General features: G+C 29.6%; 1 long non-coding RNA gene across 37 annotated transcripts; it reads right to left on the reverse strand.

Annotated features, from left to right (window-relative positions):
* Positions 1–587: 587 nt before the first annotated feature.
* Positions 588–19,195, reverse strand: LOC126748522 (uncharacterized). Of its 37 annotated transcripts, none has more exons than XR_007664750.1 (11): positions 18,026–18,110; positions 16,140–16,388; positions 14,151–14,326; positions 12,307–12,514; positions 11,782–11,938; positions 10,662–11,045; positions 8,577–9,024; positions 7,962–8,211; positions 5,672–5,786; positions 2,510–2,759; positions 1,443–1,817 (listed from the first exon to the last, which is right to left on the reverse strand). It is a non-coding gene; the product is annotated as an uncharacterized LOC126748522 (long non-coding RNA). The 37 variants fall into 37 exon arrangements; XR_007664739.1 differs by lacking the exon at positions 16,140–16,388 and adding an exon at positions 16,870–17,119; XR_007664745.1 differs by lacking the exons at positions 16,140–16,388; positions 18,026–18,110 and adding an exon at positions 19,047–19,195.
* Between the last annotated feature and the right edge of the window lie 52,894 nt (positions 19,196–72,089).

Below are 72,089 nucleotides of genomic sequence, written 5' to 3' on the forward strand. Positions count from 1 at the left end.
TCACCTAGATTACGAAAACACCGGGTTATAACAGGATCCGAGCAGAACTAAGGGAATGAGAGCACTTTAAAAATCCTGAAAAAGTCGTTTTCGACGTCCGTTTTTGAGGCCAAAAATGGGCATCAAAAATGCCATATCTCGGCTATTGTAAGAGCTACGACCTTGCGGATGGTCTCGTTGGATTCAGAATGACGAAACTAAGACAAAACCGTTGGAATTTTCCCGATAGCTCCCATAGAAGCCGAGATATCGACCATCAAAGTTTGGGTTTTTTCATTTTTCGGGTATACCCCCCCGTATCGAATTTTTCACCAAAAATTGATTTTTTTCGAAATCAAACTAAGTATACCAGCGTCTTATTTGGATCACCTAGATTACGAAAACACCGGGTTATAACAGGATCCGAGCAGAACTAAGGGAATGAGAGCACTTTGAAAATCCTCAAAAAGTCGTTTTCGACGTCCGTTTTTTGGGCCAAAAATGGGCATCAAAAATGCCATATCTCGGCTATCGTAAGAGCTACGACCTTGCGGATGGTCTCGTTGGATTCAGAATGACGAAACTAAGACAAAACTGTTGGAATTTTCCCGATAGCTCCCATAGAAGCCGAGATATCGACCTTCAAAGTTTGGGTTTTTTCATTTTTCGGGTATATCCCCCCGTATCGAATTTTTCACCAAAAATTGATTTTTTTCGAAATCAAACTAAGTATACCAGCGTCTTATTTGGATCACCTAGATTACGAAAACACCGGGTTATAACAGGATCCGAGCAGAACTAAGGGAATGAGAGCACTTTAAAAATCCTGAAAAAGTCGTTTTCGACGCCAGTTTTTGAGGCCAAAAATGGGCATCAAAAATGCCATATCTCGGCTATCGTAAGAGCTACGACCTTGCGGATGGTCTCGTTGGATTCAGAATGACGAAACTAAGACAAAACCGTTGGAATTTTTCCGATAGCTCCCATAAAAGCCGAGATATCGACCTTCAAAGTTTGGGTTTTTTCATTTTTCGGGTATACCCCCCCCGTATCGAATTTTTCACCAAAAATTGATTTCTTTCGAAATCAAACTAAGTATACCAGCGTCTTATTTGGATCACCTAGATTACGAAAACACCGGGTTATAACAGGATCCGAGCAGAACTAAGGGAATGAGAGCACTTTGAAAATCCTGAAAAAATCGTTTTTCGGGTATACCCCCCCGTATCGAATTTTTCACCAAAAATTGATTTTTTTCGAAATCAAACTAAGTATACCAGCGTCTTATTTGGATCACCTAGATTACGAAAACACCGGGTTATAACAGGATCCGAGCAGAACTAAGGGAATGAGAGCTCTTTAAAAATCCTGAAAAAGTCGTTTTCGACGTCCGTTTTTGAGGCCAAAAATGGGCATCAAAAATGCCATATCTCGGCTATCGTAAGAGCTACGACCTTGCGGATGATCTCGTTGGATTCAGAATGACGAAACTAAGACAAAACCGTTGGAATTTTCCCGATAGCTCCTATAGAAGCCGAGATATCAACCATCAAAGTTTGGGTTTTTTCATTTTTCGGGTATACCCCCCCGTATCGAATTTTTCACCAAAAATTGATTTTTTTCGAAATCAAACTAAGTATACCAGCGTCTTATTTGGATCACCTAGATTACGAAAACACCGGGTTATAACAGGATCCGAGCAGAACTAAGGGAATGAGAGCACTTTGAAAATCCTGAAAAAGTCGTTTTTCGGGTATACCCCCCCGTATCGAATTTTTCACCAAAAATTGATTTTTTTCGAAATCAAACTAAGTATACCAGCGTCTTATTTGGATCACCTAGATTACGAAAACACCGGGTTATAACAGGATCCGAGCAGAACTAAGGGAATGAGAGCACTTTGAAAATCCTGAAAAAGTCGTTTTCGACGTCCGTTTTTGAGGCAAAAAATGGGCATCAAAAATACCATATCTCGGCTATCGTAAGAGCTACGACCTTGCGGATGGTCTCGTTGGATTCAGAATGACGAATAATCTAGGTGATCCAAATAAGACGCTGGTATACTTAGTTTGATTGATAGTCCCATTGAAAAACGAATTTTTCACCAAAAATTGATTTTTTTCGAAATCAAACTAAGTATACCAGCGTCTTATTTGGATCATCTAGATTACGAAAACACCGGGTTATAACAGGATCCGAGCAGAACTAAGGGAATGAGAGCACTTTGAAAATCCTGAAAAAGTCGTTTTCGACGTCCGTTTTTGAGCTCAAAAATGGGCATCAAAAATGCCATATCTCGGCTATCGTAAGAGCTACGACCTTGCGGATGGTCTCGTTGGATTCAGAATGACGAAACTAAGACAAAACCGTTGGAATTTTCCCGATAGCTCCCATAGAAGCCGAGATATCGACCTTCAAAGTAGTTTGGGTTTTTTCATTTTTCGGGTATACCCCCCCGTATCGAATTTTTCACCAAAAATTGATTTTTTTCGAAATCAAACTAAGTATACCAGCGTCTTATTTGGATCACCTAGATTACGAAAACACCGGGTTATAACAGGATCCGAGCAGAACTAAGGGAATGAGAGCACTTTGAAAATCCTGAAAAAGTCGTTTTCGACGTCCGTTTTTGAGGCCAAAAATGGGCATCAAAAATGCCATATCTCGGCTATCGTAAGAGCTACGACCTTGCGGATGGTCTCGTTGGATTCAGAATGACGAAACTAAGACAAAACCGTTGGAATTTTCCCGATAGCTCCCATAGAAGCCGAGATATCGACCTTCAAAGTAGTTTGGGTTTTTTCATTTTTCGGGTATACCCCCCCGTATCGAATTTTTCACCAAAAATTGATTTTTTTCGAAATCAAACTAAGTATACCAGCGTCTTATTTGGATCACCTAGATTACGAAAACACCGGGTTATAACAGGATCCGAGCAGAACTAAGGGAATGAGAGCACTTTGAAAATCCTGAAAAAGTCGTTTTCGACGTCCGTTTTTGAGGCCAAAAATGGGCATCAAAAATGCCATATCTCGGCTATCGTAAGAGCTACGACCTTGCGGATGGTCTCGTTGGATTCAGAATGACGAAACTAAGACAAAACCGTTGGAATTTTCCCGATAGCTCCCATAGAAGCCGAGATATCGACCATCAAAGTTTGGGTTTTTTCATTTTTCGGGTATACCCCCCCGTATCGAATTTTTCACCAAAATTTGATTTTTTTCGAAATCAAACTAAGTATACCAGCGTCTTATTTGGATCACCTAGATTACGAAAACACCGGGTTATAACAGGATCCGAGCAGAACTAAGGGAATGAGAGCACTTTGAAAATCCTCAAAAAGTCGTTTTCGACGTCCGTTTTTTGGGCCAAAAATGGGCATCAAAAATGCCATATCTCGGCTATCGTAAGAGCTACGACCTTGCGGATGGTCTCGTTGGATTCAGAATGACGAAACTAAGACAAAACTGTTGGAATTTTCCCGATAGCTCCCATAGAAGCCGAGATATCGACCTTCAAAGTTTGGGTTTTTTCATTTTTCGGGTATATCCCCCCGTATCGAATTTTTCACCAAAAATTGATTTTTTTCGAAATCAAACTAAGTATACCAGCGTCTTATTTGGATCACCTAGATTACGAAAACACCGGGTTATAACAGGATCCGAGCAGAACTAAGGGAATGAGAGCACTTTAAAAATCCTGAAAAAATCGTTTTTCGGGTATACCCCCCCGTATCGAATTTTTCACCAAAAATTGATTTTTTTCGAAATCAAACTAAGTATACCAGCGTCTTATTTGGATCACCTAGATTACGAAAACACCGGGTTATAACAGGATCCGAGCAGAACTAAGGGAATGAGAGCACTTTAAAAATCCTGAAAAAGTCGTTTTCGACGTCCGTTTTTGAGGCCAAAAATGGGCATCAAAAATGCCATATCTCGGCTATCGTAAGAGCTACGACCTTGCGGATGGTCTCGTTGGATTCAGAATGACAAAACTAAGACAAAACCGTTGGAATTTTCCCGATAGCTCCTATAGAAGCCGAGATATCGACCATCAAAGTTTGGGTTTTTTTCATTTTTCGGGTATACCCCCCCGTATCGAATTTTTCACCAAAAATTGATTTTTTTCGAAATCAAACTAAGTATACCAGCGTCTTATTTGGATCACCTAGATTACGAAAACACCGGGTTATAACAGGATCCGAGCAGAACTAAGGGAATGAGAGCACTTTGAAAATCCTCAAAAAGTCGTTTTCGACGTCCGTTTTTTGGGCCAAAAATGGGCATCAAAAATGCCATATCTCGGCTATCGTAAGAGCTACGACCTTGCGGATGGTCTCGTTGGATTCAGAATGACGAAACTAAGACAAAACTGTTGGAATTTTCCCGATAGCTCCCATAGAAGCCGAGATATCGACCTTCAAAGTTTGGGTTTTTTCATTTTTCGGGTATATCCCCCCGTATCGAATTTTTCACCAAAAATTGATTTTTTTCGAAATCAAACTAAGTATACCAGCGTCTTATTTGGATCACCTAGATTACGAAAACACCGGGTTATAACAGGATCCGAGCAGAACTAAGGGAATGAGAGCACTTTAAAAATCCTGAAAAAGTCGTTTTCGACGCCAGTTTTTGAGGCCAAAAATGGGCATCAAAAATGCCATATCTCGGCTATCGTAAGAGCTACGACCTTGCGGATGGTCTCGTTGGATTCAGAATGACGAAACTAAGACAAAACCGTTGGAATTTTTCCGATAGCTCCCATAAAAGCCGATATATCGACCTTCAAAGTTTGGGTTTTTTCATTTTTCGGGTATACCCCCCCGTATCGAATTTTTCACCAAAAATTGATTTTTTTCGAAATCAAACTAAGTATACCAGCGTCTTATTTGGATCACCTAGATTACGAAAACACCGGGTTATAACAGGATCCGAGCAGAACTAAGGGAATGAGAGCACTTTGAAAATCCTGAAAAAATCGTTTTTCGGGTATACCCCCCCGTATCGAATTTTTCACCAAAAATTGATTTTTTTCGAAATCAAACTAAGTATACCAGCGTCTTATTTGGATCACCTAGATTACGAAAACACCGGGTTATAACAGGATCCGAGCAGAACTAAGGGAATGAGAGCACTTTAAAAATCCTGAAAAAGTCGTTTTCGACGTCCGTTTTTGAGGCCAAAAATGGGCATCAAAAATGCCATATCTCGGCTATCGTAAGAGCTACGACCTTGCGGATGGTCTCGTTGGATTCAGAATGACAAAACTAAGACAAAACCGTTGGAATTTTCCCGATAGCTCCTATAGAAGCCGAGATATCGACCATCAAAGTTTGGGTTTTTTTCATTTTTCGGGTATACCCCCCCGTATCGAATTTTTCACCAAAAATTGATTTTTTTCGAAATCAAACTAAGTATACCAGCGTCTTATTTGGATCTTCTAGATTACGAAAACACCGGGTTATAACAGGATCCGAGCAGAACTAAGGGAATGAGAGCACTTTGAAAATCCTGAAAAAGTCGTTTTCGACGTCCGTTTTTGAGGCCAAAAATGGGCATCAAAAATGCCATATCTCGGCTATCGTAAGAGCTACGACCTTGCGGATGGTCTCGTTGGATTCAGAATGACGAAACTAAGACAAAACCGTTGGAATTTTTCCGATAGCTCCCATAGAAGTCGAGATATCGACCTTCAAAGTTTGGGTTTTTTCATTTTTCGGGTATACCCCCCCGTATCGAATTTTTCACCAAGAATTGATTTTTTTCGAAATCAAACTAAGTATACCAGCGTCTTATTTGGATCACCTAGATTACGAAAACACCGGGTTATAACAGGATCCGAGCAGAACTAAGGGAATGAGAGCACTTTAAAAATCCTGAAAAAGTCGTTTTCGACGTCCGTTTTTGAGGCCAAAAATGGGCATCAAAAATGCCATATCTCGGCTATCGTAAGAGCTACAACCTTGCGGATGGTCTCGTTGGATTCAGAATGACGAAACTAAGACAAAACCGTTGGAATTTTCCCGATAGCTCCCATAGAAGCCGAGATATCAACCATCAAAGTTTGGGTTTTTTCATTTTTCGGGTATACCCCCCCGTATCGAATTTTTCACCAAAAATTGATTTTTTTCGAAATCAAACTAAGTATACCAGCGTCTTATTTGGATCACCTAGATTACGAAAACACCGGGTTATAACAGGATCCGAGCAGAACTAAGGGAATGAGAGCACTTTAAAAATCCTGAAAAAGTCGTTTTCGACGTCCGTTTTTGAGGCCAAAAATGGGCATCAAAAATGCCATATCTCGGCTATTGTAAGAGCTACGACCTTGCGGATGGTCTCGTTGGATTCAGAATGACGAAACTAAGACAAAACCGTTGGAATTTTCCCGATAGCTCCCATAGAAGCCGAGATATCGACCATCAAAGTTTGGGTTTTTTCATTTTTCGGGTATACCCCCCCGTATCGAATTTTTCACCAAAAATTGATTTTTTTCGAAATCAAACTAAGTATACCAGCGTCTTATTTGGATCACCTAGATTACGAAAACACCGGGTTATAACAGGATCCGAGCAGAACTAAGGGAATGAGAGCACTTTGAAAATCCTCAAAAAGTCGTTTTCGACGTCCGTTTTTTGGGCCAAAAATGGGCATCAAAAATGCCATATCTCGGCTATCGTAAGAGCTACGACCTTGCGGATGGTCTCGTTGGATTCAGAATGACGAAACTAAGACAAAACTGTTGGAATTTTCCCGATAGCTCCCATAGAAGCCGAGATATCGACCTTCAAAGTTTGGGTTTTTTCATTTTTCGGGTATATCCCCCCGTATCGAATTTTTCACCAAAAATTGATTTTTTTCGAAATCAAACTAAGTATACCAGCGTCTTATTTGGATCACCTAGATTACGAAAACACCGGGTTATAACAGGATCCGAGCAGAACTAAGGGAATGAGAGCACTTTAAAAATCCTGAAAAAGTCGTTTTCGACGCCAGTTTTTGAGGCCAAAAATGGGCATCAAAAATGCCATATCTCGGCTATCGTAAGAGCTACGACCTTGCGGATGGTCTCGTTGGATTCAGAATGACGAAACTAAGACAAAACCGTTGGAATTTTTCCGATAGCTCCCATAAAAGCCGAGATATCGACCTTCAAAGTTTGGGTTTTTTCATTTTTCGGGTATACCCCCCCGTATCGAATTTTTCACCAAAAATTGATTTTTTTCGAAATCAAACTAAGTATACCAGCGTCTTATTTGGATCACCTAGATTACGAAAACACCGGGTTATAACAGGATCCGAGCAGAACTAAGGGAATGAGAGCACTTTGAAAATCCTGAAAAAATCGTTTTTCGGGTATACCCCCCCGTATCGAATTTTTCACCAAATATTGATTTTTTTCGAAATCAAACTAAGTATACCAGCGTCTTATTTGGATCACCTAGATTACGAAAACACCGGGTTATAACAGGATCCGAGCAGAACTAAGGGAATGAGAGCTCTTTAAAAATCCTGAAAAAGTCGTTTTCGACGTCCGTTTTTGAGGCCAAAAATGGGCATCAAAAATGCCATATCTCGGCTATCGTAAGAGCTACGACCTTGCGGATGATCTCGTTGGATTCAGAATGACGAAACTAAGACAAAACCGTTGGAATTTTCCCGATAGCTCCTATAGAAGCCGAGATATCAACCATCAAAGTTTGGGTTTTTTCATTTTTCGGGTATACCCCCCGTATCGAATTTTTCACCAAAAATTGATTTTTTTCGAAATCAAACTAAGTATACCAGCGTCTTATTTGGATCACCTAGATTACGAAAACACCGGGTTATAACAGGATCCGAGCAGAACTAAGGGAATGAGAGCACTTTGAAAATCCTGAAAAAGTCGTTTTTCGGGTATACCCCCCGTATCGAATTTTTCACCAAAAATTGATTTTTTTCGAAATCAAACTAAGTATACCAGCGTCTTATTTGGATCACCTAGATTACGAAAACACCGGGTTATAACAGGATCCGAGCAGAACTAAGGGAATGAGAGCACTTTGAAAATCCTGAAAAAGTCGTTTTCGACGTCCGTTTTTGAGGCCAAAAATGGGCATCAAAAATGCCATATCTCGGCTATCGTAAGAGCTACGACCTTGCGGATGGTCTCGTTGGATTCAGAATGACGAAACTAAGACAAAACTGTTGGAATTTTCCCGATAGCTCCCATAGAAGCCGAGATATCGACCTTCAAAGTTTGGGTTTTTTCATTTTTCGGGTATATCCCCCCGTATCGAATTTTTCACCAAAAATTGATTTTTTTCGAAATCAAACTAAGTATACCAGCGTCTTATTTGGATCACCTAGATTACGAAAACACCGGGTTATAACAGGATCCGAGCAGAACTAAGGGAATGAGAGCACTTTAAAAATCCTGAAAAAGTCGTTTTCGACGCCAGTTTTTGAGGCCAAAAATGGGCATCAAAAATGCCATATCTCGGCTATCGTAAGAGCTACGACCTTGCGGATGGTCTCGTTGGATTCAGGATGACGAAACTAAGACAAAACCGTTGGAATTTTCCCGATAGCTCCTATAGAAGCCGAGATATCAACCATCAAAGTTTGGGTTTTTTCATTTTTCGGGTATACCCCCCCGTATCGAATTTTTCACCAAAAATTGATTTTTTTCGAAATCAAACTAAGTATACCAGCGTCTTATTTGGATCACCTAGATTACGAAAACACCGGGTTATAACAGGATCCGAGCAGAACTAAGGGAATGAGAGCACTTTGAAAATCCTGAAAAAGTCGTTTTTCGGGTATACCCCCCCGTATCGAATTTTTCACCAAAAATTGATTTTTTTCGAAATCAAACTAAGTATACCAGCGTCTTATTTGGATCACCTAGATTACGAAAACACCGGGTTATAACAGGATCCGAGCAGAACTAAGGGAATGAGAGCACTTTGAAAATCCTGAAAAAGTCGTTTTCGACGTCCGTTTTTGAGGCCAAAAATGGGCATCAAAAATGCCATATCTCGGCTATCGTAAGAGCTACGACCTTGCGGATGGTCTCGTTGGATTCAGAATGACGAAACTAAGACAAAACCGTTGGAATTTTCCCGATAGCTCCCATAGAAGCCGAGATATCGACCATCAAAGTTTGGGTTTTTTCATTTTTCGGGTATACCCCCCCGTATCGAATTTTTCACCAAAATTTGATTTTTTTCGAAATCAAACTAAGTATACCAGCGTCTTATTTGGATCACCTAGATTACGAAAACACCGGGTTATAACAGGATCCGAGCAGAACTAAGGGAATGAGAGCACTTTGAAAATCCTCAAAAAGTCGTTTTCGACGTCCGTTTTTTGGGCCAAAAATGGGCATCAAAAATGCCATATCTCGGCTATCGTAAGAGCTACGACCTTGCGGATGGTCTCGTTGGATTCAGAATGACGAAACTAAGACAAAACTGTTGGAATTTTCCCGATAGCTCCCATAGAAGCCGAGATATCGACCTTCAAAGTTTGGGTTTTTTCATTTTTCGGGTATATCCCCCCGTATCGAATTTTTCACCAAAAATTGATTTTTTTCGAAATCAAACTAAGTATACCAGCGTCTTATTTGGATCACCTAGATTACGAAAACACCGGGTTATAACAGGATCCGAGCAGAACTAAGGGAATGAGAGCACTTTAAAAATCCTGAAAAAGTCGTTTTCGACGCCAGTTTTTGAGGCCAAAAATGGGCATCAAAAATGCCATATCTCGGCTATCGTAAGAGCTACGACCTTGCGGATGGTCTCGTTGGATTCAGAATGACGAAACTAAGACAAAACCGTTGGAATTTTTCCGATAGCTCCCATAAAAGCCGATATATCGACCTTCAAAGTTTGGGTTTTTTCATTTTTCGGGTATACCCCCCCGTATCGAATTTTTCACCAAAAATTGATTTTTTTCGAAATCAAACTAAGTATACCAGCGTCTTATTTGGATCACCTAGATTACGAAAACACCGGGTTATAACAGGATCCGAGCAGAACTAAGGGAATGAGAGCACTTTGAAAATCCTGAAAAAATCGTTTTTCGGGTATACCCCCCCGTATCGAATTTTTCACCAAAAATTGATTTTTTTCGAAATCAAACTAAGTATACCAGCGTCTTATTTGGATCACCTAGATTACGAAAACACCGGGTTATAACAGGATCCGAGCAGAACTAAGGGAATGAGAGCACTTTAAAAATCCTGAAAAAGTCGTTTTCGACGTCCGTTTTTGAGGCCAAAAATGGGCATCAAAAATGCCATATCTCGGCTATCGTAAGAGCTACGACCTTGCGGATGGTCTCGTTGGATTCAGAATGACAAAACTAAGACAAAACCGTTGGAATTTTCCCGATAGCTCCTATAGAAGCCGAGATATCGACCATCAAAGTTTGGGTTTTTTTCATTTTTCGGGTATACCCCCCCGTATCGAATTTTTCACCAAAAATTGATTTTTTTCGAAATCAAACTAAGTATACCAGCGTCTTATTTGGATCACCTAGATTACGAAAACACCGGGTTATAACAGGATCCGAGCAGAACTAAGGGAATGAGAGGACTTTGAAAATCCTGAAAAAGTCGTTTTCGACGTCCGTTTTTGAGGCCAAAAATGGGCATCAAAAATGCCATATCTCGGCTATCGTAAGAGCTACAACCTTGCGGATGGTCTCGTTGGATTCAGAATGACGAAACTAAGACAAAACCGTTGGAATTTTCCCGATAGCTCCCATAGAAGCCGAGATATCAACCATCAAAGTTTGGGTTTTTTCATTTTTCGGGTATACCCCCCCGTATCGAATTTTTCACCAAAAATTGATTTTTTTCGAAATCAAACTAAGTATACCAGCGTCTTATTTGGATCACCTAGATTACGAAAACACCGGGTTATAACAGGATCCGAGCAGAACTAAGGGAATGAGAGCACTTTGAAAATCCTGAAAAAGTCGTTTTTCGGGTATACCCCCCCGTATCGAATTTTTCACCAAAAATTGATTTTTTTCGAAATCAAACTAAGTATACCAGCGTCTTATTTGGATCACCTAGATTACGAAAACACCGGGTTATAACAGGATCCAAGCAGAACTAAGGGAATGAGAGCACTTTGAAAATCCTGAAAAAGTCGTTTTCGACGTCCGTTTTTGAGGCCAAAAATGGGCATCAAAAATGCCATATCTCGGCTATCGTAAGAGCTACGACCTTGCGGATGGTCTCGTTGGATTCAGAATGACGAAACTAAGACAAAACCGTTGGAATTTTCCCGATAGCTCCCATAGAAGCCGAGATATCGACCTTCAAAGTAGTTTGGGTTTTTTCATTTTTCGGGTATACCCCCCCGTATCGAATTTTTCACCAAAAATTGATTTTTTTCGAAATCAAACTAAGTATACCAGCGTCTTATTTGGATCACCTAGATTACGAAAACACCGGGTTATAACAGGATCCGAGCAGAACTAAGGGAATGAGAGCACTTTAAAAATCCTGAAAAAGTCGTTTTCGACGTCCGTTTTTGAGGCCAAAAATGGGCATCAAAAATGCCATATCTCGGCTATTGTAAGAGCTACGACCTTGCGGATGGTCTCGTTGGATTCAGAATGACGAAACTAAGACAAAACCGTTGGAATTTTCCCGATAGCTCCCATAGAAGCCGAGATATCGACCTTCAAAGTAGTTTGGGTTTTTTCATTTTTCGGGTATACCCCCCCGTATCGAATTTTTCACCAAAAATTGATTTTTTTCGAAATCAAACTAAGTATACCAGCGTCTTATTTGGATCACCTAGATTACGAAAACACCGGGTTATAACAGGATCCGAGCAGAACTAAGGGAATGAGAGCACTTTGAAAATCCTCAAAAAGTCGTTTTCGACGTCCGTTTTTTGGGCCAAAAATGGGCATCAAAAATGCCATATCTCGGCTATCGTAAGAGCTACGACCTTGCGGATGGTCTCGTTGGATTCAGAATGACGAAACTAAGACAAAACCGTTGGAATTTTCCCGATAGCTCCCATAGAAGCCGAGATATCGACCTTCAAAGTAGTTTGGGTTTTTTCATTTTTCGGGTATACCCCCCCGTATCGAATTTTTCACCAAAAATTGATTTTTTTCGAAATCAAACTAAGTATACCAGCGTCTTATTTGGATCACCTAGATTACGAAAACACCGGGTTATAACAGGATCCGAGCAGAACTAAGGGAATGAGAGCACTTTAAAAATCCTGAAAAAGTCGTTTTCGACGTCCGTTTTTGAGGCCAAAAATGGGCATCAAAAATGCCATATCTCGGCTATTGTAAGAGCTACGACCTTGCGGATGGTCTCGTTGGATTCAGAATGACGAAACTAAGACAAAACCGTTGGAATTTTCCCGATAGCTCCCATAGAAGCCGAGATATCGACCATCAAAGTTTGGGTTTTTTCATTTTTCGGGTATACCCCCCCGTATCGAATTTTTCACCAAAAATTGATTTTTTTCGAAATCAAACTAAGTATACCAGCGTCTTATTTGGATCACCTAGATTACGAAAACACCGGGTTATAACAGGATCCGAGCAGAACTAAGGGAATGAGAGCACTTTGAAAATCCTCAAAAAGTCGTTTTCGACGTCCGTTTTTTGGGCCAAAAATGGGCATCAAAAATGCCATATCTCGGCTATCGTAAGAGCTACGACCTTGCGGATGGTCTCGTTGGATTCAGAATGACGAAACTAAGACAAAACTGTTGGAATTTTCCCGATAGCTCCCATAGAAGCCGAGATATCGACCTTCAAAGTTTGGGTTTTTTCATTTTTCGGGTATATCCCCCCGTATCGAATTTTTCACCAAAAATTGATTTTTTTCGAAATCAAACTAAGTATACCAGCGTCTTATTTGGATCACCTAGATTACGAAAACACCGGGTTATAACAGGATCCGAGCAGAACTAAGGGAATGAGAGCACTTTAAAAATCCTGAAAAAGTCGTTTTCGACGTCCGTTTTTGAGGCCAAAAATGGGCATCAAAAATGCCATATCTCGGCTATTGTAAGAGCTACGACCTTGCGGATGGTCTCGTTGGATTCAGAATGACGAAACTAAGACAAAACCGTTGGAATTTTCCCGATAGCTCCCATAGAAGCCGAGATATCGACCATCAAAGTTTGGGTTTTTTCATTTTTCGGGTATACCCCCCCGTATCGAATTTTTCACCAAAAATTGATTTTTTTCAAAATCAAACTAAGTATACCAGCGTCTTATTTGGATCACCTAGATTACGAAAACACCGGGTTATAACAGGATCCGAGCAGAACTAAGGGAATGAGAGCACTTTGAAAATCCTCAAAAAGTCGTTTTCGACGTCCGTTTTTTGGGCCAAAAATGGGCATCAAAAATGCCATATCTCGGCTATCGTAAGAGCTACGACCTTGCGGATGGTCTCGTTGGATTCAGAATGACGAAACTAAGACAAAACTGTTGGAATTTTCCCGATAGCTCCCATAGAAGCCGAGATATCGACCTTCAAAGTTTGGGTTTTTTCATTTTTCGGGTATATCCCCCCGTATCGAATTTTTCACCAAAAATTGATTTTTTTCGAAATCAAACTAAGTATACCAGCGTCTTATTTGGATCACCTAGATTACGAAAACACCGGGTTATAACAGGATCCGAGCAGAACTAAGGGAATGAGAGCACTTTAAAAATCCTGAAAAAGTCGTTTTCGACGCCAGTTTTTGAGGCCAAAAATGGGCATCAAAAATGCCATATCTCGGCTATCGTAAGAGCTACGACCTTGCGGATGGTCTCGTTGGATTCAGAATGACGAAACTAAGACAAAACCGTTGGAATTTTTCCGATAGCTCCCATAAAAGCGGAGATATCGACCTTCAAAGTTTGGGTTTTTTCATTTTTCGGGTATACCCCCCCGTATCGAATTTTTCACCAAAAATTGATTTTTTTCGAAATCAAACTAAGTATACCAGCGTCTTATTTGGATCACCTAGATTACGAAAACACCGGGTTATAACAGGATCCGAGCAGAACTAAGGGAATGAGAGCACTTTGAAAATCCTGAAAAAATCGTTTTTCGGGTATACCCCCCCGTATCGAATTTTTCACCAAAAATTGATTTTTTTCGAAATCAAACTAAGTATACCAGCGTCTTATTTGGATCACCTAGATTACGAAAACACCGGGTTATAACAGGATCCGAGCAGAACTAAGGGAATGAGAGCACTTTGAAAATCCTGAAAAAGTCGTTTTTCGGGTATACCCCCCCGTATCGAATTTTTCACCAAAAATTGATTTTTTTCGAAATCAAACTAAGTATACCAGCGTCTTATTTGGATCACCTAGATTACGAAAACACCGGGTTATAACAGGATCCGAGCAGAACTAAGGGAATGAGAGCACTTTAAAAATCCTGAAAAAGTCGTTTTCGACGCCAGTTTTTGAGGCCAAAAATGAGCATCAAAAATGCCATATCTCGGCTATCGTAAGAGCTACGACCTTGCGGATGGTCTCGTTGGATTCAGAATGACGAAACTAAGACAAAACCGTTGGAATTTTTCCGATAGCTCCCATAAAAGCCGAGATATCGACCTTCAAAGTTTGGGTTTTTTCATTTTTCGGGTATACCCCCTCGTATCGAATTTTTCACCAAAAATTGATTTTTTTCGAAATCAAACTAAGTATACCAGCGTCTTATTTGGATCACCTAGATTACGAAAACACCGGGTTATAACAGGATCCGAGCAGAACTAAGGGAATGAGAGCACTTTGAAAATCCTGAAAAAATCGTTTTTCGGGTATACCCCCCCGTATCGAATTTTTCACCAAAAATTGATTTTTTTCGAAATCAAACTAAGTATACCAGCGTCTTATTTGGATCACCTAGATTACGAAAACACCGGGTTATAACAGGATCCGAGCAGAACTAAGGGAATGAGAGCACTTTGAAAATCCTGAAAAAGTCGTTTTCGACGTCCGTTTTTGAGGCCAAAAATGGGCATCAAAAATGCCATATCTCGGCTATCGTAAGAGCTACGACCTTGCGGATGGTCTCGTTGGATTCAGAATGACGAAACTAAGACAAAACCGTTGGAATTTTCCCGATAGCTCCCATAGAAGCCGAGATATCGACCATCAAAGTTTGGGTTTTTTCATTTTTGGGGTATACCCCCCCGTATCGAATTTTTCACCAAAAATTGATTTTTTTCGAAATCAAACTAAGTATACCAGCGTCTTATTTGGATCACCTAGATTACGAAAACACCGGGTTATAACAGGATCCGAGCAGAACTAAGGGAATGAGAGCACTTTGAAAATCCTGAAAAAGTCGTTTTCGACGTCCGTTTTTGAGGCCAAAAATGGGCATCAAAAATGCCATATCTCGGCTATCGTAAGAGCTACGACCTTGCGGATGGTCTCGTTGGATTCAGAATGACGAAACTAAGACAAAACCGTTGGAATTTTTCCGATAGCTCCCATAAAAGCCGATATATCGACCTTCAAAGTTTGGGTTTTTTCATTTTTCGGGTATACCCCCCCGTATCGAATTTTTCACCAAAAATTGATTTTTTTCGAAATCAAACTAAGTATACCAGCGTCTTATTTGGATCACCTAGATTACGAAAACACCGGGTTATAACAGGATCCGAGCAGAACTAAGGGAATGAGAGCACTTTGAAAATCCTGAAAAAATCGTTTTTTCGGGTATACCCCCCCGTATCGAATTTTTCACCAAAAATTGATTTTTTTCGAAATCAAACTAAGTATACCAGCGTCTTATTTGGATCACCTAGATTACGAAAACACCGGGTTATAACAGGATCCGAGCAGAACTAAGGGAATGAGAGCACTTTAAAAATCCTGAAAAAGTCGTTTTCGACGTCCGTTTTTGAGGCCAAAAATGGGCATCAAAAATGCCATATCTCGGCTATCGTAAGAGCTACGACCTTGCGGATGGTCTCGTTGGATTCAGAATGACAAAACTAAGACAAAACCGTTGGAATTTTCCCGATAGCTCCTATAGAAGCCGAGATAACGACCATCAAAGTTTGGGTTTTTTCATTTTTCGGGTATACCCCCTCGTATCGAATTTTTCACCAAAAATTGATTTTTTTCGAAATCAAACTAAGTATACCAGCGTCTTATTTGGATCACCTAGATTACGAAAACACCGGGTTATAACAGGATCCGAGCAGAACTAAGGGAATGAGAGCACTTTGAAAATCCTGAAAAAGTCGTTTTCGACGTCCGTTTTTGAGGCCAAAATGGGCATCAAAAATGCCATATCTCGGCTATCGTAAGAGCTACGACCTTGCGGATGGTCTCGTTGGATTCAGAATGACGAAACTAAGACAAAACCGTTGGAATTTTTCCGATAGCTCCCATAGAAGTCGAGATATCGACCTTCAAAGTTTGGGTTTTTTCATTTTTCGGGTATACCCCCCCGTATCACACATCTCGTGAGAGTATTGATTTTTTTCGAAATCAAACTAAGTATACCAGCGTCTTATTTGGATCACCTAGATTACGAAAACACCGGGTTATAACAGGATCCGAGCAGAACTAAGGGAATGAGAGCACTTTAAAAATCCTGAAAAAGTCGTTTTCGACGTCCGTTTTTGAGGCCAAAAATGGGCATCAAAAATGCCATATCTCGGCTATCGTAAGAGCTACGACCTTGCGGATGGTCTCGTTGGATTCAGAATGACAAAACTAAGACAAAACCGTTGGAATTTTCCCGATAGCTCCTATAGAAGCCGAGATATCGACCATCAAAGTTTGGGTTTTTTCATTTTTCGGGTATACCCCCCCGTATCGAATTTTTCACCAAAAATTGATTTTTTTCGAAATCAAACTAAGTATACCAGCGTCTTATTTGGATCACCTAGATTACGAAAACACCGGGTTATAACAGGATCCGAGCAGAACTAAGGGAATGAGAGCACTTTGAAAATCCTGAAAAAGTCGTTTTCGACGTCCGTTTTTGAGGCCAAAAATGGGCATCAAAAATGCCATATCTCGGCTATCGTAAGAGCTACGACCTTGCGGATGGTCTCGTTGGATTCAGAATGACGAAACTAAGACAAAACCGTTGGAATTTTTCCGATAGCTCCCATAGAAGTCGAGATATCGACCTTCAAAGTTTGGGTTTTTTCATTTTTCGGGTATACCCCCCCGTATCGAATTTTTCACCAAGAATTGATTTTTTTCGAAATCAAACTAAGTATACCAGCGTCTTATTTGGATCACCTAGATTACAAAAACACCGGGTTATAACAGGATCCGAGCAGAACTAAGGGAATGAGAGGACTTTGAAAATCCTGAAAGAGTCGTTTTCGACGTCCGTTTTTGAGGCCAAAAATGGGCATCAAAAATGCCATATCTCGGCTATCGTAAGAGCTACAACCTTGCGGATGGTCTCGTTGGATTCAGAATGACGAAACTAAGACAAAACCGTTGGAATTTTCCCGATAGCTCCCATAGAAGCCGAGATATCAACCATCAAAATTTGGGTTTTTTCATTTTTCGGGTATACCCCCCCGTATCGAATTTTTCACCAAAAATTGATTTTTTTCGAAATCAAACTAAGTATACCAGCGTCTTATTTGGATCACCTAGATTACGAAAACACCGGGTTATAACAGGATCCGAGCAGAACTAAGGGAATGAGAGCACTTTGAAAATCCTGAAAAAGTCGTTTTTCGGGTATACCCCCCCGTATCGAATTTTTCACCAAAAATTGATTTTTTTCGAAATCAAACTAAGTATACCAGCGTCTTATTTGGATCACCTAGATTACGAAAACACCGGGTTATAACAGGATCCGAGCAGAACTAAGGGAATGAGAGCACTTTGAAAATCCTGAAAAAGTCGTTTTCGACGTCCGTTTTTGAGGCCAAAAATGGGCATCAAAAATGCCATATCTCGGCTATTGTAAGAGCTACGACCTTGCGGATGGTCTCGTTGGATTCAGAATGACGAAACTTAGACAAAACCGTTGGAATTTTCCCGATAGCTCCCATAGAAGCCGAGATATCGACCATCAAAGTTTGGGTTTTTTCATTTTTCGGGTATACCCCCCGGATCGAATTTTTCACCAAAAATTGATTTTTTTCGAAATCAAACTAAGTATACCAGCGTCTTATTTGGATCACCTAGATTACGAAAACACCGGGTTATAACAGGATCCGAGCAGAACTAAGGGAATGAGAGCACTTTGAAAATCCTCAAAAAGTCGTTTTCGACGTCCGTTTTTTGGGCCAAAAATGGGCATCAAAAATGCCATATCTCGGCTATCGTAAGAGCTACGACCTTGCGGATGGTCTCGTTGGATTCAGAATGACGAAACTAAGACAAAACCGTTGGAATTTTTCCGATAGCTCCCATAAAAGCCGAGATATCGACCTTCAAAGTTTGGGTTTTTTTCATTTTTCGGGTATACCCCCCCGTATCGAATTTTTCACCAAAAATTGATTTTTTTCGAAATCAAACTAAGTATACCAGCGTCTTATTTGGATCACCTAGATTACGAAAACACCGGGTTATAACAGGATCCGAGCAGAACTAAGGGAATGAGAGCACTTTAAAAATCCTGAAAAAGTCGTTTTCGACGCCAGTTTTTGAGGCCAAAAATGGGCATCAAAAATGCCATATCTCGGCTATCGTAAGAGCTACGACCTTGCGGATGGTCTCGTTGGATTCAGAATGACGAAACTAAGACAAAACCGTTGGAATTTTTCCGATAGCTCCCATAAAAGCCGAGATATCGACCTTCAAAGTTTGGGTTTTTTCATTTTTCGGGTATACCCCCCCGTATCGAATTTTTCACCAAAAATTGATTTTTTTCTAAATCAAACTAAGTATACCAGCGTCTTATTTGGATCACCTAGATTACGAAAACACCGGGTTATAACAGGATCCGAGCAGAACTAAGGGAATGAGAGCACTTTGAAAATCCTGAAAAAATCGTTTTTCGGGTATACCCCCCCGTATCGAATTTTTCACCAAAAATTGATTTTTTTCGAAATCAAACTAAGTATACCAGCGTCTTATTTGGATCACCTAGATTACGAAAACACCGGGTTATAACAGGATCCGAGCAGAACTAAGGGAATGAGAGCACTTTGAAAATCCTGAAAAAGTCGTTTTCGACGTCCGTTTTTGAGGCCAAAAATGGGCATCAAAAATGCCATATCTCGGCTATCGTAAGAGCTACGACCTTGCGGATGGTCTCGTTGGATTCAGAATGACGAAACTAAGACAAAACTGTTGGAATTTTCCCGATAGCTCCCATAGAAGCCGAGATATCGACCTTCAAAGTTTGGGTTTTTTCATTTTTCGGGTATATCCCCCCGTATCGAATTTTTCACCAAAAATTGATTTTTTTCGAAATCAAACTAAGTATACCAGCGTCTTATTTGGATCACCTAGATTACGAAAACACTGGGTTATAACAGGATCCGAGCAGAACTAAGGGAATGAGAGCACTTTAAAAATCCTGAAAAAGTCGTTTTCGACGCCAGTTTTTGAGGCCAAAAATGGGCATCAAAAATGCCATATCTCGGCTATCGTAAGAGCTACGACCTTGCGGATGGTCTCGTTAGATTCAGAATGACGAAACTAAGACAAAACCGTTGGAATTTTTCCGATAGCTCCCATAGAAGCCGAGATATCGACCTTCAAAGTTTGGGTTTTTTTCATTTTTCGGGTATACCCCCCCGTATCGAATTTTTCACCAAAAATTGATTTTTTTCAAAATCAAACTAAGTATACCAGCGTCTTATTTGGATCACCTAGATTACGAAAACACCGGGTTATAACAGGATCCGAGCAGATCTAAGGGAATGAGAGCACTTTGAAAATCCTGAAAAAGTCGTTTTCGACGTCCGTTTTTGAGGCCAAAAATGGGCATCAAAAATGCCATATCTCGGCTATAAACTTCAAAAATTAAATTGGAATCAAATAGGACAATGCTGTAATGATTAATTGTTCTATTTTCTTAACCCTGGTTGTGTCCAAAACTTAAAAAGGATCATTTGGGTCACTTGTATAACCTAAATATTAATTTTAAAATAAATTTGAATAATAGATAACCGTAATTGAGTGAGATATGACTATTTTTATTAAAAACAATAAATGGAAATATTTTTAAAAATCATTTAGGGTTAATCAAATTATATCTAAAAATTGAATTAAAATTAAATCGGAACAATCGCCAACGCTATTAGTTATATTTTCTTAACTCTGGTGGTGTTCAAACCGTAAAAAACATCATTTGGCTATCTCGTATATGCGAAATAGTAAATTTAAATTATATTCGAATAATAGATAACAGTAATAGAGTGAGATAAAATTATTTTTTTAAAAAACAATTCATAAGAAAAATTTTAAAAATAATTTACAGTACATTAAATTAACTTCAAAAATTAAATTGGAATCAAATCGGACAATGCTGTAATGATTAATTGTTCTATTTTCTTAACCCTGGTTATGCCCAAAACTTAAAAAGGGTCATTTGGGTCACTTGTATAACCTAAATAATAATTTTAAATTATATTTGAATAACAGATAACCGTAATTGAGTGAGATATAATTCGTATTTAATATAATGAGAAAAAAAACAATTCATAAGAAAAATTTTTAAAATAATTTACAGTACATTAAATGAACTTCAAAAATTAAATTGGAGTTAAATCGGACAATATTATAATGATTAATGGTTCTATTTTCTTAACCCTTCTTATGTCCAAAACTTAACAAGGATCATTTGGGTCATCTTGTATAACCTAAATATTCATTTTAAAATAAATTTGAATAATAGATAACCGTAATTGAGTGAGATATGACTATTTTTTTTAAACACAATACATGAAAATATTTTTAAAAATCATTTAGGGTTAATCAAATTATATCTAAAAATTAAATTAAAATTAAATCGGAACAATCGTTAACGCTATTAGTTATTGTATTTTCTTAACTCTGGTTGTGTTCAAACCGTAAAAAGCATCATGTGGCTATCTCGTATATGCGAAATAGTAAATTTAAATTATATTTGAATAATAGATAACAGTAATAGAGTGAAATATGTTTTTTTTTTAAAAACAATACATCAGAAAATTTAAATTTAAATTTAAAATAAATTTGAATAATAGATAACCGTAATTGAGTGAGATATAACTATTTTTTTTAAAAACAATACATGAAAATATTTTTAAAAATCATTTAGGGTTAATCAAATTATATCTAAAAATTGAAATAAAATTAAATCGGAACTATCGCCAACGCTATTAGTTATTATATTTTCTTAATTCTGGTTGTGTTCAAACCGTAAAAAACATCATTTGGCTATCTTGTATATGCGAAATAGTAAATTTAAATTATATTCGAATAATAGATAACAGTAATAGAGTGAGATATAATTATTTTTTTAAAAAACAATTAATAAAAAAAATTTAAAAATAATTTACATTACATCAAATGAACTTGAAAAATTAAATTGGAGTCAAATCGGACAATGCTATAATGATTAATTGTTCTATTTTCTTAACCCTGGTTATGTCCAAAACTTAAAAAAGATTATTTGGGTCATCTTGTATAACCTAAATATTAATTTTAAAATACATTTGAATAATAGATAACCGTAATTCAGTGAGATATGAGTATGTTTTTTAAACCCAATACATTAAAATATTTTTAAAAATCATTTAGGGTTAATCAAATTATATCTAAAAATTTAATCGGAACAATCGTTAACGCTATTAGTTATTATATTTTCTTAATTCTGGTTGTGTTCAAACCGTAAAAAACATCATTTGGTTATTTTGTATATGCGAAATAGTAAATTTAAATTATATTCGAATAATAGATAACAGTTATTACTGTTATCTATACTGTTATCTATTTTAAAAAAATTATTATATCTCACTCTATTGAGTGAGATATAATTATTTTTTTTTAAAACAATTCATAAGAAAAATTTTAAAAATAATTTACAGTACATTAAATAAACTTCAAAAATTAAATTGGAATCAAATCGGACAATGCTGTAATGATTAATTGTTCTATTTTCTTAACCCTGGTTGTGTCCAAAACTTAAAAACGATCATTTGGGTCACTTGTATAACCTAAATATTAATTTTAAAATAAATTTGAATAATAGATAACCGTAATTGAGTGAGATATGACTATTTTTATTAAAAACAATACATGAAAATATTTTTAAAAATCATTTAGGGTTAATCAAATTATATCTAAAAATTTAATTAAAATTAAATCGGAACAATCGCCAACGCTATTAGTTATATTTTCTTAACTCTGGTGGTGTTCAAACCGTAAAAAACATCATTTGGCTATCTCGTATATGCGAAATAGTAAATTTAAATTATATTCGAATAATAGATAACAGTAATAGAGTGAGATAAAATTATTTTTTTAAAAAACAATTCATAAGAAATATTTTAAAAATAATTTACAGTACATTAAATGAACTTCAAAAATTTAATTGGAATCAAATCGGAAAATGCTATAATGATTAACTGTTCTATTTTCTTAACCCTGGTTATGTCCAAAACTTAAAAAGGATCATTTGGGTCATCTTGTATAACCTAAATATTCATTTTAAAATAAATTTGAAAAATAGATAACCGTAATTGAGTGAGATATGTCTATTTTTTTTAAACACAATATATAAAAATATTTTTAAAAATCATTTAGGGTTAATCAAATTATATCTAAAAATTAAATCGGAACAATCGTTACCGCTATTAGTTATTACATTTTCTTAACTCTGGTTGTGTTCAAACCATAAAAAACATAATTTGGCTATCTTGTATATGCGAAATAGTAAATTTAAATTATAATCGAATAATAAATAACAGTAATAGAGTGAGATATAATTATTTTTTTAAAAAACAATTCATAAGAAAAATTTTAAAAATAATTTACAGTACATTAAATGAACTTCAAAAATTAAATTGGAATCAAATCGGACAATGCTGTAATGATTAATTGTTTTATTTTCTTAACCCTGGTTATGTCCAAAACTTAAAAAACATCATTTGGGTCATCTTGTATAACCTAAATATTAATTTTAAAATAAATTTGAATAATAGATAACCGTAATTGAGTAAGATATGACTATTTTTTTTAAACACAATACATTAAAATTATTTTAAAAATCATTTAGGGTTAATCAAATTATATCTAAAAATTAAATCGGAACAATCGTTAACGCTATTAGTTATTACATTTTCTTAACTCTGGTTGTGTTCAAACCGTAAAAAACATCATTTGGCTATCTTGTATATGCGAAATAGTAAATTTAAATTACATTCGAATAATAGATAACAGTAATGAGTCAGATATAATTATTTTTTTAAAAAACAATTCATAAGAAAAATTTTAAAAATAATTTACAGTACATCAAATGAACTTTAAAAATGAAACTGAAGCCAAATCGGACAATGCTATAATGATTAATTGTTCTATTTTCTTAACCCTTCTTATGTCCAAAACTTAAAAAAGATCATTTGGGTCATCTTGTATAACCTAAATATTAATTTTAAAATAAATTTGAATAATAGATAACCGTAATTGAGTGAGATATGACTATTTTTTTTAAACACAATACATCAAAATTATTTTAAAAATCATTTAGGGTTAATCAAATTATATCTAAAAATTAAATCGGAACAATCGTTAACGCTATTAGTTATTACATTTTCTTAACTCTGGTTGTGTTCAAACCGTAAAAAACATCATTTGGCTATCTTGTATATGCGAAATAGTAAATTTAAATTATATTCGAATAATAGATAACAGTAATGAGTGAGATATAATTATTTTTTTTAAAAAACAATTCATAAGAAAAATTTAAAAAATAATTTACAGTACATCAAATGAACTTTAAAAATGAATCTGAAGTCAAATCGGACAATGCTATAATGATTAATTGTTCTATTTTCTTAACCCTTGTTATGTCCAAAACTTAAAAACGATCATTTGGGTCATCTTGTATAACCTAAATATTAATTTTAAAATAAATTTGAATAATAGATAACCGTAATTAAGTAAGATATGACTATTTATTTTAAACACAATACATCAAAATATTTTTAAAAATCATTTAGAATTAATCAAATTATACCTAAAAATTAAATAGGAACAATCGTTAACGCTATTAGTTATTACATTTTCTTAACTCTGGTTGTGTTCAAACCATAAAAAACATCATTTGGCTATCTTGTATATGCGAAATAGTAAATTTAAATTATAATCGAATAATAAATAACAGTAATAGAGTGAGATATAATTATTTTTTTAAAAAACAATTCATAAGAAAAATTTTAAAAATAATTTACAGTACATTAAATGAACTTCAAAAATTAAATTGGAATCAAATCGGACAATGCTATAATGATTAATTGTTCTATTTTCTTAACCCTTGTTATGTCCAAAACTTAAAAACGATCATTTGGGTCATCTTGTATAACCTAAATACTAATTTTAAAATAAATTTGAATAATAGATAACCGTAATTGAGTGAGATATGACTATTTTTTTTAAACACAATACATCAAAATATTTTTAAAAATTATTTAAAATTAATCAAATTATATCTAAAAATTAAATCGGAACAATCGTTAACGCTATTAGTTATTACATTTTCTTAACTCTGGTTGTGTTCAAACCGTAAAAAACATCATTTGGATATCTTGTATATGCGAAATAGTAAATTTAAATTATATTCGAATAATATATAACAGTAATGGAGTGAGATTTAATTATTTTTTTAAAAAACAATTCATAAGAAAAATTTTAAAAATAATTTACAGTACATTAAATGAACTTCAAAAATTAAATTGGAGTCAAATCGGACAATGCTATAATGATTAATTGTTCTATTTTCTTAACTCTGGTTATGTCCAAACCTTAAAAAGGATCATTTGGGTCATCTTGTATAACCTAAATATTCATATTAAAATAAATTTGAATAATAGATAACCGTAATTGAGTGAGATATGACTTTTTTTTTTAAACACAATACATCAAAATTATTTTAAAAATCATTTAGGGTTAATCAAATTATATCTAAAAATTAAATCGGAACAATCGTTAACGCTATTATTTATTACATTTTCTTAACTCTGGTTGAGTTCAAACCGTAAAAAACATCATTTGGCTATCTTGTATATGCGAAATAGTAAATTTAAATTATATTCGAATAAAAGATAAAAGTAATAGAGTGAGATATAAATATTTTTTAAAAAAACAATTCATAAGAAAAATTTTAAAAATAATTTACAGTACATTAAATGAACTTCAAAAATTAAATTGGAGTCAAATCGGACAATGCTATAATGATTAATTGTTCTATTTTCTTAACCCTTGTTATGTCCAAAACTTAAAAAGGATCATTTAGGTCATCTTGTATAACCTAAATATTAATTTTAAAATAAATTTGAATAATAGATAACCGTAATTGAGTGAGATATGACTATTTTTTTAAACACAATACATCAAAATTATTTTAAAAATCATTTAGGGTTAATCAAATTATATCTAAAAATTAAATCGGAACAATCGTTACCGCTATTAGTTATTACATTTTCTTAACTCTGGTTGTGTTCAAACCATAAAAAACATAATTTGGCTATCTTGTATATGCGAAATAGTAAATTTAAATTATAATCGAATAATAAATAACAGTAATAGAGTGAGATATAATTATTTTTTTAAAAAACAATTCATAAGAAAAATTTTAAAAATAATTTACAGTACATTAAATGAACTTCAAAAATTAAATTGGAGTCAAATCGGACAATGCTATAATGATTAATTGTTCTATTTTCTTAACCCTTGTTATGTCCAAAACTTAAAAAGGATCATTTGGGTCATCTTGTATAACCTAAATATTCATTTTAAAATAAACTTGAATAATAGATAACCCTAATTGAGTGAGATATGACTATTTATTTTAAACACAATACATCAAAATATTTTTAAAAATAATTTATGGTTAATCAAATTATATCTAAAAATTAAATCAGAACAATCGTTAACGATATTAGTTATTACGTGTTCCTAACTCTGGTTGTGTTCAAACCGTAAAAAACATCATTTGGCTATCTTGTATATGCGAAATAGTAAATATAAATTATATTCGAATAATAGATAACAGTAATGGAGTGAGATTTAATTATTTTTTTAAAAAACAATTCATAAGAAAAATTTTAAAAATAATTTACAGTACATTAAATGATCTTCAAAAATTAAATTGGAGTCAAATCGGACAATGCTATAATGATTAATTGTTCTATTTTCTAAACCCTTGTTATGTCCAAAACTTAAAAAGGATCATTTGGGTCATCTTGTATAACCTAAATATTCATTTTAAAATAAATTTGAATAATAGATAACCGCAATTGAGTGAGATATGACTATTTATTTTAAACACAATACATCAAAATCTTTTTAAAAATCATTTAGAATTAATCAAATTATACCTAAAAATTAAATAGGAACAATCGTTAACGCTATTAGTTATTACATTTTCTTAACTCTGGTTGTGTTCAAACCATAAAAAACATCATTTGGCTATCTTGTATATGCGAAATAGTAAATTTAAATTATAATCGAATAATAAATAACAGTAATAGAGTGAGATATAATTATTTTTTTAAAAAACAATTCATAAGAAAAATTTTAAAAATAATTTACAGTACATTAAATGAACTTCAAAAATTAAATTGGAATCAAATCGGACAATGCTATAATGATTAATTGTTCTATTTTCTTAACCCTTGTTATGTCCAAAACTTAAAAACGATCATTTGGGTCATCTTGTATAACCTAAATATTAATTTTAAAATAAATTTGAATAATAGATAACCGTAATTGAGTGAGATATGACTATTTTTTTTTAACACAATACATCAAAATATTTTTAAAAATTATTCAAAATTAATCAAATTATATCTAAAAATTAAATCGGAACAATCGTTAACGCTATTAGTTATTACATTTTCTTAACTCTGGTTGTGTTCAAACCGTAAAAAACATCATTTGGATATCTTGTATATGCGAAATAGTAAATTTAAATTATATTCGAATAATAGATAACAGTAATGGAGTGAGATTTAATTATTTTTTTAAAAAACAATTCATAAGAAAAATTTTAAAAATAATTTACAGTACATTAAATGAACTTCAAAAATTAAATTGGAGTCAAATCGGACAATGCTATAATGATTAATTGTTCTATTTTCCTAACTCTGGTTATGTCCAAACCTTAAAAAGGATCATTTGGGTCATCTTGTATAACCTAAAAATTCATTTTAAAATAAATTTGAATAATAGATAACCGTAATTGTGTGAGATATGACTATTTTTTTTAAACACAATACATCAAAATTATTTTAAAAATCATTTAGGGTTAATCAAATTATATCTAAAAATTAAATCGGAACAATCGTTAACCCTATTATTTATTACATTTTCTTAACTCTGGTTGAGTTCAAACCGTAAAAAACATCATTTGGCTATCTTGTATATGCGAAATAGTAAATTTAAATTATATTCGAATAAAAGATAAAAGTAATAGAGTGAGATATAAATATTTTTTTAAAAAACAATTCATAAGAAAAATTTTAAAAATAATTTACAGTACATTAAATGAACTTCAAAAATTAAATTGGAGTCAAATCGGACAATGCTATAATGATTAATTGTTCTATTTTCTTAACCCTTGTTATGTCCAAAACTTAAAAAGGATCATTTGGGTCATCTTGTATAACCTAAATATTCATTTTAAAATAAACTTGAATAATAGATAACCCTAATTGAGTGAGATATGACTATTTATTTTAAACACAATACATCAAAATATTTTTAAAAATAATTTATGGTTAATCAAATTATATCTAAAAATTAAATCAGAACAATCGTTAACGATATTAGTTATTACGTGTTCCTAACTCTGGTTGTGTTCAAACCGTAAAAAACATCATTTGGCTATCTTGTATATGCGAAATAGTAAATATAAATTATATTCGAATAATAGATAACAGTAATGGAGTGAGATTTAATTATTTTTTTTAAAAACAATTCATAAGAAAAATTTTAAAAATAATTTACCGTACATTAAATGATCTTCAAAAATTAAATTGGAGTCAAATCGGACAATGCTATAATGATTAATTGTTCTATTTTCTAAACCCTTGTTATGTCCAAAACTTAAAAAGGATCATTTGGGTCATCTTGTATAACCTAAATATTCATTTTAAAATAAATTTGAATAATAGATAACCGCAATTGAGTGAGATATGACTATTTATTTTAAACACAATACATCAAAATCTTTTTAAAAATCATTTAGAATTAATCAAATTATACCTAAAAATTAAATAGGAACAATCGTTAACGCTATTAGTTATTACATTTTCTTAACTCTGGTTGTGTTCAAACCATAAAAAACATCATTTGGCTATCTTGTATATGCGAAATAGTAAATTTAAATTATAATCGAATAATAAATAACAGTAATAGAGTGAGATATAATTATTTTTTTAAAAAACAATTCATAAGAAAAATTTTAAAAATAATTTACAGTACATTAAATGAACTTCAAAAATTAAATTGGAATCAAATCGGACAATGCTATAATGATTAATTGTTCTATTTTCTTAACCCTTGTTATGTCCAAAACTTAAAAACGATCATTTGGGTCATCTTGTATAACCTAAATATTAATTTTAAAATAAATTTGAATAATAGATAACCGTAATTGAGTGAGATATGACTATTTTTTTTTAACACAATACATCAAAATATTTTTAAAAATTATTCAAAATTAATCAAATTATATCTAAAAATTAAATCGGAACAATCGTTAACGCTATTAGTTATTACATTTTCTTAACTCTGGTTGTGTTCAAACCGTAAAAAACATCATTTGGATATCTTGTATATGCGAAATAGTAAATTTAAATTATATTCGAATAATAGATAACAGTAATGGAGTGAGATTTAATTATTTTTTTAAAAAACAATTCATAAGAAAAATTTTAAAAATAATTTACAGTACATTAAATGAACTTCAAAAATTAAATTGGAGTCAAATCGGACAATGCTATAATGATTAATTGTTCTATTTTCCTAACTCTGGTTATGTCCAAACCTTAAAAAGGATCATTTGGGTCATCTTGTATAACCTAAAAATTCATTTTAAAATAAATTTGAATAATAGATAACCGTAATTGTGTGAGATATGACTATTTTTTTTAAACACAATACATCAAAATATTTTTAAAAATCATTTAGAATTAATCAAATTATATCTAAAAATTAAATCGGAACAATCGTTAACGCTATTAGTTATTACATTTTCTTAACTCTGGTAGTGTTCAAACCATAAAAAACATCATTTGGCTATCTTGTATATGCGAAATAGCAAATTTAAATTATATTCGAATAATAAATAACAGTAATAGAGTGAGATATAATTATTTTTTTAAAAAACAATTCATAAGAAACATTTTAAAAATAATTTACAGTACATTAAATGAACTTCAAAAATTAAATTGGAATCAAATCGAACAATGCTGTAATGATAAATTGTTCTATTTTCTTAACCCTGGTTATGTCCAAAACTTAAAAAAGATCATTTGGGTCATCTTGTATAACTTAAATATTAATTTTAAAATAAATTTGAATAACAGATAACCGTAATTGAGTGAGAAACGACTATTTTTTTTAAACAAAATACATCAAAATATTTTTAAAAATCATTTAGGGTTAATAAAATTATATCTAAAAATTAAATCGGAGCAATCGTTAACGCTATGTTATTACATTTTCTTAACTCTGGTTGTGTTTAAACCATAAAAAACATTATTTGGCTATCTTGTATATGCGAAATAGTAAATTTAAATTATATTCGAATAAAAGATAAGAGTAATAGAGTAAGATATAATTATTTTTTTAAAAAACAATTCATAGGAAAAAATTTAAAAATAATCTACAGTACATTAAATGATCTTTAAAAATTAAATTGGAGTCAAATCGGACAATGCTATAATGATTAATTGTTCTATTTTCTAAACCCTTGTTATGTCCAAAACTTAAAAAGGATCATTTGGGTCATCTTGTATAACCTAAATATTCATTTTAAAATAAATTTAAATAATAGATAACCGCAATTGAGTGAGATATGACTATTTATTTTAAACACAATACATCAAAATATTTTTAAAAATCATTTAGAATTAATCAAATTATACCTAAAAATTAAATAGGAACAATCGTTAACGCTATTAGTTATTACATTTTCTTAACTCTGGTTGTGTTCAAACCATAAAAAACATCATTTGGCTATCTTGTATATGCGAAATAGTAAATTTAAATTATAATCGAATAATAAATAACAGTAATAGAGTGAGATATAATTATTTTTTTAAAAAACAATTCATAAGAAAAATTTTAAAAATAATTAACAGTACATTAAATGAACTTCAAAAATTAAATTGGAATCAAATCGGACAATGCTATAATGATTAATTGTTCTATTTTCTTAACCCTTGTTATGTCCAAAACTTAAAAACGATCATTTGGGTCATCTTGTATAACCTAAATATTAATTTTAAAATAAATTTGAATAATAGATAAACGTAATTGAGTGAGATATGACTATTTTTTTTTAACACAATACATCAAAATATTTTTAAAAATTATTCAAAATTAATCAAATTATATCTAAAAATTAAATCGGAACAATCGTTAACGCTATTAGTTATTACATTTTCTTAACTCTGGTTGTGTTCAAACCGTAAAAAAACATCATTTGGCTATCTTGTATATGCGAAATAGTTAATTTAAATTACATTCGAATAATAGATAACAGTAATGAGTCAGATATAGTTATTTTTTTAAAAAACAATTCATAAGAAAAATTTTTAAAATAATTTACAGTACATCAAATGAACTTTAAAAATGAAACTGAAGTCAAATCGGACAATGCTATAATGATTAATTGTTCTATTTTCTTAACCCTTGTTATGTCCAAAATTTAAAAAAGATCATTTGGGTCATCTTGTATAACCTAAATATTAATTTTAAAATAAATTTGAATAATAGATAACCGTAATTGAGTGAGATATGACTATTTTTTTTAAACACAATACATCAAAATTATTTTAAAAATCATTTAGGGTTAATCAAATTATATCTAAAAATTAAATCGGAACAATCGTTAACGCTATTATTTATTACATTTTCTTAACTCTGGTTGAGTTCAAACCGTAAAAAACATCATTTGGCTATCTTGTATATGCGAAATAGTAAATTTAAATTATATTCGAATAAAAGATAAAAGTAATAGAGTGAGATATAAATATTTTTAAAAAAAACAATTCATAAGAAAAATTTTAAAAATAATTTACAGTACATTAAATGAACTTCAAAAATTAAATTGGAGTCAAATCGGACAATGCTATAATGATTAATTGTTCTATTTTCTTAACCCTTGTTATGTCCAAAACTTAAAAAGGATCATTTAAGTCATCTTGTATAACCTAAATATTCATTTTAAAATAAATTTGAATAATAGATAACCGTAATTGTGTGAGATATGACTATTTTTTTTAAACACAATACATCAAAATTATTTTAAAAATCATTTAGGGTTAATCAAATTATATCTAAAAATTAAATCGGAACAATCGTTAACGCTATTATTTATTACATTTTCTTAACTCTGGTAGTGTTCAAACCATAAAAAACATCATTTGGCTATCTTGTATATGCGAAATAGCAAATTTAAATTATATTCGAATAAAAGATAAGAGTAATAGAGTGAGATATAAATATTTTTTTAAAAAACAATTCATAAGAAACATTTTAAAAATAATTTACAGTATATGCGAAATAGTAAATTTAAATTATAATCGAATAATAAATAACAGTAATAGAGTGAGATATAATTATTTTTTTAAAAAACAATTCATAAGAAACATTTTAAAAATAATTTACAGTACATTAAATGAACTTCAAAAATTAAATTGGAATCAAATCGAACAATGCTGTAATGATAAATTGTTCTATTTTCTTAACCCTGGTTATGTCCAAAACTTAAAAAAGATCATTTGGGTCATCTTGTATAACTTAAATATTAATTTTAAAATAAATTTGAATAACAGATAACCGTAATTGAGTGAGAAACGACTATTTTTTTTAAACAAAATACATCAAAATATTTTTAAAAATCATTTAGGGTTAATAAAATTATATCTAAAAATTAAATCGGAGCAATCGTTAACGCTATGTTATTACATTTTCTTAACTCTGGTTGTGTTTAAACCATAAAAAACATTATTTGGCTATCTTGTATATGCGAAATAGTAAATTTAAATTATATTCGAATAAAAGATAAGAGTAATAGAGTAAGATATAATTATTTTTTTAAAAAACAATTCATAGGAAAAAATTTAAAAATAATTTACAGTACATTAAATGATCTTCAAAAATTAAATTGGAGTCAAATCGGACAATGCTATAATGATTAATTGTTCTATTTTCTAAACCCTTGTTATGTCCAAAACTTAAAAAGGATCATTTGGGTCATCTTGTATAACCTAAATATTCATTTTAAAATAAATTTAAATAATAGATAACCGCAATTGAGTGAGATATGACTATTTATTTTAAACACAATACATCAAAATATTTTTAAAAATCATTTAGAATTAATCAAATTATACCTAAAAATTAAATAGGAACAATCGTTAACGCTATTAGTTATTACATTTTCTTAACTCTGGTTGTGTTCAAACCATAAAAAACATCATTTGGCTATCTTGTATATGCGAAATAGTAAATTTAAATTATAATCGAATAATAAATAACAGTAATAGAGTGAGATATAATTATTTTTTTAAAAAACAATTCATAAGAAAAATTTTAAAAATAATTAACAGTACATTAAATGAACTTCAAAAATTAAATTGGAATCAAATCGGACAATGCTATAATGATTAATTGTTCTATTTTCTTAACCCTTGTTATGTCCAAAACTTAAAAACGATCATTTGGGTCATCTTGTATAACCTAAATATTAATTTTAAAATAAATTTGAATAATAGATAAACGTAATTGAGTGAGATATGACTATTTTTTTTTAACACAATACATCAAAATATTTTTAAAAATTATTCAAAATTAATCAAATTATATCTAAAAATTAAATCGGAACAATCGTTAACGCTATTAGTTATTACATTTTCTTAACTCTGGTTGTGTTCAAACCGTAAAAAACATCATTTGGATATCTTGTATATGCGAAATAGTAAATTTAAATTATATTCGAATAATAGATAACAGTAATGGAGTGAGATTTAATTATTTTTTTAAAAAACAATTCATAAGAAAAATTTTAAAAATAATTTACAGTACATTAAATGAACTTCAAAAATTAAATTGGAGTCAAATCGGACAATGCTATAATGATTAATTGTTCTATTTTCTTAACTCTGGTTATGTCCAAACCTTAAAAAGGATCATTTGGGTCATCTTGTATAACCTAAATATTCATATTAAAATAAATTTGAATAATAGATAACCGTAATTGAGTGAGATATGACTATTTTTTTTAAACACAATACATCAAAATTATTTTAAAAATCATTTAGGGTTAATCAAATTATATCTAAAAATTAAATCGGAACAATCGTTACCGCTATTAGTTATTACATTTTCTTAACTCTGGTTGTGTTCAAACCATAAAAAACATAATTTGGCTATCTTGTATATGCGAAATAGTAAATTTAAATTATAATCGAATAATAAATAACAGTAATAGAGTGAGATATAATTATTTTTTTAAAAAACAATTCATAAGAAAAAATTTAAAAATAATTTACAGTACATTAAATGAACTTCAAAAATTAAATTGGAGTCAAATCGGACAATGCTATAATGATTAATTGTTCTATTTTCTTAACCCTTGTTATGTCCAAAACTTAAAAAGGATCATTTGGGTCATCTTGTATAACCTAAATATTCATTTTAAAATAAACTTGAATAATAGATAACCCTAATTGAGTGAGATATGACTATTTATTTTAAACACAATACATCAAAATATTTTAAAAAATAATTTATGGTTAATCAAATTATATCTAAAAATTAAATCAGAACAATCGTTAACGATATTAGTTATTACGTGTTCCTAACTCTGGTTGTGTTCAAACCGTAAAAAACATCATTTGGCTATCTTGTATATGCGAAATAGTAAATATAAATTATATTCGAATAATAGATAACAGTAATGGAGTGAGATTTAATTATTTTTTTAAAAAAACAATTCATAAGAAAAATTTTAAAAATAATTTACAGTACATTAAATGAACTTCAAAAATTAAATTGGAATCAAATCGGACAATGCTGTAATGATTAATTGTTCTATTTTCTTAACCCTGGTTATGTCCAAAACTTAAAAAGGATCATTTGGGTCATCTTGTATAACCTAAATATTAATTTTAAAATAAATTTGAATAATAGATAACCGTAATTGAGTGAGATATGACTATTTTTTTTAAACACAATACATTAAAATTATTTTAAAAATCATTTAGGGTTAATCAAATTATATCTAAAAATTAAATCGGAACAATCGTTAACGCTATTAGTTATTACATTTTCTTAACTCTGGTTGTGTTCAAACCGTAAAAAACATCATTTGGCTATCTTGTATATGCGAAATAGTAAATTTAAATTACATTCGAATAATAGATAACAGTAATGAGTCAGATATAATTATTTTTTTAAAAAACAATTCATAAGAAAAATTTTTAAAATAATTTACAGTACATCAAATGAACTTTAAAAATGAAACTGAAGTCAAATCGGACAATGCTATAATGATTAATTGTTCTATTTTCTTAACCCTTGTTATGTCCAAAATTTAAAAAAGATCATTTGGGTCATCTTGTATAACCTAAATATTAATTTTAAAATAAATTTGAATAATAGATAACCGTAATTGAGTGAGATATGACTATTTTTTTTAAACACAATACATCAAAATTATTTTAAAAATCATTTAGGGTTAATCAAATTATATCTAAAAATTAAATCGGAACAATCGTTAACGCTATTATTTATTACATTTTCTTAACTCTGGTTGAGTTCAAACCGTAAAAAACATCATTTGGCTATCTTGTATATGCGAAATAGTAAATTTAAATTATATTCGAATAAAAGATAAAAGTAATAGAGTGAGATATAAATATTTTTTAAAACAACAATTCATAAGAAAAATTTTAAAAATAATTTACAGTACATTAAATGAACTTCAAAAATTAAATTGGAGTCAAATCGGACAATGCTATAATGATTAATTGTTCTATTTTCTTAACCCTTGTTATGTCCAAAACTTAAAAAGGATCATTTAAGTCATCTTGTATAACCTAAATATTCATTTTAAAATAAATTTGAATAATAGATAACCGTAATTGAGTGAGATATGACTATTTATTTTAAACACAATACATCAAAATATTTTTAAAAATCATTTAGGGTTAATCAAATTATATCTAAAAATTAAATCAGAACAATCGTTAACGATATTAGTTATTACGCGTTCTTAACTCTGGTTGTGTTCAAACCGTAAAAAACATCATTTGGCTATCTTGTATATGCGAAATAGTAAATTTAAATTAGATTCTAATAATAGATAACAGTAATGGAGTGAGATTTAATTATTTTTTTAAAAAACAATTCATAAGAAAAATTTTAAAAATAATTTACAGTACATTAAATGAACTTCAAAAATTAAATTGGAGTCAAATCGGACAATGCTATAATGATTAATTGTTCTATTTTCTTAACCCTTGTTATGTCCAAAACTTAAAAAGGATCATTTAAGTCATCTTGTATAACCTAAATATTCATTTTAAAATAAATTTGAATAATAGATAACCGTAATTGTGTGAGATATGACTATTTTTTTTAAACACAATACATCAAAATATTTTTAAAAATCATTTAGGGTTAATCAAATTATATCTAAAAATTAAATCGGAACAATCGTTAACGCTATTAGTTATTACATTTTCTTAACTCTGGTAGAGTTCAAACCATAAAAACATCATTTGGCTATCTTGTATATGCGAAATAGTAAATTTAAATTATATTCGAATAAAAGATAAAAGTAATAGAGTGAGATATAAATATTTTCTTAAAAAACAATTCATAAGAAACATTTTAAAAATAATTTAAGTACATTAAATGAACTTCAAAAATTAAATTGCAGTCAAATCGGACAATGCTATAATGATTAATTGTTCTATTTTCTTAACTCTGGTTATGTCCAAAACTTAAAAAGGATCATTTGGGTCATCTTGTATAACCTAAATATTAATTTTAAAATAAATTTTAATAATAGATGACTGTAATTCACTAAAATATGACTATTTTTTTAAAATACAAAACATAAAACTATTTTTAAAAATCATTTAGGGTTAATCAAATTATATCTAAAAATTGAATTAAAATTAAATCGAAGCAATCGCCAACGCTATTAGTTATTATATTTTCTTAACTCTGATTGTGTTCAAACCGTAAAAAACATCATTTGGATATCTTGTATATGCGAAATAGTAAATTTAAATTATATTTTAATAATAGATAACTGTAATGGAGTGAGATTTAATTATTTTTTTAAAAAACAATTCATAAGAAAAATTTTAAAAATAATTTACAGTACATTAAATGATCTTCAAAACTTAAAAAGGATCATTTGGGTCATCTTGTATAATCTAAATATTCATTTTAAAATAAATTTGAATAATAGATAACCGTAATTGAGTGAGATATGACTATTTATTTTAAACACAATACATCAAAATATTTTTAAAAATCATTTAGGGTTAATCAAATTATATCTAAAAATTAAATAGGAACAATCGTTAACGCTATTAGTTATTACATTTTCTTAACTCTGGTTGTGTTCAAACCATAAAAAACATTATTTGGCTATCTTGTATATGCGAAATAGTAAATTTAAATTATATTCGAATAAAAGATAAAAGTAATAGAGTGAGATATAAATATTTTTTTAAAAAACAATTCATAAGAAACATTTTAAAAATAATTTACAGTACGTTAAATGAACTTCAAAAATTAAATTGCAGTCAAATCGGACAATGCTATAATGAATAATTGTTCTATTTTCTTTACTCTGGTTATGTCCAAAACTTAAAAAGGATCATTTGGGTCATCTTGTATAACCTAAATATTAATTTTAAAATAAATTTTAATAATAGATGACTGTAATTGACTAAAATATGACTATTTTTTTAAAATACAAAACATAAAACTATTTTTAAAAATCATTTAGGGTTAATCAAATTATATCTAAAAATTGAATTAAAATTAAATCGAAGCAATCGCCAACGCTATTAGTTATTATATTTTCTTAACTCTGGTTGTGTTGAAACCGTAAAAAACATCATTTGGATATCTTGTATATGCGAAATAGTAAATTTAAATTATATTCCAATAATAGATAACAGTAATGGAGTGAGATTTAATTATTTTTTTAAAAAACAATTCATAAGAAAAATTTTAAAAATAATTTACAGTACATTAAATGATCTTCAAAAATTAAATTGGAGTCAAATCGGACAATGCTATAATGATTAATTGTTCTATTTTCATAACCCTTGTTATGTCCAAAACTTAAAAAGGATCATTTGGGTCATCTTGTATAACCTAAATATTCATTTTAAAGTAAATTTGAATAATAGATAACCGTAATTGAGGGAGAAATGACTATTTATTTTAAACACAATACATCAAAATATTTTTAAAAATTATTTAGGGTTAATCAAATTATATCTAAAAATTAAATCAGAACAATCGTTAACGATATTAGTTATTACGCGTTCTTAACTCTGGTTGTGTTCAAACCGTAAAAAACATCATTTGGCTATCTTGTATATGCCAAATAGTAAATTCAAATTATATTTGAATAAAAGATAACAGTAATAAAGTGAGATATAAATATTTTTTTAAAAAACAATTCATAAGAAACATTTTAAAAATAATTTACAGTATATTAAATGAACTTCAAAAATTAAATTGGAGTCAAATCGGACAATGCTATAATGATTAATTGTTCTATTTTCTTAACTCTGGTTATGTCCAAAACTTAAAAAGGATCATTTGGGTCATCTTGTATAACCTAAATATTCATAATAAAATAAATTTGAATAATAGATAACCGTAATTGTGTGAGATATCACTACTTTTTTTAACACAATACATCAAAATATTTTTAAAAATCATTTAGGTTTAATCAAATTATATCTAAAAATTGAATTAAAATTAAATCGAAACAATCGCCAGCGCTATTAGTTATTATATTTTCTTAACTCTGGTTGTGTTCAAACCGTAAAAAACATCATTTGGCTATCTCGTATATGCGAATTAAAAAATTTAAATTATATTCGGATAATAGAAATCAGTAATAGAGTGAGATATAATTATGTTTTTAAAAAACAATTCATAAGAAAAATTTTAAAAATAATTTACAGTACATTAAATGATCTTTAAAAATTAAATTGGAGTCAAATCGGACAATGCTATAATGATTAATTGTTCTATTTTCATAACCCTTGTTATGTCCAAAACTTAAAAAGGATCTTTTGGGTCATCTTGTATAACCTAAATATTCATTTTAAAATAAATTTGAATAATAGATAACCGTAATTGAGGGAGAAATGACTATTTATTTTAAACACAATACATCAAAATATTTTTAAAAATCATTTAGAATTAATCAAATTATATCTAAAAATTAAATAGGAACAATCGTTAACGCTATTAGTTATTACATTTTCTTAACTCTGCTTGTGTTCAAACCGTAAAAAATATCATTTGGCTATCTTGTATATGCCAAATAGTAAATTTAAATTATATTCGAATAATAGATAACAGTAATGGAGTGAGATTTAATAATTTTTTTAAAAATGCTATAATGATTAATTGTTCTATTTTCTTAACTCTTGTTATGTCCAAAACTTAAAAACGATCATTTGGGTCATCTTGTATAACCTAAATATTAATTTTAAAATAAATTTGAATAATAGATAACCCTAATTGAGTGAGATATGACTATTTTTTTTAAACACAATACATCAAAATATTTTTAAAAATCATTTAGGGTTAATCAAATTATATCTAAAAATTAAATCGGAACAATCGTTACCGCTATTAGTTATTAGATTTTCTTAACTCTGGTTGTGTTCAATCCATAAAAAACATTATTTGGCTATCTTGTATATGCGAAATAGTAAATTTAAATTATATTCGAATAATAGATAACAGTAATGGAGTGAGATTTAATTATTTTTTTAAAAAACAATTCATAAGAAAAAATTTAAAAATAATTTACAGTACATTAAATGAACTTCAAAAATTAAATTGGAGTCAAATCGGACAATATTATAATGATTAATTGTTCTACTTTCTTAACCCTGGTTATGTCCAAAACTAAAAAAGATCATTTGGGTCATCTTGTATAACCTAAATATTAATTTTAAAATAAATTTGAATAATAGATAACCGTAATTGAGTGAGATATGACTATTTTTTTTAAATACAATACATCAAAATATTTTTAAAAATCATTTAGGGTTAATCAAATTATACCTAAAAATTAAATAGGAACAATCGTTAACGCTATTAGTTATTACATTTTCTTAACTCTGGTTGTGTTCAAACCATAAAAAACATTATTTGGCTATCTTGTATATGCGAAATAGTAAATTTAAATTATATTCGAATAAAAGATAAAAGTAATAGAGTGAGATGTAAATATTTTTTTAAAAATTAATTCATAAGAAACATTTTAAAAATAATTTACAGTACATTAAATGAACTTCAAAAATTAAATTGCAGTCAAATCGGACAATGCTATAATGATTAATTGTTCTATTTTCTTAACTCTGGTTATGTCCAAAACTTAAAAAGGATCATTTGGGTCATCTTGTATAACCTAAATATTAATTTTAAATTAAATTTTAATAATAGATGACTGTAATTGACTAAAATATGACTATTTTTTTAAAATACAAAATATAAAACTATTTTTAAAAATCATTTAGGGTTAATCAAATTATATCTAAAAATTGAATTAAAATTAAATCGAAGCAATCGCCAACGCTATTAGTTATTATATTTTCTTAACTCTGGTTGTGTTCAAACCGTAAAAAACATCATTTGGATATCTTGTATATGCGAAATAGTAAATTTAAATTATATTCGAATAATAGATAACAGTAATGAGTGAGATATAATTATTTTTTTAAAAAACAAGTCATAAGAAAAATTTTAAAAATAATTTACAGTACATTAAATGAACTTCAAAAATTAAACTGAAGTCAAATCGGACAATGCTATAATGATTAATTGTTCTATTTTCTTAACTCTGGTTATGTCCAAAACTTAAAAAGGATCATTTGGGTCATCTTGTATAACCTAAATATTCATAATAAAATAAATTTGAATAATAGATAACCGTAATTGTGTGAGATATCACTACTTTTTTTAACACAATACATCAAAATATTTTTAAAAATCATTTAGGGTTAATCAAATTATATCTAAAAATTGAATTAAAATTAAATCGAAACAATCGCCAGCGCTATTAGTTATTATATTTTCTTAACTCTGGTTGTGTTCAAACCGTAAAAAACATCATTTGGCTATCTCGTATATGCGAATTAGAAAATTTAAATTATATTCGGATAATAGAAATCAGTTATAGAGTGAGATATAATTATGTTTTTAAAAAACAATTCATAAGAAACATTTTAAAAATAATTTACAGTACATTAAATGAACTTCAAAAATTAAATTGCAGTCAAATCAGACAATGCTATAATGATTAATTGTTCTATTTTCTTAACTCTGGTTATGTCCAAAACTTAAAAAGGATCATTTGGGTCATCTTGTATAACCTAAATATTGTCACACCGGGGGTTGGCCCGGTCTAGGACAAGGCCGTGTGACGGTTACATACATTGTATGTAACTGGGACCTTAAGGTACGCTTTAGCATTGAAACAAAATATAGTTTACTAAATACCTTGTATTGACAGCAAAATATAATTATAACGATTTAAGTAGAGTTACCCAAATAAAAGAGCTAATTTGACAAGAGATAAACTAAGATCGACATAACAGGATTAATAATTTAAGTACATGGGAATATGTAGCGAATTCTATAATTAAAGTGAAAGTAATGTTACGTAACTTAATAAAGTGACAATAATTGTGATCTTCTTCGATATGATAAAATGTTGTACTTACATTATTATTATTCTTGGAGCAAACATTTCACAAAGCTTTTCCGCACTGCTTTCGGTTACCTCTTCTTGCCCGAGACCCGGTCGTAACTCTGCCAAATTTCGTTCGTCGTACCCTGGTGTTAATTTTCTTTGTCAGCAGAATTTCCGGTTTTTTCCAAACCATCGTTCTGTCGACAAAGTACTTTTGCAATCTTTTTACGATGGAAATGACTTGGTTATTTCATCATGCAATCAGGAAATTGTTACTTACACAATTTGTGGGTAAATGACCTGGTATACCGAACGAATATTTTTAAGTGATTTTTATATTAATAAAATAAAATTTAAAATGTTTTTTAATGAATTATCTTCGTTTGACATATCCCCCGGGCATAGAAAAGCTGGCCTCCAGCTTTATTGTTAACAATCGAAATCATAATCAAAGAAGACCCAGAAGAGAAAAAAAAAAAATTACAATTAGTAAGATCAGAACAACGATGTACCTAAATAACGTATAATTAATTAGAGCTGAACCCTTATTATTCATTAAATTTTAACTACAATTAAAGTAACTATCGCTTTTGATGTCCACATTTTTTAATACTACGTAGTCTCTGAACACAAAATGTCTTCAGCATCCGGGTCCGGTCCATAAGGTGGCGACGCGGCGACGTTCATAGCGTTGTCGCCTGCCCCTCGTCTGGAACGCCTACAGGTTTGACGCCTTCATGTGTCGTCCTAGGACACCTTCACCCATGTATGTCTGACTCTTCGTCTGGGACGCCTACGGGTTTGACGCCTCCATTCGTCCGTTGGCAACCCTTGCGACATCACATGACACCCCCTTGTATGCCTGACTTCTCCCTTGTTTTGTACCAGTCCTTCAACGCCGTCGGTTTCCTGGAACCTGTAGGCAGAGACTCCTTCATTGCAGCTGCTGTGGCGTGACAAAACTTGGTTTTTGTTTTGTTCCTTCTTGACCATTTCCAGTGAGCTATCCCATAAGCTTACTGTGTTTTACGGATGGCCCCTGCCGTATCTTCAGCTGAATCCATGATTCGTAATGTTGGCATCCCCTACTGGAGATCATAGGTTGAACACTTCAACCCGCTGCTGGTAGCGTCGTGAGTTCGGGCAAGTTTGGACTTTGACCATTGGCGCAGTGGTAACTTAGCTTGTCCTGGGATGGCCATGGCTCTGGCATCACCCTGTCTGCGATTGGGATGGTCAGGACTGACAACAAGGCAGTGCGCGGATGTGGGGTGTTCCTGTTTGGCTCTGGTTCTGGTTCCATCGGCTACTTTCTGTGGTTCTGGTAGGAGCGTACCCTTATTTTCTGTTCAGGTCGAATTTGTACGTGTGGCATCTCGTGGTATGTTTATATGTAAAGAAAGAACAAAGTGTAAGTATGTGCTATTATATGGTGCTTAATGGTTTTATATTTAATCATTTTGATTTCATGTTAAATCTTTATATTATATCTTGAGAAATTGTTGACTTCCTCGCAATTTTTGTATTATATATTTTAGGATAATTTGACTCATAATCAAATTTTATTAATTTTCCTTTGTCTCAGATCTTTTGAAGTTTCTTGTATTTCGAGTTTAGATAACAAAGTGTTTTATTTATAGAAAACCCAAAAAATATATATTTTTTATTCATTAATTGTTTCTCCCCTCTCTTCTAAATAACTTTTATTTATGTATGTCTTTTTAACTTTTATAGATTATTAATTAGACCCTTTCTTTTACATTATTTTTAATAATATGTTTTCTTTTTAGCTTCTACTTAAATATTTATGTGCCTTAGGCTCGCTGTCCCTCGCCTACCGGCGATATATTTATAATATTTCCCCATTATCATCTCATTTCAATATATTATTATTTCAATAAATTTCATTTCGAATATGTATATACGCGCGTAAATCAAAATTATTTATACGTTTTCTGATGTGATTTGCAAATTACTATGATATTTATCCTTAAATTGTTTAGATTGTCATGACTACAATTAAGGCTTAAATAACATGGTGAAATGTATCATCTTCAGAGGGGCCCCAGTATATACTAACTATATGCAAGCTTGCGTAAAATAATAAGTAATTATTCTATTTCGATGCGTTCTATACTAGCATCTACTTTTTTACCAGGGGACAGTGATAAAAGGCTAGCACTATTTTTTATATCTAGCCGGAACCTTGACATGGCGTTTGGTTCGACGCTCGGTTCGGGGTCATTGCCTGGGTCGGGGATTGGGTATAATATTGTTTCGTCAAATGTTTTTGCATTTCTAATGGACATGGGATTTTGGGTTGTAGTTGAATTTTTTGGTTTGTTTTTGAAGTATCTGAGCGTTATATATAAAATATAAGTAAATAAGAATAGAAGGAAAAGTAAACATGAAGTGGAAATTATTATATAGAGAGCCTCGTGATTAACACTTGTTGAGGAGCTTTTTTCATGACAGTCTATTTCTCCACGTATTTGTGGAACTGCCGCTACTATTGCTATTCTATTTTGTTTAATTAGGATGTATGCTACCAAGATTGAAATGGTTATGTTCCAAATTAGAAAAAATGAGTCCCCGTGAAAGCTATGTGTATCACCATAAGTGATTACATTTGGATAGTTTTTCTCTACTGATTTTAGAATGTTTTTTAAGGTGTTATCGCTGGATGTGAGGTTAAGATGGGGTATCTCTAGTGTCCAATTTGTATTTAGGCATTCGGAAATGTTTTTGTAGAGTGGTGGGGTACTAATAATGTTGGGATTGAGGATATAGGAATTTAGATTTGACCAGGTTGCAGGTATTATGTGGGTTACTATTGCATTGGTAGTGATGTTTTCTGGACAAGGGAAATTTTCAGGTATAATAACTGCATTGCCTACGCTGAGGTGGCATTTGCATGGGAGGAAAATTTTGATAGAGCCTTGACGTGCTAATGTCGTGTCTAATTTCTGAGGCTTACTTTTATCACAAGAGATGGTCATGTCCTGTTTCGGGTGGGTAATGACATAAGTTTCGTCTTTAATTTCGGATATTGTCATCGATGTTGCTGAGAGGCAGTCCATTGGGCAGTATTGGCTTAGTTCTTTTACTGTTGCCCCTTGATATAGGATTTTCGCACATTCAGGCCCTTGTAGGATGTCTGCTGAGAATCTAGGTAAATAGCATAATTTATTTTGGTATGGCTTACATTCATGTAGGCCTGTCCCCGATATTTGTCTTAAGTCGCCCTCGTTATTTCCGTTTTTGGACACTGCAATGTATAGCGGTTGGTGGCGTATAATACAGGTCTGGTTATAACAAGCAAAGGGTGTGGTTATTAACTCTAGTAGTTGCCAATTTCTATTTTTCTTAATTATTGGAATTTTTATGTGAACATATATACTTGATTTTGTAAAGGAACAGTCACATATGGGCATTTCGAAGTATGCTGCTAGTTCAGATGTAGGGATGGCCAGTCCTTGTTCTGAATTTGCGATTTTTGACTCGAAATCCTCCAGATCCTTTTTTAGGACTTGCGGGTTGACAATTTCCGCCGGTATTTTATGGTGTCTACATGAATTTACGATAGCCTGTCTCCTGAGAGTCCTTACTAGTAATACCATCCTTTTTAGGTTTAGATATCCGTTATAGAGGTTTGTCATTATTAGTAATTCCTGTTCGTTTGTCATATTTGCCACCTTATTTTCCAGTTGTTTAGTGAACCTCTCTATGCTCTTTATCCTTAGCTCCGTGTCCGAGAACGTTGCTGCGACTAATTTCTCATAGTCTTGAAAGTGTTTGGAGTTTTCGCTCATTTGTTTTACGGTATCGGACAGTCCTTGTGACATTGTGTCTAGCCTTTTCCTGATCTCGTCATCTGAGTTTTCGACCATATTTAGTTTTTGCAATGTTGCCACTCCGCAACACCATGATAATCCTGAGCCTATAAAGTCTAGAGACCTCTTCTCTCTCTTAGATGGTTTGTTGTTTCTTAGTGGTGCTATGCCCCAGTGTTCGTTAAGTAAAGTTAATTCTTTGAAGAATGCTTTATTTAGTCCATTTATACTATTTATTACGAAGCATTCGTTCGTTTGCAATTGGCTGCATTTGAGATTTCCTACATCCATCGTGTGGTCATCGGTATCCTCGGTCCATTCCGTTTCATATGTCAATGGTACTGTAGCTTCATAGATTCTTGTCGCTGGGAGTGGTTTCCAATAAGCTCCCGCGCTTACCTCAACTCTGTAATCTTGTTCTTCCTTCATGTTCTGCGCCTGATTTAGCACCATAGTGATTAACCTAATAATAGCATTAAAATATATATATTTTTTTTTTTTTTTTTTAAATAGTGTTCTTTATATATCCTACCATTCTCAGGGATTTATAAAGTAATTTATTCTAGCCTATGTCGTCCGTATTATCTCAAATTAACTTGTAAGGTATTTTGCCTTACATTACATTTTGTACTCTATGTATATTTGTTTCTTTACGTATCTAAACTAATCAATATTTATCTACTTATTTAAAGTTAATTTAATATACCTATTGATTACTTTGAGTTTATTATACTTAGTATATATTTACGTTTATATATATACGTATTTAATTTCTTTATTTAATTTAAAATATGAATGTTATTCCCTTTGTCTATGAATTAACCTATATATTAGTTATATGTAATAAACTTAGGAGTGAGTCAATATGGACCAGGTGTCCCACTCACATCAAACCTAATCTAACCGTATGTACCAATACTATAATATTCATGCATATAATGAAATAATATTTCCCAAGCTATGAGCTTATCGTATTACATGAACTTTTCATCTATTTATATCTATATATCCGTTATATATACCCCTTATACTTATTATATTAAACATCTAGCCTTTTTTGCTTTTTTAACTATATATTGCTACGAATTAAATATAAGCTATGCCGTCAGGAATTTAAGTGTGTAGGGTTTCGCTTTGTACACCTTAAGTTACTAATTAACCGACTATAGTCTTAGGTTCTTTAATTTGTAGTGATATGTTATTTTTGATTATTTTGCATATTGTAATGCGGTCATGATATTTATGATTAGCATGATATTTATCTTAGATGCTAAAAATAATGTAATAAATAAGTTGAGTTGTATCTCCTGTTAACAGAATCCATTAAGAAAAGAAAAAAAAAATGTTCGTATATATTTTGTAATATAGAACATGTACCGTAAAAAAAAGAATCTATAAGAGGTACTATATATATAAATTTATATATGTCACGTATTTACATTACAGAGTTTTTCGATTTTTATGGCGATTATTGTACATTTGGGGTCGCGTCTGGGATCCAGGGGTCGTTATAAGGGAGTATTCTACTAACATGAACTATATCTCTTTTCGCGTTTTTATTTGAACCTTTTTGAATTTCGTAATCTACGTCTGAAGTCTTCTTAGTTATATAGTATGGACCGAACCATTTTAAAAGTAGTTTTTCGCTTCTCCCCACTTTTCTTATAGGGGTGAATACTTTCACCTGGTCTCCTACGGCGTACTCTATATGTCTATGTTTGGTGTCGTAGCGTAGTTTATCGATACCCTGCCTCCTCTGGATATTCTGCACTGCCAAATTCCTTAATAGTAGTGCTTTATCTCTTATTTCACTACTGTCCTGGGGGTTGGGAGGCGGCATTAGGGTTGCTTCGATCGGTAGGATGGGTTCTCTGCCGTATACCAGCATAAAAGGCGAAAACCTTGTAGTGTTTTGTTTCGATGTATTGTAAGCAAATGTCACATGGGGTAAATACTGGTCCCAATTTGTTTGGTTGGTATTGGTATACATGGCAATCATATCCGCTAGAGTTTTATTGAGCCGTTCTGTTAGACCATTAGTCGAAGGGTGGTAAGCGGTCGTGAACTGACTAGCTGTGCCCATTCTTTTTAAAAGTTCTCGTACTATTTCTGACTGGAAAACTTTACCCCTGTCGCTTAATAAATGCTTTGGTGCACCGTGTCGTGTTATTATTTTTTCTAGTATAAATCTGGCTACGGGCCCTGCTTTTCCGCTAGGGAGGGCCTCGGTTTCTGCCCAGCGTGTAGCATAGTCTGTTGCTACTATGATCATTGTTTTTCCGTTGCTGCTTTTTCTAAAAGGTCCTAGTAGGTCTATACCCACTTTCTCAAAAGGTGTTCCTACGGGTATAGGATGCAACAGGCCAATTGGTTTTTTATTTTGTTGTCCTTTCCTTGCTTGACAGTCAGGACACCCCTTAATAAATTTTTCTACATCTTTCTGTAGTCCTTCCCAATAAAATCTTTGTTTAATTTTATGCAGTGTCTTGGCCGTACCGAGGTGTCCGCTTAAGGGCTCTGAGTGATTAGAGTACATTATTTCTCCAATTAGGGATTTTGGTACTACTAGGAGTTTTGTCCTGCCGTCTGAGCTTAAATTTACTTTATAAAGAACCTGCTCTTCTAACCTATAATTCTTGGCTCGTCTCCTTTCTCCAATTGACACGCTGTCTGGGTGTAATAATGCCTTTATTAGTGTATTAAGTTGCTTATCCTCTCTTTGTAGTTTGCCAATGTCGTCGGATTGTAATAAAAATGTGGGGGTCTCGTCTATGTCGCCTATTATATCGGTTGTTGGTTGTAGTACTGGGTACCTGCTTAAGCAATCAGCGTCCTTATGGAATACCCCGCTCTTGTGGATGATAGTATATTCGAATTCCGACAGTTTTATCGACCATCTCGCCAGCCTACCTGTTGGGTCCTTTAATGACTTCAACCAACAGAGTGCGTGATGATCGGTGATTATTTTAACGGGCTTTCCATATATTAAATGCCTCAAATATGTCAATGCCCATATAGCTGCTAGTCCTTCTAGTTCTGTGATGGTGTAATTCTTTTCAGCCTTTGAGAGACTTCTGCTGGCGTATGCTATGGGGTGTAATTTTTGTTCGTCGTCCTCTTGGAGTAAGATGGCTCCAATGCCATTTCCACAGGCGTCTACCCTGAGCTCGCTAGATTTTTCTGGATTGTAATGGGCTAAAACGGGTGTTGTTATAAGCTTTCCTTTTAGGGTTTCAAATGCTTCTTGTTGCTCTTCGTTCCAAATAAACCCAATGTCTTTTCGTGTCACTTTGTGTAGTGGGTGGGCTATACTTGAAAAATTATTAATAAATTTTCGGTAGTAGTTGCAGAGTCCCAAAAAGCTCTGTACATCTTTTACTGTCTTTGGGGTTGGGAACTTTTTTATTGTTACTACTTTATTTTCGTCTGGTTGAATGCCCTCGCTAGAAACTGTGTATCCTAGAATATTAATCTTTTCTTTTAGGTACTCACATTTGCTCGGTTTTAGCGTAAGTCCGGCCTGCCTAAGTCGCATAAATACTTTTCTTAGTTTTTTAAGGTGTTCTTCTAGGGTTTCAGAAAATATTATGATGTCATCTATATATACTAGTATTTCTTTCCATTTTAGGTCCTCGAATACTTTGTCTGCTAGTTTTTGGAACGTGGCCGGTGCGTTACATAATCCAAAACTCATGTAATTAAATTCCCAAAGACCGTGGCCTTGTGCCTGAAATGCTGTATATTGTTTTGCTTTTTCTGTGATTTTGACCTGCCAGAATCCTGAGAACATGTCAAGGGTAGTAAAATGTTTGGCTTTTCCTAAGTAAGTCATGATGTCGTCTATATTTGGTATTGGCCAATTAACTTTTTGTGTGCATTCATTTAATTTTCTGTAGTCTACACAAAATCTTGTTTCTCCGGATTTTTTCTTTACGAGAACTACAGGGCTTGACCATGCTGACTGACTAGGGCGAATCACGTTATGTTTTGCCATTTCTTTAATTTGTTGGTCTATAATCTCTCTCTCTTTTTGGGAGACCCTATATGCCTTTTGCTTTATCGGCTGTGAATCCCCTATGTCTATGTCGTGTTCTACCAAGTCCGTTTGTCCCATATACTTTGGAGATTTAGAAAATACGTCCTCAAATTCTTCGAGGAGTTCCTTAAGCTGTGCTTTTATATGGGTGTCTCGGATATGGCTGATTTTGTGGTCGGCCAATGTCACTTGCTCTTCTTCCCTTTCGTCTGTCTCTATGTAGAGCATTGAGGAGTCTACCAGGTTGTACATACAAGGTTTTTCTATATACCCCAGTGTCATACCTTTAAGTATTTTTATTGGGTGGGCTTGCCTTGTTACGACATTCATTACCAAGCTGTTTTCGACAAAATGCGGTGTTGAAATACAAATCATCCCTCTTGGGATTAAAAATGCGTCATTTTGTGTAAAATCCATACCCAATATTTCTTCCGGGGTGTTATAGTTTGTTGTTAGTTGTACTTGAGTCTCGATATTTGGTCTTAAGGTGTAGTCTTCTTTGGCGCTTATTTTATAGCTGGTTGTTGCTAATTTTTTCGTTAATGAACACAGTGGCAATTCGAGTTCTATCGTCGCTCCCGTTTCTGCCTGACACCTCGCATGTTGGAATTTAACTGTCGTCTCGATGTTTCCCTTTCTTAGGGTGACTGTTTCCCTACCGTAGTCTATGTTAGCTTGTGTTTTTGATAGGAAATCAGTGCCCAGTATTAAAGGCTTTGAGAGGTTGTCTACCACTAATGCCATTACGTGTCCAGCCAGCTCTCCTATCCTAATATCGACTCTTGAAGTACCTAGCGTACTGATTTTCTGTCCGCCTGCTGCAATTAAATTTTTTTCGAAATCTAAGGGCTCAATTTCCCTTGCTAAGGTACTGTTTACTACACATTGACTCGATCCTGTATCTAAAATTATATCTATTTTGTTTACCTTATTAATTAAACCCTTAACACTTAAAATTTGGTGCGCTTTGGCCCCTGAGTATAGGACGACTCCTTCGGCCCTTTCTAGTGGAGTCGTCCGGTTTCGTTTGGGGACGACTCCCTTGAAAATCTGACATTCCTGTTTTCGTTTTCGCATGAGTAGTGCCCAATGCGATTGCATGTAGTACAGCGTGGTCTGCCATCTCTGCTTCTTGTATTTGGGAGACCGTTGCCTTGTCTTGATCTATATGGTGACCTTGGCAGGCTGTTGTCTCTTTCCCTGTACCTTGTATTTCTTGCATTAAAATTTTGGTTATGATTCCCCCTATATTGTGTAGTGTTGCCTCTTGGCCCTCTTGACCCTCTATATGATGAAGCTTGGTTTCCTCTGTAATAGGGCCTATTCCCTACGTTTTGGTTTCCATTGTAATAAAACTTATTTCCTGTATTCTGGTTTCCATTATAATAAGGTCTAATTGCTATGTTTTGGTTTTCATTATACCGTGTGCTATTCCAATTATAGTGTTGGTTTGTATAGTAGTTTGGCCTTCCCCTTTGCCTAGAGCGCCCTTGATTTTTGTTTTCGTAGCTTGTTCCTTCTAGTGGTTTAGTATTGGTACTTCCTGACCTTTCTCCGCTTATGCTTAATAATGACGTTTGTGATGTCATTTGGTTAACCAAAGCTCTTTCTCTTATTTCACTTAGTTTTAGGACTAGTGTTTTAAGCTGTTGGTGGTCTAACTCGTTTGAACTCATTAGGTAGTACGTTTCATAGTACGATGGGTGCAGGCCTTTTTCAAAATGATCCCTGAAGGTTTCGAATGTCATTTTTGGATCAACTTCATGGCATAACGAAACTATATCATAATAATATTTTTTAATGTCTTCGTTGTCCGCTTGTTTTCTTGTATTTAGTCTGAACTTTATTTTTCTTAGTGGTTGGTCCCCACTGTACTCCCTTATAAAGTCCTCTTTAATTTCTTCCCAGGTTTTGGGTTTATTTCTTTCGTTACTTGAATAGTCCCTATACCAAAAATTTGCCGGTGATTCTAAGAAATTACCTAAATATGATATTTTATATGCGTCATTCCAACCATTATTTAAAGCGGTTTTTTCGTATTTTGATAAAAATATTATTGGCGAGTCTAAGCTTGGATCGAAAAAGGGTGGGGTTATGAATTTCGGAGTAGCTGGATTTTTTGTCTCAGCTAGAGCGTTTTCGAGAGTTGTATTTGCCATTTTAGTGTTAGGGTGTTGCGGTGTATTTGTATGTGTTGTTACTTGAATTTGGTTATTTTCTACAGGAATTACAGTTGTGTTCGTGGATTGAACTTCTTCTGAAGTCGTGTTTAGTGTTGATGTGTCTTGGACCAGTGTATCTTCTTGTGAGTCAAAATCTGGGTTTGGCTCTTGAAAATGTGTTATTTTGTTTGATTGTTTTAAATTTAAAATATCGTTTGATTTTGTAGATGTAGGTCTGGGTGTCGAGGATCTCGGTGTTTGGTTTAGTGTAGAACTGCTTTTTGTGTTACCTGTTTTGTGTAATGGCAAATCAAATGTAAATTGGCTACCACAAACTTTCGCTGAATTTGGTGGTGTCCTTTTTAATGACACTGCCGAAGCAAATACATTAGCACTCGAGCTTTGGTGCTTGGGGTTAAATTCGGAAATATTTGAAAAATCTAAGGGACCTGGTTTTTCGACTTTATTCTTTGTTTTACTGCGGGTTACAATCCCGTCTTCGTTCATTAGCGTTAACAGTATAACGACATTTATTTGTATATATATATTTTTTTTTTTTTTTTTTTTTTTTTTTTTTAGGTTTTTTACTTGTGACAAGACATCGATATATTAATAAAATAATATAAGTATATATATATAATTTATGAATATATTATTTTCCCAGAATTAAGAGTTTTATACATGACGTATTAGTGACTTTGTTGGTAACATAAAACTTCCTCTTAGTTGGTACATGTTTCTCCAATTACTGTTAGTTTTGCGAATTTATCGAAAAGCGCTTATTAACTTGTGTTTAATTTATGGTTTTATAAGTTAGTTAAATAGTTACGGATTATGGGAGAATATCGTTGTGTCTGGAGGTGCGAATCCTGCCATAGAACGGAGACGCATTATTCTTCTAATGTATATTTAATGAATGTTTATATGTCTCGCCGTGTCAAGAAGAGTTGTTTAATGTGTGGTAGTGTGTTGACATTCCTTGTGGGAGAGATTTTATTTCGTGATAAGTGGAAGCCGTTCGGTTTAGCTCGAAGATTAAACTGATAATTGGTAAGCGCAAAATTTTGTTTGCCGACGTTGTTAAATTTATACACTTTAATTTATAAATAAATTATGAAATAAATAATAAATGGAATGATAAAATTCGCTGAATTAAGAAAAAAACTTAAATTTAAAGTATCACCTATATTCACATATATTCGATATATCTACTGAAGTATGTCAAAAAAAAAAATAAAATAAAATAGACCTTAATGTCGAAGACCGCAATTATTGTATTAAATTTTATATCTCTAAATTATTTTTTAAAATTATTAATTCTGTCATTTCCTCTTTATGTCGCAAATCAAAAATAAAAATAAAAGATCTTAATTAAATTTTTAATCATACTGTATAGAAAAGAAAATAAACTGTGCCTCCACTTTATGTCTAAACTGTATAGTAAAAAAAAACTAACATGTCTCGCTAAAAAAAAAAGGAAAAAGGGACGGCGCCTCCACCATATGTCACACCGGGGGTTGGCCCGGTCTAGGACAAGGCCGTGTGACGGTTACATACATTGTATGTAACTGGGACCTTAAGGTACGCTTTAGCATTGAAACAAAATATAGTTTACTAAATACCTTGTATTGACAGCAAAATATAATTATAACGATTTAAGTAGAGTTACCCAAATAAAAGAGCTAATTTGACAAGAGATAAACTAAGATCGACATAACAGGATTAATAATTTAAGTACATGGGAATATGTAGCGAATTCTATAATTAAAGTGAAAGTAATGTTACGTAACTTAATAAAGTGACAATAATTGTGATCTTCTTCGATATGATAAAATGTTGTACTTACATTATTATTATTCTTGGAGCAAACATTTCACAAAGCTTTTCCGCACTGCTTTCGGTTACCTCTTCTTGCCCGAGACCCGGTCGTAACTCTGCCAAATTTCGTTCGTCGTACCCTGGTGTTAATTTTCTTTGTCAGCAGAATTTCCGGTTTTTTCCAAACCATCGTTCTGTCGACAAAGTACTTTTGCAATCTTTTTACGATGGAAATGACTTGGTTATTTCATCATGCAATCAGGAAATTGTTACTTACACAATTTGTGGGTAAATGACCTGGTATACCGAACGAATATTTTTAAGTGATTTTTATATTAATAAAATAAAATTTAAAATGTTTTTTAATGAATTATCTTCGTTTGACAATATTAATTTTAAAATAAATTTTAATAATAGATGACTGTAATTGACTAAAATATGACTATTTTTTTTAAAATACAAAACATAAAACTATTTTTAAAAATCATTTAGGGTTAATCAAATTATATCTAAAATTTTAATTAAAATTAAATCGAAGCAATCGCCAACGCTATTAGTTATTATATTTTCTTAACTCTGGTTGTGTTCAAACCGTAAAAAGCATCATTTGGATATCTTGTATATGCGAAATAGTAAATTTAAATTATATTCCAATAATAGATAACAGTAATGGAGTGAGATTTAATTATTTTTTTAAAAAACAATTCATAAGAAAAATTTTAAAAATAATTTACAGTACATTAAATGATCTTCAAAAATTAAATTGGATATAATGCTTAATTGTTCTATTTTCTTAACCCTTGTTATGTCCAAAACTTAAAAAGGATCATTTGGGTCATCTTGTATAATCTAAATATTCATTTTAAAATAAATTTGAATAATAGATAACCGTAATTAAGTGAGATATGACTATTTATTTTAAACACAATACATCAAAATATTTTTAAAAATCATTTAGGGTTAATCAAATTATATCTAAAAATTAAATCAGAACAATCGTTAACGATATTAGTTATTACGCGTTCTTAACTCTGGTTGTGTTCAAACCGTAAAAAACATCATTTGGCTATCTTGTATATGCGAAATAGTAAATTTAAATTAGATTCTAATAATAGATAACAGTAATGGAGTGAGATTTAATTATTTTTTTAACAAACAATTCATAAGAAAAATTTTAAAAATAATTTACAGTACATTAAATGAACTTCAAAAATTAAATTGGAGTCAAATCGGACAATGCTATAATGATTAATTGTTCTATTTTCTTAACCCTTGTTATGTCCAAAACTTAAAAAGGCTCATTTAAGTCATCTTGTATAACCTAAATATTCATTTTAAAATAAATTTGAATAATAGATAACGGTAATTGTATGAGATATGACTATTTTTTTTAAACACAATACATCAAAATATTTTTAAAAATCATTTAGGGTTAATCAAATTATATCTAAAAATTAAATCAGAACAATCGTTAACGCTATTAGTTATTACATTTTCTTAACTCTGGTAGTGTTCAAACCATAAAAAACATCATTTGGCTATCTTGTATATGCCAAATAGTAAATTTAAATTATATTCGAATAAAAGATAACAGTAATAAAGTGAGATATAAATATTTTTTTAAAAAACAATTCATAAGAAACATTTTAAAAATAATTTACAGTACATTAAATGAACTTCAAAAATTAAATTGGAGTCAAATCGGACAATGCTATAATGATTAATTGTTCTATTTTCTTAACTCTGGTTATGTCCAAAACTTAAAAAGGATCATTTGGGTCATCTTGTATAACCTAAATATTAATTTTAAAATAAATTTGAATAATAGATAACCGTAATTGAGTGAGATATGACTATTTTTTTTAAATACAATTCATCAAAATATTTTTAAAAATCATTTAGGGTTAATCAAATTATATCTAAAAATTAAATAGGAACAATCGTTACCGCTATTAGTTATTACGCGTTCTTAACTCTAGTTGTGTTCAAACCGTAAAAAACATCATTTGGATATCTTGTATATGCGAATTAGTAAATTTAAATTATATTCCAATAATAGATAACAGTAATGGAGTGAGATTTAATTATTTTTTTAATAAACAATTCATAAGAAAAATTTTAAAAATAATTTACAGTACATTAAATGATCTTCAAAACGTTAAATTGGATATAATGATTAATTGTTCTATTTTCTTAACCCTTGTTATGTCCAAAACTTAAAAAAGATCATTTGGGTCATCTTGTATAACCTAAATATTAATTTTAAAATAAATTTGTATAATAGATAACCGTAATTGAGTGAGATATGACTATTTTTTTTAAACACAATACATCAAAATTATTTTAAAAATCATTTAGGGTTAATCAAATTATATCTAAAAATTAAATCGGAACAATCGTTAACGCTATTAGTTATTACATTTTCTTAACTCTGGTTGTGTTCAAACCGTAAAAAACATCATTTGGCTATCTTGTATATGCGAAATAGTAAATTTAAATTATATTCGAATAATAGATAACAGTAATGGAGTGAGATTGAATTATTTTTTTAAAAAACAATTTATAAGAAAAATTTAAAAAATAATTTACAGTACATTAAATGATCTTCAAAAATTAAATTGGAGTCAAATCGGACAATGTTATAATGCTTAATTGTTCTATTTTCTTAACCCTTGTTATGTCCAAAACTTAAAAAGGATCATTTGGGTCATCTTGTATAACCTAAATATTCATTTTAAAATAAATTTGAATAATAGATAACCGTAATTGAGTGAGATATGACTATTTATTTTAAACACAATACATCAAAATATTTTTAAAAATCATTTAGGGTTAATCAAATTATATCTAAAAATTGAATTAAAATTAAATCGAAACAATCGCCAGCGCTATTAGTTATTATATTTTCTTAACTCTGGTTGTGTTCAAACCGTAAAAAACATCATTTGGATATCTTGTATATGCGAAATAGTAAATTTAGATTATATTCCAATAATAGATAACAGTAATGGAGTGAGATTGAATTATTTTTTTAAAAAACAATTCATAAGAAAAATTTTAAAAATAATTTACAGTACATTAAATGATCTTCAAAAATTAAATTGGAGTCAAATCGGACAATGTTATAATGCTTAATTGTTCTATTTTCTTAACCCTTGTTATGTCCAAAACTTAAAAAGGATCATTTGGGTCATCTTGTATAACCTAAATATTCATTTTAAAATAAATTTGAATAATAGATAACCGTAATTGAGTGAGATATGACTATTTATTTTAAACACAATACATCAAAATATTTTTAAAAATCATTTAGGGTTAATCAAATTATATCTAAATATTAAATCAGAACAATCGTTAACGATATTAGTTATTACGCGTTCTTAACTCTGGTTGTGTTCAAACCGTAAAAAACATCATTTGGCTATCTTGTATATGCGAAATAGTAAATTTAAATTAGATTCCAATAATAGATAACAGTAATGGAGTGAGATTTAATTATTTTTTTAAAAAACAATCATAAGAAAAATTTTAAAAATAATTTACAGTACATTAAATGAACTTCAAAAATTAAATTGGAATCAAATCGGACAATGCTGTAATGATTAATTGTTCTATTTTCTTAACCCTTGTTATGTCCAAAACTTAAAAAAGATCATTTGGGTCATCTTGTATAACCTAAATATTAATTTTAAAATAAATTTGTATAATAGATAACCGTAATTGAGTGAGATATTTTTTTTTTTTTTTTAAACACAATATATCAAAATTATTTTAAAAATCATTTAGGGTTAATCAAATTATATCTAAAAATTAAATCGGAACAATCGTTAACGCTATTAGTTATTACATTTTCTTAACTCTGGTTGTATTCAAACCGTAAAAAACATCATTTGGCTATCTTGTATATGCGAAATAGTAAATTTAAATTATATTCGAATAATAGATAACAGTAATGAGTGAGATATAATTATTTTTTTAAAAAACAATTCATAAGAATAATTTTAAAAATAATTTACAGTACATCAAATGAACTTTAAAAATCAAACTGAAGTCAAATCGGACAATGCTATAATGATTAATTGTTCTATTTTCTTAACCCTTGTTATGTCCAAAACGTCCACGTTAACGCTATTAGTTATTACATTTTCTTAACTCTGGTTGTGTTCAAACCGTAAAAAACATCATTTGGATATCTTGTATATGCAAAATAGTATATTTAAATTATATTCGAATAATAGATAACAGTAATGGAGTGAGATTTAATTATTTTCTTAAAAAACAATTCATAAGAAAAATTTTAAAAATAATTTACAGTACATTAAATGAACTTCAAAAATTAAATTGGAGCCAAATCGGACAATGCTATAATGATTAATTGTTCTATTTTCTTAACCCTTGTTATGTCCAAAACTTAAAAAGGATCATTTAAGTCATCTTGTATAACCTAAATATTCATATTAAAATAAATTTGAATAATCGATAACCGTAATTGTGTGAGATATGACTATTTTTTTTAAACACAATACATCAAAATATTTTTAAAAATCATTTAGGGTTAATCAAATTATATCTAAAAATTAAATCGGAACAATCGTTAACGCTATTAGTTATTACATTTTCTTAACTCTGGTAGTGTTCAAACCATAAAAAACATCATTTGGCTATCTTGTATATGCCAAATAGTAAATTCAAATTATATTCGAATAAAAGATAACAGTAATAAAGTGAGATATAAATATTTTTTTAAAAAACAATTCATAAGAAACATTTTAAAAATAATTTACAGTACATTAAATGAACTTCAAAAATTAAATTGGAGTCAAATCGGACAATGCTATAATGATTAATTGTTCTATTTTCTTAACTCTGGTTATGTCCAAAACTTAAAAAGGATCATTTGGGTCATCATGTATAACCTAGATATTCATAATAAAATAAATTTGAATAATAGATAACCGTAATTGTGTGAGATATCACTACTTTTTTTAACACAATACATCAAAATATTTTTAAAAATCATTTAGGGTTAATCAAATTATATCTAAAAATTGAATTAAAATTAAATCGAAACAATCGCCAGCGCTATTAGTTATTATATTTTCTTAACTCTGGTTGTGTTCAAACCGTAAAAAACATCATTTGGCTATCTCGTATATGCGAATTAGAAAATTTAAATTATATTCGGATAATTGAAATCAGTAATAGAGTGAGATATAATTATGTTTTTAAAAAACAATTCATAAGAAAAATTTTAAAAATAATTTACAGTACATTAAATGATCTTCAAAAATTAAATTGGAGTCAAATCGGACAATGCTATAATGATTAATTGTTCTATTTTCATAACCCTTGTTATGTCCAAAACTTAAAAAGGATCATTTGGGTCATCTTGTATAACCTAAATATTCATTTTAAAATAAATTTGAATAATAGATAACCGTAATTGAGGGAGATATGACTATTTATTTTAAACACAATACATCAAAATATTTTTAAAAATCATTTAGAATTAATCAAATTATATCTAAAAATTAAATAGGAACAATCGTTAACGCTATTAGTTATTACATTTTCTTAACTCTGGTTGTGTTCAAACCGTAAAAAATATCATTTGGCTATCTTGTATATGCGAAATAGTAAATTTAAATTATATTCGAATAATAGATAACAGTAATGGAGTGAGATTTAATAATTTTTTTAAAAATGCGATAATGATTAATTGTTCTATTTTCTTAACCCTTGTTATGTCCAAAACTTAAAAACGATCATTTGGGTCATCTTGTATAACCTAAATATTCATTTTAAAATAAATTTGAATAATAGATAACCGTAATTGAGTGAGATATGACTATTTATTTTAAACACAATACATCAAAATATTTTTAAAAATCATTTAGGGTTAATCAAATTATATCTAAAAATTAAATCAGAACAATCGTTAACGATATTAGTTATTACGCGTTCTTAACTCTGGTTGTGTTCAAACCGTAAAAAACATCATTTGGCTATCTTGTATATGCGAAATAGTAAATTTAAATTAGATTCTAATAATAGATAACAGTAATGGAGTGAGATTTAATTATTTTTTTAGAAAACAATTCATAAGAAAATTTTTAAAAATAATTTACAGTACATTAAATGAACTTCAAAAATTAAATTGGAGTCAAATCGGACAATGCTGTAATGATTAATTGTTCTATTTTCTTAACCCTTGTTATGTCCAGAACTTAAAAACGATCATTTGGGTCATCTTGTATAACCTAAATATTAATTTTAAAATAAATTTGAATAATAGATAACCCTAATTGAGTGAGATATGACTATTTTTTTTAAACACAATACATCAAAATATTTTTAAAAATCATTTAGGGTTAATCAAATTATATCTAAAAATGAAATCGGAACAATCGTTACGGCTATTAGTTATTACATTTTCTTAACTCTGGTTGTGTTCAAACCATAAAAAACATCATTTGGCTATCTTGTATATGCGAAAAAGTAAATTTAAATTATATTCGAATAATTGATAACAGTAATAGAGTGAGATATAATTATTTTTTTAAAAAACAATTCGTAAGAAAAATTTTAAAAATAATTTACAGTACATTAAATGAACTTCAAAAATTAAATTGGAATCAAATCGGACAATGCTGTAATGATAAATTGTTCTATTTTCTTAACCCTGGTTATGTCCAAAACTTAAAAAAGATCATTTGGGTCATCTTGTATAACTTAAATATTATTTTTAAAATAAATTTGAATAATAGATAACCGTAGTTGAGTGAGATGTGACTTTTTTTTTAAACATAATACATCAAAATATTTTTAAAAATCATTTAGGGTTAATCAAATTATATCTAAAAATTAAATAGGAACAATCGTTAACCCTATTAGTTATTACATTTTCTTAACTCTGGTTGTGTTCAAACCATAAAAAACATTATTTGGCTATCTTGTATATGCGAAATAGTAAATTTAAATTATATTCGAATAAAAGATAACAGTAATAGAGAAAGATATAAATATTTTTTTAAAAAACAATTCATAAAAAACATTTTAAAAATAATTTACAGTACATTAAATGAACTTCAAAAATTAAATTGGAGTCAAATCGGACAATGCTATAATGATTAATTGTTCTATTTTTTTAACTCTGGTTATGTCCAAAACTTAAAAAGGATCATTTGGGTCATCTTGTATAACCTAAATATTCATTTTAAAATAAATTTGAATAATAGATAACCGTAATTGAGTGAGATATGACTATTTATTTTTAACACAATACATCAAAATATTTTTAAAAATCATTTAGGGTTAATCAAATTATATCTAAAAATTGAATTAAAATTAAATCGAAACAATCGCCAGCGCTATTAGTTATTATATTTTCTTAACTCTGGTTGTGTTCAAACCGTAAAAAACATCATTTGGCTATCTCGTATATGCGAATTAGAAAATTTAAATTATATTCGGATAATTGAAATCAGTAATAGAGTGAGATATAATTATGTTTTTAAAAAACAATTCATAAGAAAAATTTTAAAAATAATTTACAGTACATTAAATGATCTTCAAAAATTAAATTGGAGTCAAATCGGACAATGCTATAATGATTAATTGTTCTATTTTCATAACCCTTGTTATGTCCAAAACTTAAAAAGGATCATTTGGGTCATCTTGTATAACCTAAATATTCATTTTAAAATAAATTTGAATAATAGATAACCGTAATTGAGGGAGATATGACTATTTATTTTAAACACAATACATCAAAATATTTTTAAAAATCATTTAGAATTAATCAAATTATATCTAAAAATTAAATAGGAACAATCGTTAACGCTATTAGTTATTACATTTTCTTAACTCTGGTTGTGTTCAAACCGTAAAAAATATCATTTGGCTATCTTGTATATGCGAAATAGTAAATTTAAATTATATTCGAATAATAGATAACAGTAATGGAGTGAGATTTAATAATTTTTTTAAAAATGCGATAATGATTAATTGTTCTATTTTCTTAACCCTTGTTATGTCCAAAACTTAAAAACGATCATTTGGGTCATCTTGTATAACCTAAATATTCATTTTAAAATAAATTTGAATAATAGATAACCGTAATTGAGTGAGATATGACTATTTATTTTAAACACAATACATCAAAATATTTTTAAAAATCATTTAGGGTTAATCAAATTATATCTAAAAATTAAATCAGAACAATCGTTAACGATATTAGTTATTACGCGTTCTTAACTCTGGTTGTGTTCAAACCGTAAAAAACATCATTTGGCTATCTTGTATATGCGAAATAGTAAATTTAAATTAGATTCTAATAATAGATAACAGTAATGGAGTGAGATTTAATTATTTTTTTAGAAAACAATTCATAAGAAAATTTTTAAAAATAATTTACAGTACATTAAATGAACTTCAAAAATTAAATTGGAGTCAAATCGGACAATGCTGTAATGATTAATTGTTCTATTTTCTTAACCCTTGTTATGTCCAAAACTTAAAAACGATCATTTGGGTCATCTTGTATAACCTAAATATTAATTTTAAAATAAATTTGAATAATAGATAACCCTAATTGAGTGAGATATGACTATTTTTTTTAAACACAATACATCAAAATATTTTTAAAAATCATTTAGGGTTAATCAAATTATATCTAAAAATTAAATCAGAACAATCGTTAACGCTATTAGTTATTACATTTTCTTAACTCTGGTAGTGTTCAAACCATAAAAAACATCATTTGGCTATCTTGTATATGCCAAATAGTAAATTTAAATTATATTCGAATAAAAGATAACAGTAATAAAGTGAGATATAAATATTTTTTTAAAAAACAATTCATAAGAAACATTTTAAAAATAATTTACAGTACATTAAATGAACTTCAAAAATTAAATTGGAGTCAAATCGGACAATGCTATAATGATTAATTGTTCTATTTTCTTAACTCTGGTTATGTCCAAAACTTAAAAAGGATCATTTGGGTCATCTTGTATAACCTAAATATTAATTTTAAAATAAATTTGAATAATAGATAACCGTAATTGAGTGAGATATGACTATTTTTTTTAAATACAATTCATCAAAATATTTTTAAAAATCATTTAGGGTTAATCAAATTATATCTAAAAATTAAATAGGAACAATCGTTACCGCTATTAGTTGTTATTACGCGTTCTTAACTCTAGTTGTGTTCAAACCGTAAAAAACATCATTTGGATATCTTGTATATGCGAATTAGTAAATTTAAATTATATTCCAATAATAGATAACAGTAATGGAGTGAGATTTAATTATTTTTTTAATAAACAATTCATAAGAAAAATTTTAAAAATAATTTACAGTACATTAAATGATCTTCAAAACGTTAAATTGGATATAATGATTAATTGTTCTATTTTCTTAACCCTTGTTATGTCCAAAACTTAAAAAAGATCATTTGGGTCATCTTGTATAACCTAAATATTAATTTTAAAATAAATTTGTATAATAGATAACCGTAATTGAGTGAGATATGACTATTTTTTTTAAACACAATACATCAAAATTATTTTAAAAATTATTTAGGGTTAATCAAATTATATCTAAAAATTAAATCGGAACAATCGTTAACGCTATTAGTTATTACATTTTCTTAACTCTGGTTGTGTTCAAACCGTAAAAAACATCATTGGGCTATCTTGTATAGGCGAAATAGTAAATTTAAATTATATTCGAATAATAGATAACAGTAATGGAGTGAGATTGAATTATTTTTTTAAAAAACAATTCATAAGAAAAATTTTAAAAATAATTTACAGTACATTAAATGATCTTCAAAAATTAAATTGGAGTCAAATCGGACAATGTTATAATGCTTAATTGTTCTATTTTCTTAACCCTTGTTATGTCCAAAACTTAAAAAGGATCATTTGGGTCATCTTGTATAACCTAAATATTCATTTTAAAATAAATTTGAATAATAGATAACCGTAATTGAGTGAGATATGACTATTTATTTTAAACACAATACATCAAAATATTTTTAAAAATCATTTAGGGTTAATCAAATTATATCTAAAAATTGAATTAAAATTAAATCGAAACAATCGCCAGCGCTATTAGTTATTATATTTTCTTAACTCTGGTTGTGTTCAAACCGTAAAAAACATCATTTGGATATCTTGTATATGCGAAATAGTAAATTTAGATTATATTCCAATAGTAGATAACAGTAATGGAGTGAGATTGAATTATTTTTTTAAAAAACAATTCATAAGAAAAATTTTAAAAATAATTTACAGTACATTAAATGATCTTCAAAAATTAAATTGGAGTCAAATCGGACAATGTTATAATGCTTAATTGTTCTATTTTCTTAACCCTTGTTATGTCCAAAACTTAAAAAGGATCATTTGGGTCATCTTGTATAACCTAAATATTCATTTTAAAATAAATTTGAATAATAGATAACCGTAATTGAGTGAGATATGACTATTTATTTTAAACACAATACATCAAAATATTTTTAAAAATCATTTAGGGTTAATCAAATTATATCTAAATATTAAATCAGAACAATCGTTAACGATATTGGTTATTACGCGTTCTTAACTCTGGTTGTGTTCAAACCGTAAAAAACATCATTTGGCTATCTTGTATATGCGAAATAGTAAATTTAAATTAGATTCCAATAATAGATAACAGTAATGGAGTGAGATTTAATTATTTTTTTAAAAAACAATCATAAGAAAAATTTTAAAAATAATTTACAGTACATTAAATGAACTTCAAAAATTAAATTGGAGTCAAATCGGACAATGCTGTAATGATTAATTGTTCTATTTTCTTAACCCTTGTTATGTCCAAAACTTAAAAACGATCATTTGGGTCATCTTGTATAACCTAAATATTAATTTTAAAAGAAATTTGAATAATAGATAACCCTAATTGAGTGAGATATGACTATTTTTTTTAAACACAATACATCAAAATATTTTTAAAAATCATTTAGGGTTAATCAAATTATATCTAAAAATGAAATCGGAACAATCGTTACGGCTATTAGTTATTACATTTTCTTAACTCTGGTTGTGTTCAAACCATAAAAAACATCATTTGGCTATCTTGTATATGCGAAAAAGTAAATTTAAATTATATTCGAATAATTGATAACAGTAATAGAGTGAGATATAATTATTTTTTTAAAAAACAATTCGTAAGAAAAATTTTAAAAATAATTTACAGTACATTAAATGAACTTCAAAAATTAAATTGGAATCAAATCGGACAATGCTGTAATGATAAATTGTTCTATTTTCTTAACCCTGGTTATGTCCAAAACTTAAAAAAGATCATTTGGGTCATCTTGTATAACTTAAATATTATTTTTAAAATAAATTTGAATAATAGATAACCGTAGTTGAGTGAGATGTGACTTTTTTTTTAAACATAATACATCAAAATATTTTTAAAAATCATTTAGGGTTAATCAAATTATATCTAAAAATTAAATAGGAACAATCGTTAACCCTATTAGTTATTACATTTTCTTAACTCTGGTTGTGTTCAAACCATAAAAAACATTATTTGGCTATCTTGTATATGCGAAATAGTAAATTTAAATTATATTCGAATAAAAGATAACAGTAATAGAGAAAGATATAAATATTTTTTTAAAAAACAATTCATAAGAAACATTTTAAAAATAATTTACAGTACATTAAATGAACTTCAAAAATTAAATTGGAGTCAATCGGACAATGCTATAATGATTAATTGTTCTATTTTTTTAACTCTGGTTATGTCCAAAACTTAAAAAGGATCATTTGGGTCATCTTGTATAACCTAAATATTCATTTTAAAATAAATTTGAATAATAGATAACCGTAATTGAGTGAGATATGACTATTTATTTTAAACACAATACATCAAAATATTTTTAAAAATCATTTAGGGTTAATCAAATTATATCTAAAAATTAAATCGGAACAATCGTTAACGCTATTAGTTATTACATTTTCTTAACTCTGGTAGTGTTCAAACCATAAAAAACATCATTTGGCTATCTTGTATATGCCAAATAGTAAATTCAAATTATATTCGAATAAAAGATAACAGTAATAAAGTGAGATATAAATATTTTTTTAAAAAACAATTCATAAGAAACATTTTAAAAATAATTTACAGTACATTAAATGAACTTCAAAAATTAAATTGGAGTCAAATCGGACAATGCTATAATGATTAATTGTTCTATTTTCTTAACCCTTGTTATGTCCAAAACTTAAAAAGGATCATTTAAGTCATCTTGTATAACCTAAATATTCATTTTAAAATAAATTTGAACAATAGATAACCGTAATTGAGGGAGATATGACTATTTATTTTAAACACAATACATCAAAATATTTTTAAAAATCATTTAGAATTAATCAAATTATATCTAAAAATTAAACAGGAACAATCGTTAATGCTATTAGTTATTACATTTTCTTAACTCTGGTTGTGTTCAAACCATAAAAAACATTATTTGGCTATCTTGTATATGCGAAATAGTAAATTTAAATTATATTCGAATAAAAGATAAAAGTAATAGAGTGAGATATAAATATTTTTTTAAAAAACAATTCATAAGAAACATTTTAAAAATAACTTACAGTACATTAAATGAAATTAAAAAATTAAATTGGAATCAAATCGGACAATGCTATAATGATTAATTGTTCTATTTTCTTAACCCTTGTTATGTCCAAAACTTAAAAAAGATCATTTGGTTCATCTTGTATAACCTAAATATTCATTTTAAAATAAATTTGAATAATAGATAACCGTAATTGAGTGAGATATGACTATTTATTTTAAACACAATACATCAAAATATTTTTAAAAATCATTTAGAATTAATCAAATTATACCTAAAAATTAAATAGGAACAATCGTTAACGCTATTAGTTATTACATTTTCTTAACTCTGGTTGTGTTCAAATCGTAAAAAACATCATTTGGCTATCTTGTATATGCGAAATAGTAAATTTAAATTATATTCGAAGATTAGATAACAGTAATGAGTGAGACATAATTATTTTTTTAAAAAACAATTCATAAGAAAAATTTTGAAAATAATTTACAGTACATCAAATGAACTTTAAAAATGAAACTGAAGTCAAATCGGACAATGCTATAATGATTAATTGTTCTATTTTCTTAACCCTTGTTATGTCCAAAACCTAAAAACGATCATTTGGGTCATCTTGTATAACTTAAATATTAATTTTAAAATAAATTTGAATAATAGATGACCGTAATTGAGTGAGATATGACTATTTTTTTTAAACACAATACATCAAAATATTTTTAAAAATTATTTAGGGTTAATCAAATTATATCTAAAAATTAAATCGGAACAATCGTTACGGCTATTAGTTATTTTTATTTTCTTAACTCTGGTTGTGTTCAAACCATAAAAAATATCATTTGGCTATCTTGTATATGCGAAAAAGTAAATTTAAATTATATTCGAATAATAGATAACAGTAATAGAGTGAGATATAATTATTTTTTTTAAAAACAATTCGTAAGAAACATTTTAAAAATAATTTACAGTACATTAAATGAACTTCAAAAATTAAATTGGAATCAAATCGGACAATGCTGTAATGATAAATTGTTCTATTTTCTTAACCCTGGTTATGTCCAAAACTTAAAAAAGATCATTTGGGTCATCTTGTATAACTTAAATATTATTTTTAAAATAAATTTGAATAATAGATAACCGTAGTTGAGTGAGATGTGACTTTTTTTTTAAACATAATACATCAAAATATTTTTAAAAATCATTTAGGGTTAATCAAATTATATCTAAAAATTAAATAGGAACAATCGTTAACGCTATTAGCTATTACATTTTCTTAACTCTGGTTGTGTTCAAACCATAAAAAACATTATTTGGCTATCTTGTATATGCGAAATAGTAAATTTAAATTATATTCGAATAAAAGATAACAGTAATAGAGAAAGATATAAATATTTTTTTAAAAAACAATTCATAAGAAACATTTTAAAAACAATTTACAGTACATTAAATGAACTTCAAAAATTAAATTGGAGTCAAATCGGACAATGCTATAATGATTAATTGTTCTATTTTCTTAACTCTGGTTATGTCCAAAACTTAAAAAGGATCATTTAGGCCATCTTGTATAACCTAAATATTCATTTTAAAATAAATTTGAATAATAGATAACCGTAATTGAGTGAGATATGACTATTTATTTTAAACACAATACATCAAAATATTTTTAAAAATCATTTAGAATTAGTCAAATTATTCCAAAAAATTAAATAGGAACAATCGTTAACGCTATTAGTTATTACATTTTCTTAACTCTGGTTGTGTTCAAACCGTAAAAAACATCATTTGGCTATCTTGTATATGCGAAATAGTAAATTTAAATTAGATTCTAATAATAGATAACAGTAATGGAGTGAGATTTAATTATTTTTTTAAAAAACAATTCATAAGAAAAATTTTAAAAATAATTTACAGTACATTAAATGAACTTCAAAAATTAAATTGGAGTCAAATCGGACAATGCTATAATGATTAATTGTTCTATTTTCTTAACCCTTGTTATGTCCAAAACTTAAAAAGGATCATTTAAGTCATCTTGTATAACCTAAATATTCATTTTAAAATAAATTTGAATAATAGATAACCGTAATTGTGTGAGATATGACTATTTTTTTTAAACACAATACATCAAAATATTTTTAAAAATCATTTAGGGTTAATCAAATTATATCTAAAAATTAAATCGGAACAATCGTTAACGCTATTAGTTATTACATTTTCTTAACTCTGGTAGTGTTCAAACCATAAAAAACATCATTTGGCTATCTTGTATATGCCAAATAGTAAATTTAAATTATATTCGAATAAAAGATAACAGTAATAAAGTGAGATATAAATATTTTTTTAAAAAACAATTCATAAGAAACATTTTAAAAATAATTTACAGTACATTAAATGATCTTTAAAAATTAAATTGGATATAATGCTTAATTGTTCTATTTTCTTAACCCTTGTTATGTCCAAAACTTAAAAAGGATCATTTGGGTCATCTTGTATAATCTAAATATTCATTTTAAAATAAATTTGAATAATAGATAACCGTAATTGTGTGAGATATCACTACTTTTTTTAACACAATACATCAAAATATTTTTAAAAATCATTTAGGGTTAATCAAATTATATCTAAAAATTAAATAGGAACAATCGTTAACGCTATTAGCTATTACATTTTCTTAACTCTGGTTGTGTTCAAACCATAAAAAACATTATTTGGCTATCTTGTATATGCGAAATAGTAAATTTAAATTATATTCGAATAAAAGATAACAGTAATAGAGAAAGATATAAATATTTTTTTAAAAAACAATTCATAAGAAACATTTTAAAAACAATTTACAGTACATTAAATGAACTTCAAAAATTAAATTGGAGTCAAATCGGACAATGCTATAATGATTAATTGTTCTATTTTCTTAACTCTGGTTATGTCCAAAACTTAAAAAGGATCATTTGGGCCATCTTGTATAACCTAAATATTCATTTTAAAATAAATTTGAATAATAGATAACCGTAATTGAGTGAGATATGACTATTTATTTTAAACACAATACATCAAAATATTTTTAAAAATCATTTAGAATTAATCAAATTATTCCAAAAAATTAAATAGGAACAATCGTTAACGCTATTAGTTATTACATTTTCTTAACTCTGGTTGTGTTCAAACCGTAAAAAACATCATTTGGCTATCTTGTATATGCGAAATAGTAAATTTAAATTAGATTCTAATAATAGATAACAGTAATGGAGTGAGATTTAATTATTTTTTTAAAAAACAATTCATAAGAAAAATTTTAAAAATAATTTACAGTACATTAAATGAACTTCAAAAATTAAATTGGAGTCAAATCGGACAATGCTATAATGATTAATTGTTCTATTTTCTTAACCCTTGTTATGTCCAAAACTTAAAAAGGATCATTTAAGTCATCTTGTATAACCTAAATATTCATTTTAAAATAAATTTGAATAATAGATAACCGTAATTGAGTGAGATATGACTATTTTTTTTAAATACAATACATCAAAATATTTTTAAAAATCATTTAGAATTAATCAAATTATATCTAAAAATTAAATAGGAACAATCGTTAACGCTATTAGTTATTATATTTTCTTAACTCTGGTTGTGTTGAAACCGTAAAAAATATCATTTGGCTATCTTGTATATGCGAAATAGTAAATTTAAATTATATTCGAATAAAAGATAAAAGTAATAGAGTGAGATGTAAATATTTTTTTAAAAAACAATTCATAAGAAACATTTTAAAAATAATTTACAGTACATTAAATGAACTTCAAAAATTAAATTGCAGTCAAATCGGACAATGCTATAATGATTAATTGTTCTATTTTCTTAACTCTGGTTATGTCCAAAACTTAAAAAGGATCATTTGGGTCATCTTCTATAACCTAAATATTAATTTTAAAATAAATTTTAATAATAGATGACTGTAATTGACTAAAATATGACTATTTTTTTAAAATACAAAACATAAAACTATTTTTAAAAATCATTTAGGGTTAATCAAATTATATCTAAAAATTAAATCGAAGCAATCGCCAACGCTATTAGTTATTATATTTTCTTAACTCTGGTTGTGTTCAAACCGTAAAAAACATCATTTGGATATCTTAACTCTGGTTGTGTTCAAACCGTAAAAAACATCATTTGGCCATCTTGTATATGGGACATAGTAAATTTAAATTATATTCCAATAATAGATAACAGTAATGGAGTGAGATTTAATTATTTTTTTAAAAAACAATTCATAAGAAAAATTTTAAAAATAATTTACAGTACATTAAATGATCTTCAAAAATTAAATTGGAGTCAAATCGGACAATGCTATAATGATTAATTGTTCTATTTTCTTAACCCTTGTTATGTCCAAAACTTAAAAAGGATCATTTGGGTCATCTTGTATAACCTAAATATTCATTTTAAAATAAATTTGAATAATAGATAACCGTAATTGAGGGAGATATGACTATTTATTTTAAACACAATACATCAAAATATTTTTAAAAATCATTTAGAATTAATCAAATTATATCTAAAAATTAAACAGGAACAATCGTTAACGCTATTAGTTAATACATTTTCTTAACTCTGGTTGTGTTCAAACCGTAAAAAATATCATTTGGCTATCTTGTATATGCGAAATACTAAATTTAAATTATATTCGAATAATAAATAACAGTAATGGAGTGAGATTTAATAATTTTTTTAAAAATGCTATAATGATTAATTGTCACATCTCGTGAGAGTTTGTTATATCCAAAACTTAAAAACGATCATTTGGGTCATCTTGTATAACCTAAATATTAATTTTAAAATAAGTTTGAATAATAGATAACCCTAATTGAGTGAGATATGACTATTTTTTTTAAACACAATACATCAAAATATTTTTAAAAATCATTTAGGGTTAATCAAATTATATCTAAAAATTAAATCGGAACAATCGTTACGGCTATTAGTTATTACATTTTCTTAACTCTGGTTGTGTTCAAATTATAAAAAACATTATTTGGCTATCTTGTATATGCGAAATAGTAAATTTAAATTATATTCGGATAAAAGATAAAAGTAATAGAGTGAGATATAAATATTTTTTTAAAAAACAATTCGTAAGAAACATTTTAAAAATAATAATTTACAGTACATTAAATGAAATTCAAAAATTAAATTGGAATCAAATCGGACAATGCTATAATGATTAATTGTTCTATTTTCTTAACCCTTGTTATGTCCAAAACTTAAAAAAGATCATTTGGGTCATCTTGTATAACCTAAATATTCATTTTAAAATAAATTTGAATAATAGATAACCGTAATTGAGTGAGATATGACTATTTATTTTAAACACAATACATCAAAATATTTTTAAAAATCATTTAGGGTTAATCAAATTATATCTAAAAATTAAATCAGAACAATCGTTACGGCTATTAGTTATTACATTTTCTTAACTCTGGTTGTGTTCAAACCATAAAAAACATTATTTGGCTATCTTGTATATGCGAAATAGTAAATTTAAATTATTTTCGAATAATAGATAACAGTAATGGAGTGAGATTTAATTATTTTTTTAAAAAACAATTCATAAGAAAAATTTTAAAAATAATTTACAGTACATTAAATGAACTTCAAAAATTAAATTGGAGTCAAATCGGACAATGCTATAATGATTAATTGTTCTATTTTCTTAACCCTTGTTATGTCCAAAACTTAAAAAGGATCATTTGGGTCATATTGTATAACCTAAATATTCATTTTAAAATAAATTTGAATAATAGATAACCGTAATTGTGTGAGATATGACTATTTTTTTTAAACACAATACATCAAAATATTTTTAAAAATCATTTAGGGTTAATCAAATTATATCTAAAAATTAAATCGGAACAATCGTTAACGCTATTAGTTATTACATTTTCTTAACTCTGGTAGTGTTCAAACCATAAAAAACATCATTTGGCTATCATGTATATGCCAAATAGTAAATTTAAATTATATTCGAATAAAAGATAACAGTAATAAAGTGAGATATAAATATTTTTTTAAAAAACAATTCATAAGAAACATTTTAAAAATAATTTACAGTACATTAAATGATCTTTAAAAATTAAATTGGATATAATGCTTAATTGTTCTATTTTCTTAACCCTTGTTATGTCCAAAACTTAAAAAGGATCATTTGGGTCATCTTGTATAATCTAAATATTCATTTTAAAATAAATTTGAATAATAGATAACCGTAATTGTGTGAGATATCACTA

Source organism: Anthonomus grandis, chromosome 22, assembly GCF_022605725.1.
Source record: "Anthonomus grandis grandis chromosome 22, icAntGran1.3, whole genome shotgun sequence".
Classification (NCBI taxonomy): Eukaryota; Metazoa; Arthropoda; class Insecta; order Coleoptera; family Curculionidae; genus Anthonomus; species Anthonomus grandis.